This window comes from Chenopodium album, chromosome 12 (genome assembly GCF_948465745.1).
Source record: "Chenopodium album chromosome 12, dcCheAlbu1.1, whole genome shotgun sequence".
Lineage (NCBI taxonomy): Eukaryota > Viridiplantae > Streptophyta > Magnoliopsida > Caryophyllales > Amaranthaceae > Chenopodium > Chenopodium album.
In genome coordinates this window covers 10755807-10827738 of record NC_137845.1, presented here as the reverse complement: position 1 = coordinate 10827738, position 71932 = coordinate 10755807, and the positions used below count along the sequence as shown (strand labels likewise).

The following is a 71932-nucleotide window of genomic DNA, read 5'->3' as shown; positions in this document are numbered from 1 at the left end:
CTCAGCATGAGGTGGGGGGCCTTCGTTACTAAGGACCTGCAATATAATCAACATAATTGTTGGTTTGTATTGGATTTTATCTAATGATAATTCACTGCAAAGTAATGCATTTTGAGTAACAACCTTATTTATCTGTTTCTTCCTATGGGGCTTCTTATACCCAATTTCAGCAAAACCTTTATGACGGGATCCTTTAGGCCTTCCACGGCCTCTTTTCTTGCGCTCAGGGTCCTTCACCGAAACTGATCCACTATGACCCAAGGAAGGCAATGTGCCACCTTTTTTGGGAGGCTTCACTGAAGAGGTAGTACGAACATCAGTGGAGCTTGGCAAGACATTTAGAGCCCCATCTCCCGGGTACATAATTTCAACCGTTTGATCAAACTTACGCTTCCTACATTCACTAATTTCCTGTTTTATTGGATCAAGTTTCTTCAGCACCATATCCACGGTGGGCTCATCAACCATTGCCGCTTCATCACAGATTTGCTCAAAAACATTCATTAACTTGTTGTAGCGCTTAACCTCTTCTATCTTATTGGGATCATGATAAGATACCTTTACCCGAGTATGTTTTCTAAGGATATCTTTACGCTAACGATTAACAACGTAAACTTGTGGAATGTCATAAACATGATTCTTATCGAGGATCCTAATTGTGTGCTTGCACATTATTCCGTGGGTTTGAATTTTGCGGCAATCACAAACAATTTCCTTGGTTTTTGTGTTGAAGGTGGCATGGTATAGTCTTCGCCGATCAGTCAATTTCTCCTCACTACTACCTTCTGGAATTATCCACACACGGTCTTCAAGCACGTATTCAATTACATCCTCTGACACTACCCTTTCCTGCTGAGGGTAGCAGTACATCATCCGAGTGCATTCATTTTGAACCTCCTGGAACTTGGTATCGATGTATAGTTTCTGGAAAAGCTTTTCTACCGTGAAACCACTGACAAGTCTCCTTATGTACTTGCTGCATTTTGCATCAGCTTCAGCCTCATCCTTTACCCACTTCTCCATTGCTCTTGCATACTTATTGGGAAATTCAAACAACTTTGTGTTCCGAGTAACAAAACCATTGAAGAAACTGTTGATACTCTCTACCCTTTGCGTTGTTTTCATCCCTGCCCAGAAATAATTTGTCATGAAAGCAGGAACACACATATGACGCTCCGCGTACAAACTCTTCAACCACGGGTTGCTTTCCAATTTGTACTCAACCACAAATGCATTCCACAGACTTTGAAACTCATCAACATTAAAACTCTCGTAAACAATTGCCTTTATCTTGCTTTTTATTTCTTTGTATCACAATTACAAAAATAGAGTAATAAACCATTTGTTAGTAATAATTAAATAATAAATCATAACCACATAGATAACTTCAAAGAACACATGCAAGTGAATAATAATGTATAACATATACCTTTTGCATTTACCAAGTTTTTCGGGAATCTTTCACATAATGTGCCAAATGCACCAACGGTGGCGAGTTTGGGCATCACTTCCTCCAGCGGCTTCCTCATGGCTGCATCTTGGTCTCTGAGTATTGCTTGCGAAGCTTTGTCATTCATGCATGCCAACCATTCCTTGAACACCCACCGGAATGTATCGCAATCTTCATGAGACACCAAAGCACACCCCAAAAGTATCGATTGGCCATGGTGATTAACACCTACGAAATTCACAAAAGGAAGATCATATTCATTTGTCAGGTAGGTGGCATCAAAATAAACCACATCCCCAAACTCCTCGTATGCAGCCCAACTACGACCATCAACCCAAATCACGTCTTTTAACCGGCCTTGATCATACCTTTGCGAATGGTAAAAGTTTTGGTTACCAGCTTGCATCATCTGAAAATAATTCATCATAGCACTACAATCACCACCTTCCATTGTCAAACGTCGATTTTTGTAGACCTCATGTTGCAAGTCTTTGACTGTATAAGGTAAGGTATCTGTACCATCTAACTCTGTGCCCAGGCAGCCATGGATTTGAGAAATAGGAACGCCTTCTTCAAAGTATTTCACTACAAGAAAGAGTCATGTTTCCGACAGAAAATTTCCCTCGCTGAAAGTCGAATTTCCGTCGCAAATAAAGTTTACGACGGAATTCTATCGTGATATTCCGTCGGAAAACCTTTCGTAGGAAATAGTGGACTTTCCGAGGAAAATTCCGTCGGTAAGTTATTTTACGACGGATTTTCCGACGGACCCTGTTCTGTCGTAAAGTAATTTGACTTTCATGTATGATCCGTTGCAATATTACGACGGAAAATTCCGTCGCTGGAAGGAACATCAACGACGGAAAAATCCCTTGCAAATGTAATATGGTACGACGGAATTATATTCTGTCGCTAGTTTACGACGGAAAATTCTGTCGCAAACTACCGACAGAATAATATTCCGTCGCAAAGTATTAAATGTGCGACGAATATTTCTGTCGTTGAGTTTCCTCCCAGCAACGAATTTTTCTCCCTTTTTCCGTCGTAAATGTTTTTTCTGACGATTTTTACATTTTTTTCCGTCTCAAAAAAAATATTCATTTCAAAAAATCCTGGTAATTATTTAAAAAAAAAATCATCGTTAATAACCTATATTCCTGCACCTAATACCTGTGAAAATTAAAATCATAATCGAATTACGGAAATATTAATATATATATTTCCACAAAAGCTATGCTACAAAACATATAGTAATTCTACAAAAGCGGGAACATAATCAAACCTTACATAAATTCAAATTAAGTACATGTCCATACTACATAAACCAAAGCTATGCTATACAATTTCCGGGGTACCCTGGCTTGCTCCTCCACTACCCGGGTCATCCCTGGGGTCTCGGCGCTGAGGCTGAAAGGTGGAACATGCGTCGTTGTTTGCGAATCGACTCATGAACTCATTCCACCTCTCCTCGGCTCTCCTCTCCATTTCGGCCACTTCAGCTTGAATTTGGGTTTGCATCTCAACTTCCATTTCACTCCGAATTTCACTCCGGAGTTCACTCCGAATTTGATTTTGCATCTGAGAAACAACGGACGGTGTGTACTGTTGTAAAGACCTAGAAACTCGACCCATCCGGTTGCCATAGTACAGCTCTGCACTTTGGCCAAGTCCCCTCACCCGACCCTTCTTGTTGCGAGCACCTACACTCTCCCAATACAACTCATTAGGACTCTTTTTAATCCCTTGAGTGGTGGCTTCTTCAACATTCTTCTGGTAGTTCTCCTACAGAAATATATTATACAATAATATATAGTTTAAACAATTAACCAACAACATAAGTTACAAGTAAAGCAAATAAACATATAAGTGATTATGAATTAAAATGACATAAAAGAAGCTAATTTCTAAGTTTATGGGGCCATATCATCAAAATAAAGCCATTTAAAGCCAAAATGGCTTCTAACATGCCTATTTCCTTCATTTCTTAACTTATGAACTGATTCTTTCTCAAACCATCTCATAAATAAATATTTATAAGTGAATATGACTTGAAATGACATAAAAGAAGCCATTTTCTAAGTTTATGGGTCCATATCATCGAAATAAAGCCATTTAAAGCCAAAATGGCTTCTAACATGCCTATTTTCTTCATTTCTTAACTTATGAACTCATTCTTTCTCAAACCATCTCATAATTACATATTTATAAGTGAATATGACTTGAAATGACATAAAAGAAGCCATTTTCTAAGTTTATGGGTCCATATCATCGAAATAAAGCCATTTAAAGCCAAAATGGCTTCTAACATGCCTATTTTATTCATTTCTTAACTTATAAACTCATTCTTTATCAAACCATCTCATAATTACATATTTATAATTGAATATGACTTGAAATGACATAAAAGAAGCCATTTTCTAAGTTTATGGGTCCATATCATCGAAATAAAGCCATTTAAAGCCAAAATGGCTTCTAACATGCCTATTTTATTCATTTCTTAACTTATAAACTCATTCTTTCTCAAACCATCTCATACTTACATAGTTATAAGTGAATATGACTTGAAATGACATAAAAGAAGCCATTTTCTAAGTTTATGGGTCCATATCATCGAAATAAAGTCATTTAAAGCCAAAATGGCTTCTAACATGCCTATTTTCTTCATTTCTTAACTTATGAACTCATTCTTTCTCAAACCATCTCATAATTACATAGTTATAAGTGAATATGACTTGAAATGACATAAAAGAAGCCATTTTCTAAGTTTATGGGTCCATATCATCGAAATAAATCCATTTAAAGCCAAAATGGCTTCTAACATGCCTATTTTCTTCATTTCTTAACTTATGAACTCATTCTTTCTCAAACCATCTCATAATTACATAGTTATAAGTGAATATGACTTGAAATGACATAAAAGAAGCCATTTTCTAAGTTTATGGGTCCATATCATCAAAATAAAGCCATTTAAAGCCATAATGGCTTCTAACGTGCCTATTTTCTTCATTTCTTAACTTATGAACTCATTCTTTCTCAAACCATCTCATAATTACATATTTATAAGTGAATATGACTTGAAATGACACAAAAGAATCCATTTTCTATGTTTATGGGTCCATATCATCAAAATAAAGCCATTTAAAGCCAAAATAATAAGTTTAGATACTAAATTATATTAAAGTTGTTACCGCAATGTTCTTGACTTTGGCATTTGCAGGAACCATTCCTTTCCCAAGGACCTCCTTGAAGTGTGTCTTCATTAAAAGATCATGTGCAGTTGGTAACTGGCATTTGTTTTTCGCCGCCTTTGAATGTACATGCACCAAAACAAATTAAACTTGTCATTTCAATGTAAACTACAATTGTTATCTTTTTCACTGGCCTAAAAAACAAACTCACCATCCTTTTTGTATGTTGTATAGATGAAATTGAACCCTGGTAGTGGGTTGGTTCAACCACATTGTCCATTGATCCGCCTCTTCTATTCTTCTTGTTTTGTTTGGACCGCTTCTTGTACGTATCATCATTGGCAACAATGCGCATCATCTCCTTGTGGACATCCTCGATCGGCCATTTCGGCTTCTTACCGTTCATCCTGTGTGTGATTGCGTGAAACATTTTTCTCAGTCGATCTGCGAACTTGACTTCGAAGGTTCGCCTCACATGGTCGTTCAACTCAGGTGCCCATGTGCATTGTTTCTGCATATGACAAACAATTTAAAGTTATCAACCACAACTCCATCAATACATTTAGTAATACATAGTTATAAGTAGAAAATGTCATACGCAAAACAAGTTCCACCAATGCTCCTTCGTTGTATCATCAACCTCTCCGTAATTCCTCCAAGGCTTTCGATAGTAGCCTGTTAGGGTGCCGGAGACAACCTTTACCACAGGTTTATCATCAAACCTATTTTAACGTGCATCATGAACAAAAAGTAAATAAATAGTTCATGTTAGAGTAATACATAGGTCAATGATAAGAAATATGGATACAAAGGGAAGGAAATCACAACTACATACATACCAGCACGTGGCAGGGTCTAATACCACCAACTGAGAAGACTGTGAGGCTTGTTGCCCCTGAAGCTGTTGCCTATGATGCTGTATCTGCATCTGTGTTTGAGGATCTTCATTGTCACCCAAATCTTCCGTGTCCTCCGCGTCCACCATGTCCTCGTCATCATCATATATCAAAACTTGCCTTTTCCCCTTTCCCTTATTTCTCTTCGACGTTTCTCCTTTTTTCCCTCCCACCATTACCACCGGAAAAAGATGTTAGTAACATGCCATGATATTATTAACATTACAAAAATTACAAGTATAATGAGATGTAACAAAATTAACAACAGAACGACAAACTCTTTAATTGATTTTACAGTAACAATCATTCTCAACCGACAATTACACAACTACAAGCAAATTCTCCTATTCATTTTACAATAACAAGCACATTCTCCTAGTCATGACTTTCATCGCTACTATCACTATTGGTATCATCACTACTATCATCTAAAAACACATCGATGTCATCATCCTCGTCACTATCACTAGAGTCGACGCTAGATTCATCATCTTCATCGCTTGAGATTATTAAGCCGCCATCATCATCTTCGTCGTCATCCTCAACTAGGTCATAATCAGGAATGTCATTCGGTGGACAAAGCGTTTCATGGACTTGTGGGTACGGTGCTTGCATAAAATCAAGGTCCACTGGAGCATCAGCCACTAACCTTGCTTGTGTTTTAAACACAGCCCACCATTGAACTCGATCCCGTTTTAGGCTAGGGTAGGATGTGTAGTACACTTAGCTCACTTGATAAGACAATACGAAGGGATCATACTTGGGGTATATCTTAGTATGATTCACTTCGACAAGCTTGTATTGTTCATGTATGTTCATACCCCTACCACAATCCATCCAACTACACTTAAACAAAATAGTCTTATACTCTTTTTTTAGACCAGTGTAGACAAGTTCAATTATATCGTCTAGAATGCCAAAGTACTCTCCACCATCCTCACTAGACACACACACACCATAATTCATCGTAGACTTGTGTTTGCCATGGGAATGTGTATGGAAATTAAATCCACCAACAAAAATCTGCCTCCAAGTTCGAACACGCTTAAAAGGACGCATGCACAATGCTTGCAGGACATCCGAATTTGGTTTCTCTTCAACCACCTATTTACGTCACAATTCAAGAATTAATTAAAGTGAATTGCAAGATCTAAAAAACATATTTAAAGAACTAGAACATTTCTATCACCTTATGGTTAAACCAATCAGAGAATTCGGCGTCACATTTCTCCATAACTTCTTCTCGACGCAAAAAAGGTCGGGTACTAAGAACGTAGTCCTCAAACTTCCTATTAGGTCAATGACACAAGAGAAATTAGTAATTCAACCATTTTAATTCTTCAGAACTATGAATAAAATTCAGTCCTTAACACGTATACCTTTCGTATTCACCAAGAATGCCGCAGTTTCGTAAAACGAACAAATGAGCACACTCGAGTTCCTTTTCATCTAAATATCGAGTTTTACCCTCAATTGAGACACGACCACTATCCACCGAGAATAACTCTGGTAAGTGAGCGTTGTCCACTGTGGATTCCACGTCTACATTCACATTTCGACCGAGATCCTGAGTTTTTGTGTCAATTGACGGCTGAAAGTAATTTGAGCAGAAGTTTGCTATCTCTTCGGTGAGATAAGCATTGCATATAGAACCTTTAACTCGGGCCTTGTTCCCAATTTTACGTTTCAAGTGATTAAGGAACCTGCAATTAAATTAGTATAAATAATTTTGTAAATAGGTCATGACTATGAAGGGTTTGTATGAAAGAGGAAGTGAAAGGGACTTTGATTTACCTTTCGAAGGGATACATCCATCTATATTGAACAGGACCACATAACTTGCCTTCATATGGAAAATGAATAGGTAAATGCTCCATGGAGTTGAAGAATGCAGGAGGGAACACCTTCTCAAGCTTGCAAAGGATTTCAGCTATGTTTTTCTCTAATCGCTCCATGTCACTAACGGTGATTGTGTAACAACACAAATCACGGAAGAATTAACTGATCTCTGTAACCGCATTCCAAACATGGGTAGGGAGAAATTCCCTCAAAACAGTGGGCAACAACCTCTCCATGAACACGTGACAGTCGTGGCTTTTCATACCATGAAGCTTACAGGCTTGTAAATCTACGCATCTGCTCAAATTGGAGGCATATCCATCAGGAAAACGCAACTGTTTAACCCAGTCACACAACACTTTTCTTTGAGCCATGTCAAGAGCGAATGGGGCTTTTGGCATGAACTCTTTTCCTCTATCGTCCTTCTGCAAATGAAGTTGTAGCCATTTACAATATTTGGAAATGTCATTTCGAGCCGATGGCGTGTCACATGTATGCTTTTTCACATCCATTATGGTGTGGATTAACTGATTAAAGAAGTTTTTTTCAATGTGCATGACATCCAAGTTGTGACGGATGAGCAGATGCTTCCAATAAGGAAGCTCCCATAATGAGGTTTGCTTGAACCACCCTTTTTTTGTTTTTTTAAGGTGTTTCAATGCCTCCGGCCCATCACTTGCCTTTGGAAGGTGTCTCACACATTCCCACAATTCCTCACCTGACATGATGTATAGCGGTGAACCCTTTTCGACTTTGTTTTTGCAAAATGCAGTTTTACTACTTCGAAAAGGGTGATCTGTTGGAAAGAAATGGAGATGGCAATCAAACCAAGAAACTTTGCCACCGTGTTCAAGCCAAAATGCTTTGCTTTTATCCATACAATAAGGACAAGCCTTCTTACCCGCTGTGGTCCAACTAGACAATATACCGTAAGCCGGGAAGTCACTAACGGTCCAAAGGATGGTTGCTCGAAGACTGAAATTTTGTTTCCTCGAAATGTCATAAGTATTTGCGCCTACTTCCCATAATTGTTTCAACTCTTCTACCAACGGTTGCATATACACATCCAAATTGCCCTTAGGGTTCTTAGGACCAGGAACGAGCAACGAAAGGAACATGAATTGTCTTTTCATACACATTGAGGGAGGCAAGTTATAAAGGATCAAAATGACAGGCCAACAGGAATATTGTCCCCCAAACTTACCATGAGGAGCAAAACCATATGTACACAAGCCAAGTCGAACATTACGAGGCTCACTGGAAAATTCTGGAAAGCAATTGTCGAGGTGTTTCCAAGCTTCACTATCATTAGGGTGCGCCACTGTGCCTTGAACTCGAGGATTTTTCGAATGCCATGTCATTTCCTCCGATATGTTCTTGGTTGCATAGAGCCTTTGCAATCTCGGTGTGATCGGAAAATAAATTAAAACATTCAAAGGCACTAAGCTACCTTTAGAAGTCTTCTTGTATCGGTCGCTACCACACACCCTACATGTAGATAGCTGAACATCATCCTTCTAAAACAGGATACATCCTTTCGGGCATGCATGAATCTTTTCATGAGGCAACTCCAACCCCTTCTCAATCTTCTTCACCTCATAGAATGTGTTTGCCATATGGTTGTTGTTAGGAATCGCCTCATTAACCAAAGAAGCAAACCCATCAACACATCTATGGGGCAAATTATACTCGCACTTAAGACTAGTAATTCGGGCAGCCATCTCTAACACAGACAATGAACTCCCTTCGTATAATGGTTGTTCGGAAGCCTTTAACAAATCCAGGAAATGCTTAGCTTGTGCATTAGGCTCCTCCTCTGCCTCTTCTAAATGCCCTTGATCTTCATTATGACCAAAAGCATCGAAAACCATTTCACGATATTCATTTTACGGTCCTTCAGGAACTCCCGGAAACCCTTCCCCATGGCACAACCACTCATAGTAATTAGGTACAAAACCCTTGCGGTACAAATGAATTTTAACCGTTTTCGCATCCCAAAGCCGTTTGTTCTTACATTTAAAACATGGACACCTAACTTCATTCGGGTTACTGCTCTCGGGATGATCTTCCACGTATTTAAGGAATTCATCTACCCCTTTCACAAATTTCGGATTAATAGAATGCCCAACCTTCCTTTCATACATCCAGCTACGTTCTTTTCGTTTCATGATTACAACTTCTACACAACTCACGAATATGTATAATCACATTAGTCACAATGCGTATTGAATATTCATTATCCATCAAAATGTTACGAATATGCAAATAAGATTGTACATGATGTCTAAAAGTCCTTATCACTCCAACCTAACCCATCCTTGGACAATTAATCTCACTAGCGAATGTATGTCAGGTTATCAATTCTATGGAAAATCCGGCAGCATTTCCCTTAATTTCTCCAAGTACACGATGTAGGCTATTAGATAACCCGTCATATGTACCCAGAGAACATTGTAAAGAAATGACAAGCCAGGATATTCCCTAGAATCAATAACAAGGCATACATTCACCACCTAAGTGAGAATAAACGTCCAAAGACAGTCCCAACCGGGGACTATCCAAGACATACTCCTAATGAGTATGCCTTGAGCGGGTATCTAGGCAAATGATTATGCAAATGATTCATTCAAAAATATATAAAGTAATTATAACACGCTCATTTAAAAATATGCCAAGCAAATTAAATAACACAACTATTATAAAGTAAAGAACACTCATAATTAAATTATAATAATCATTAGAGGTAAACCAAATATATCATAATCATAATTAAATTGATATAAATAATCATATATAAACAACTAGTATTCATAATTAAATTGATATAAATAATTATTAATCATTACATTAAACATTATATAAATCAAATATTTTTTACTAAATTAACTAACATACATTATATTAAACTAAACAAAACTAACATACATTATTAAATTATAATAAATTAAACTAAACTAACATACATTATTATAATAAACAAAATCAATGTAAACTAACATATCATGTCATACATTATTATACTAAACCAAACAAAATTAACATGTCATGTCTTACATTATTATAAAAAACCAAACCAAACTAACCTAACATATCAACCATTATTATTTATTATAATAATATAAAGAAAACTAAACTAACATAAAATAAATACTTGAATAAACTAACATATATTTAAGTCACTAACATGCCAAGTATAAACTAAACTAAGAATTTTAGAAATTATAATGTCACTAACCTCTAGATCTGCACTTTTTATTGAGATTCAAAGCAAGGAAAAGATACAAATCCTACAAATAATAACAATTAAACCTTATTTAGGGTGTAAAATGTCAATTTTTATTTTAAAAAAATGAATAAAAAAAAAAGAAAAAAAATAAAGGAACACTTACCAACGGGAGGATAAAGGTGCTGGTGGTTCTGGTCGAAGCAAGGAAGGTGGAGGAACCTGAAAAAAAGGGGTGGTGGTGGTTAGGGTTTAAACAAAAAATAAAAATTAAAACAAAAATTAAAAAAATTAAACTCACCGGCGGCTGCCCGGCTTTTTGGAATGCCGCCGACGGGAAACACCTGTGACAGGCGGCTGCTACAAGCCGGTGGTGGCTGTTCACACCCACCGGTGGTTAGTGGTGGCATTTTTAAATTTAAAAAAAACAAAACAAAACTTACCGGCGGGGAGAACTACAGAAGGGCTGGCGACGGCGGGACCAGTGGCGGCTGGCGACGCTGGGCTCCGGTGTCGCAGTTTCCGACGGATCTTCTCTCTCTTTCTCCCTTTCTTTCTTTCTCTCTCTTCCCCCTTTTTTCGATCTGTTTCGGTCGTAAAACACAAGGCGCTTCAGCTTTTGTTTTTCGAAATTTTCCGACGAAAAAAATTTTTGTCGGAAAATTACGTTCCGACGGAATTTTCCGTCGCAAATTAATTTACGACGGAAAATTCCATTGGAAACTATATTTTTCGACAGAAAAATATTCCGTCGCAAATTCTGCGAGGGAATTTCGGTCGCAAATTAATATTTCCGACCGATTTTTACGACACACTTAATTCCGTCGTTGAATTTAAATTTTGCGACGGAATATCAGGTCCGTCGGCATAATTCCGTCGGAAACAGGCCTTTTTCTAGTAGTGTTTAATTAACTTCTTCCTCGCTCTTGAAGTAAGATGCTTCATCCGATACTCCTTCACAAGTTTCGCTCCCCCAGGATTCAGATCGTGTGAATGATCAAGCACTACTTTCTTCAGTACCCATTTTCCCTCTTGATTGACACTTGCACAGATCTTTGCTTTGCAATCACATTTCTTGGACTTTCGTTTCCTCCGACTTTATTCATCCTCACAAACCACTCCCCCTACTACACCACCAAAACCACTCATATCAATAGCCTTAGCCCTCTTCTTCGCTTCCCTTTGCTCCCTCATATCTGGTCTCCCCCAACACTCACACCTCCACGTTGTTGTAATTCTATGTTTCGCCCCATCCTTTGAATACGCTCCCTGCACCCTACTCACACCAAAACCCTTCTATTCTGCATACTCTTTATAAAATGCTTCTACTTCTTGCCAACTTTTGAATACCATCCCAACCTTGGGGGCTTCTACATAATTGTCACTGCTTATTTGATTGCTAGCCACATTAGTGTCAATTGTATCCACAATGTTGATTTGGGATATATATTCTCCAAACCTTCAACAATGCCTGGGGTAACATCTCCATCCTCATCAAGGACAATTAATCCACCACTATCCCCACCTGTCTTATCATTATCTCCCCCCTCTTGCACAATTTCCAGTTCTCTACACTTTACCCCACTTCCCTTATCAACCAATCCAATATCTTTGCCACAACAAGCAAACGGCGATGCTTCAGAACTATCCATTACAACCACCATAAACACCTATACTTGCAATACAGATAGCCAACAATCAATTTAACCATAAATTTAGCATCCACAAACATTGGAGGAAAGATTGGACACAATCAATACCAATATACAACATAAATCAACTACACAATTAATCTTAAAACTGATTAACAATTCAAAAGATTTTAATTATTCATTCTATAACCCTATATTTATTTATTATTCATGTTACATTACTTATTTTTACATAGGGAATTCATAATGCTGCATTATCACATATGAGCATATGTAAACCAACACACAGATTAACGAGATTAACATTGTACCATTGTACCAGGTGAATAATTCCGAACTCTAAGTACAACACATGAATTTGTAAATCTTGAAATTAAATGATCATCATATATAAAATCAACACAATAATGAACAAGTCAATTTAAACAACCAACTAACCAATCCTAATTATCAAAGATCTAATCAACACAGTAATGAGCATGTATGAAATAAGGAGATTAACTCAAATCGGCCATCTTACTAGATTAGCAGAGACCACAAGAAGCAATTATTGGGCCATTCGGATCTTCCACATTGTTCCTAGCTACCACACCCTTTATCTTGCGATTAAATCAATTTGATGATACCGATTATCGGCCCTATTGGATATTCAACATCGAAAATCACTCTAACTGGGTACGGTGACGAAGGTATGAAGATCAAATGAGCCTAATGGCTGATAGGTAAATCAATTGTAAATGTTCTATACAAAGCTATAACTCTGTCAATACAGTCGGGGGTACAGAGTTAGGTAACTGACCTTACAAGCATATGCACACATGTATCTGATTCAGCCCCTACTGCTTTCGTGTACACTATATGACTATAATGCCTACTCATCATATGAGGTGGTTTTTTGTACTGTTCGTGTTATTTACAAATTTGCCATAGGATAAACAACGCTTGTTTATCCTGAAGATTAATGGGGCAGCCCCCCTCTTTATTTATGGGATGAAAGGGTGGAAAATTTTTGTGATTTTAGGATTGGGCAACTATGCGTTTGGAACAGCTTCCAAGGAAAGAACGTGGTTAGTTTCAATTTTCAAACATATGCTAGGTAATCTGGACAACAAGGAATCACTAGTTGTTCGAAGGTGAGGTATGTGATCCTATCAAAACTATGGAATGTAACAAAGTTCATGGGTAAGCTGCAAAGGGACAAGGAGGATTGTTTGCAGACGTTGGCAGCCTCCAAGGTAAGGGTTCTTCAAGTTGGACATTTCATAGGGCTGTTGTACGTGAGGGGTGTTAATGGGAAAGCAAGGTTTGTTGCTGCCACTTTCAAGACTAAGACCCTCTTTTTGGGGGGGGTCAAAGTTGTTGTAGACTACAACTTCTACAAGAGTGCAAGCTAATTGTGGAGAGTGACTACTCTGGCCTATTGATTTCACTCAAGTCGCGTGAGAAAGAAGGGAATGGTTTTCAACTCAATACTATATGATATTTATAATCAAGGGGGACAATGTCGAATTTTCCTAGTTGTATTGTACCTATTTTGGAACATGATCTCCCTATAAATGAAAGTTAGTACCCTTCAGGCTTTCCTAAAAATAAAAAATTTAGACAAAGTAAAAACATTAAATGAAAATTATAGTTAATTACTGTCAGATACTACTCCAATCTACAATATTGTTCCATTACCAAATTACTTTAAGAGTAGCCAATGGTTGTCCATTTTAGGTGGGCATGAAGAGATAGAAAAATAAATAAAGCTTAAAAAATAAAAAAAAATTGTACTTTTTGTGATAAATTGATCATGACGAGCAGACCAGGTCATGGCCATGACCATTTGTTGAGTGTGGGCATTTAGTGGTATTTTGCCACTTGTCCAACAAAGAGAGAAAGTTTAGTCTTTTTTTTTTTTTTAAATTGATGGGGGCTAAAATGGGAAATGGAAGGAAAGAAGAATCAATACCCACAAAATTGGAGGGCAACCAATGTGAGTGTATGGACATGGAAGTTGGGCATAAATGAGGTACAAGAGAGAGAAAGTATTAAAAAATATGATGTCCACCATTAGCTTGGCCATCCATTGGCTATCCTGTAACACCATTAGTTATAGCCTATAGGCTCTTACAGATATTTAAAATTTACCTATACAAAATATTTTTCTAAGTTTTCTTATATAAAGCTTGTTAATTTATTATTTTGGGTTTTTTTATTAGGAGGGAGAATTTGAATGTACATAATTGGCATTGGAGATCCAAGGTATTAGATACGATTATAGCCATTACTAGGGCTATAATCCTTACTTTCGCCAAGGGGATTGAACTACAGTTTACTCTTTCTAAGTTACATGTTCCAGAAGTTATCCACATGTATCCCAAGGGAGAAGAGCCATGTGAATTGAAATGCCATGATTATTTTGGCATTCTTGCGGGCATTGGCAGCTGTTTCTTTTTAGCGGTCTCAAACATTATTGATTTATAATGTATAAATGTGTTTTATACTAATTTTTAGTTAATTTAATTTTATCCCTTGATAATTATATTGCTAACCATGTTTTTCATGTAATTTAACATGTACGATTCGTTTAATGTTGTAGGGAAAACTATTGAAACGCTACCCAGATTCTCTGAGAGCTTCAGGATTAATATTGGAAATGGGAGCGGTTCAATGTACTATATTTGCCGCAATCATGGATGGAAAGTTAGAGTATTGGGTAATCGATTTCACCCTTAAGGGCATTATGATGATATATCTCGTAAGAATTTCAAATTTGATTTTTAATAAAATTTATAAGTTATTAATAATGTTTACCAGATGAAGCCCGTGCAATGCACTACAGTTTGTTTAAATTTTTTAAAATAATTTTTTTAAATTAATGTGCTAAAATTAGTTATATATTTAGATTAAATTCCTAATATCAAAAGATAATATTTAATATTTAATTAATTTAAATTTTAAAATCACATTCGCCTATTTTGCTTATGTGACATTTGAATTATTTAATTATAATTTAAATTTAAAATCACATTCGCCAAATTTGCTTACGTGATACTTGAATTATTTAATTTTTAAATTTTTTTTTAATAATCTCTTATTTAATTGGCTACTTCTAAAATTTATAATCCTACATGACACACTAAGAAAATTAAATCCTATGTGGCTCTCTAAAAACTCGGGAAAAAACTCCCCTATATATATATATATTAGATTAGATTTGATGATTAATGATATAATTTAATTGGTTTTTACTTTTTAGGCGATTACGTCTTCCAGTTTGATGATGATATTGACTACATGGTGCACGTAGTGCAGAAAACAGCTCATTTTTTACCGCGATGTTTAGTTCGATTACCATCATCATGGTTGCTTTACTTAGCCCATCTATTTTAAACGAACCTCTTCACTTAGGAAGGTATGTAGACTTTAATTTATATTAGTGTTATTTAAATTAAATGAATAAATTAGCAAATTTCTCATAATATAACGTTCATGATTTTGTAGCTTGATAGGATTCATTGAAATCATCATTGGGTTACATCTAGTGATTTAGGGTAAAAACAATGATAGAAAGGAAATTTCTCCAAATGACGAAGAGAGGGCATAGAAAAGTAATTTACTATATATATGTAAAGTGTTTTTTTTTTTTTATTTCCACAACATTTGTATCTTGTATCACTTTTTTATACTAATCTTTGTATTTAATACTTCATATTAACCCCAAAATAGCTAAATAGTTACTTGTGCAAATATTGAGATGTATTGATCTGTGCATTAAGCTCGTTTATTAATTTTTACTTTTACTATTTTCCTACCGAAATCATATATAATTGTGTTTATATAAAATTAAATCTTCTACAAGACTACAATAGATAAATTAAATATATAATTACAATATAAACTTTTACATTAGATTGGATAATTCAATCGAGGGCACCTTTCAAGTTTCAACTAACCATAATTTAAATTAAAAAAAAAAAAAAAAAAAGTTGTCACATTGATAACAAATTCATTAAGAATTGTTAGTGTTATTGACTTGAATATTAGGTCACCTACACATGTACAACCATTAATTTGATAAAATAAATATGAATATGAATTAGAGTTGAACTTAAATTTGATACAACAACAAGAGTAAAAAAATATTATGGAAAATTTGTCCCAACATACCCTTTAAACTAGGAGGGAGACAAGGTTACTCAAATTATTTGTTACTCAAATGGCAATCTTGTAAATATTGGTCTTGAAATTTGTGCATAATGATTTTTTAATTGAGCTAGAAGTGTGTGGCAGTAACTCTGTTAGATAACATTTGTCCTTCCTTCTCCATCTCTTTCTTCTTCTTCTTTCTTCTTCACTTGTCTACAAGACTATGTTTAACAATGGTCGAATTCGCTCAGCACCACAACAAAGGTCGTCATTAACACTACCATCACCGCAACAATCTCCAACCCCAAAAGCCGCCGAATTAAACGAAAAATGCTAAGAAAGATATATAAATTAAGGGCATGATTAGCCTAAATGGTAGGCATTTATCATTGTTTGTGAGTGTTCCCTCTTTTGTTGAAAAATTGCTCAACCTCCATTGTTGAAGAATGAAGATCTTAGCTCCTACGTACGTATTTTTCATTAGTTTTTCCTCACGTTAACTCTATCTTCTTGACTTTAACCCAAATCTGGATTTACCCCTACCTTAACTGGAAAAATGACCAGCGTGTCCCTTGAGTAACTTTGGTTGTTACTCAACATGAGTAACTTGGGTTTTCTCTTAAACTAGAGATGATTATTTGAGTCTTAGGGCCTGTTCTCATTGACTGAACTGAACTGAACTGAAATGAATATTTTATAAGAGAAGGAAATTAGGAGCTGAACTGAACTGAATTGAACTGAACTGAACTGAGCTGAATTGAACTGAGCTGAACTGAACTGAAATAAACGTATGAGAATAGGCCCTTAATAAATTTTTTTTTTTTTTAAACATATTCTTTGAGCCTTAATTTTTAATTAGAGAAATATTTATTATGTTGGCTTTTTAATAAGATTTAGTAATTACAAACTTGTTTAAGGAAATTAAATAAAGGAAAATTTGTTAAATATACCTTTCAAAACTCAGTTTTGTAGGAAACAACCTTTTAAATTTTTCTGCCAGCAAATTCATACCTTGAACTAAATTTTTTGTTTTTTTTTTTTTTTGTGAGATGAATCCTTAACTTGTATTCTGACCATTAACCAATTTTCTGCCGTTGATTGAATAGTGCGGGTCATATGCTTCTTCTTGTTTCTCTTATTTCTTCTTTGCTTTATTTCATTTCTTCTTTAAAGTTCATTGTTGATTGAATTTGTGAATCAAATTAGAAAAGAAGAACATGTAAATACAGAAAAGAGGTTGTATACAAAGCATAAAGAAGAAGCATGCAATTTGCATGTTATAATCAACGTTGAAACACGTTGTTGGTCAAAGCCCAAAATACAAGTTAAGGTTTCATCTCGTAAGGGAAAAAATTGTTTAAGGTTTGAATTTGCCAGAAAATTTTTACAAAGTTGTTTCTCGTAAAAACTAGCTTCTAAAAGATTTGTTTGACAAATTTTCCTTGAATAAAATTAAAAATTTACATTGATTTTTTATTATTATTTTTTGACGGGAAAATTTACATGGCTGTCAACTCACTTATAATCCAACATTCTGGTTAATGATTAAGCACTAGAATACGCGAACTCAGAACTAACCCAACTTAAAACCGACCGATTAATTCGACCCAAAAGGCCAAAATTATTACTCGTAGACTTGTAGTGATCACTTCTGAGAGTTTATGATTTTTAATTTTTATTTACTCCCTCTGCATTCAGTTATCTGCAACAATTGTACTTTTTATGGACTCCTAGGCAAAACTTCTTAAGCATGATTATTGAAAATTAAGAGGAGAGGGAAGGGATAATTAATCCAACACCCACACCCATGCAACCCCCACCACTGACGCAGAACCACCACGCCACCCCACGTAACACCAACACCCACGCAACCCCCACCACTCACGCAGAACCACCGACCACAGACCACCGAAACCACCACTCACGGACGCAAAACCACCGAACTCAGACCACCGAAAACCACCACGCATTCCCCATTCACGCAACCCCCACTCATGCACCAGCCCCACGAACTCAGAACACCGACACCCACCACGAAACCCACGACCCCAGGTCTTGAATCGAAACCCACCGCCCAACCCACGACCCCAGATCTTGAATCGAAACACACCGCACAACCGACGACCCCAGGTCTAGCCACGAAACCCACCACAAAACCCACGAACTCAGATTAGTGATTTTGGTATAGTGGTGGGGTTTGGTTTAGGTGCGGTGGGGTTTGGTCGGAGAATAGGGCGGCGAGCTAGGGTGTGGCGGAGATTGGCGCGGCGATGGGGTATAGTCGCGGTGGGGGTGGTGCTCTGGTTTCGTCTAGGCCGGTGGTAGGTAGGGTTGGGGTGGGGTAAGATGGTAATTAGTTGGTAAGTAAGTGTAATTATAAGATGTTAAACAAAGTTTAAAAAATAAAGTAAGGGTAAGGTGGTCATTTTATTGTATAAAATTTACTAAAAAGGAAAGAAAAAAATTTATTGTGGATAATAAGTAGCACCCATTTATGGCAAATGTTGCAGATAATTGAATGCGGAGGGAGTATTTATTTTTTTCCGATGTTATAAAAGTGAAAGTAAATCAATTGAGATACCTTTGTCAAAAATTTTCCATTAATCGATCCTAATTCTCTCTTTCCCCATTACCCCCAAACACCTCACTCATCTCATCAATGGCGCATACCGCCGTAGCCACCGCCGGCGGTGGCGGTGGAAGCGACGTCGAAGCAGGCTTCGCAAAGCTCCAAGGCGAAGATTTCGAGTACTATATGCAAACCTACTCCATCATCCTCGGCAGAAACTCGAAGAAATCCACCGTCGACGTCGATTTAGCCTCCTTAGGCGGCGGAATGAACATCTCTCGCCACCACGCTAGAATCTTCTACGACTTCCAACGACGTCGTTTTGCCCTAGAAGTTCTCGGCAAAAACGGGTGCTTTGTTGAAGGCGTTCTCCATCTTCCTGGTAATGCTCCGGTGAAGCTTGACTCGCAGGATCTTCTTCAGATCGGTGATAAGGAATTCTACTTTTTGTTGCCTGTTAGGAATATTCTTGGTGGGTCCGCTGCTCCACGTCATCATGTGTATAACAGCCCTCTTCCGCCACCGGCTGTTCCGGCGAGGAATTCTGGGTTTGGTGCTGGTGGTGGTGGAGGTGGAGGTGGGGGGAGTAGGAAGGGGAGGATGAAGGAGTATTTTGCGGCGGCGGATGAGTATGAGGAGGAAGATGGTGGAGGGAGAGAGGAGGGTGTTGGGTTGTCGAAGAAGATGAGGAGGTATGGTGATGGGGGCGGGGGCGGGCATGATAATTATGGGTATGGTGGTGGTAGTGGTGGCAAAGGTGGGCTTTCTGGAACCCTTGGTCAGTAATTTGTTCCCCTTTCCTTTGTATTTGATTATGAATGATTGATTGTGGCAAATTGATTGCAAGGTTTATTGGACTTGATTGTTTAAACAATTGGTTATTTTGTATGTGATTTTATGAAATTGAAATTGATGGAATTGCTAATGATGGGATGTTATTGGTGTTGTATGATTTAATTTGATTTTTAGTTGAATGATTATGTTTGTGTAGTTGTTGAGGTTTCTTCTATGGAGAATATATGCTGAATTATTGATAAGTTAAGGATGAATGGGTTTCGTTGCAGTGTGAGAGTGTAAAGATTGTGACTTGTGAGTCTAGGAAGTCGAGGAGGGGTCAGTGTTGTATTGGGCTTTGACTAGGAAGGGCATGGAGTGTCTCTTGCAAAGAAGAGTAGGAGTTTATTTAACTTGATATTGTGTTGTTGGGTTAGAGTTATTAAGTCGAGAAGAAGTAGTGATGAAGGCAATGAATGGAATGATTTAGCAGTCCCTATCTAATTCATCTTGTGTCTTATTTGTTTTTAGGCTGGACTATGTCGTGGATGTTGGGTCTGTGCTATGCTATTGTGATGGTATATTTTTGACAGATTTATAATTTTCTTTTGTGGATGTAGGAGGCGTTGCGTCTAGTAATTGACCACATTTCATATTTTCGGTTGTGTACAGTTCGTTGATGATCAATAGATTTAGAATTCCTTGGATTTAATTTTGTTGTGTGGATCATTAATTATATGCCAATTGTGCCTAGAATCACTTCTCATTTTCCCTACCTTGTGTTATGGTTGACTTTGTTAAGCTCTACCTCGTCACCATGTCTGACTATTTTTTTCTCTTTCGCCCTTCCCTTCTCATTCTCTTTCTTTGTACACTGTTGACAAATCTTCAAGCAGCATCTCTCTCCTGTATTCCTTTTGTGTCAATTGTGTTTCACCTGTTTCCCGCTCCTTATTTAAGTTCTTTTATCCCCTTTCCTCTGTTCCTGGTCTCTCTTAGGTAGCATATGCTTCTTTGAGTTTCCTCTCTCCTTTCTTCTTTCTTTGGCTGGTAGCATTGGATCTATACTCCATCTTCCATGTTGAGGTTATCAATAGAAGTCTAGTGTTTGCTTTAGATGTGAGAGTTTTTGCTTGGGGTTAGATTGTGGCATGACTATGGAGATGAGTTGATTTGAAAGTTTTAAACCTTGTCTTCACTTGTGGAAAAGGAATCCTTCAGGGGCCAACCTGTCCAATGCTTGGAGAATTGATTGTTAAAGTGGGGATTATTATCATGGTTTAGGATGACCCTTTTCATGATTCCTCATTAAAGCACCAAATTTTCGGTAGTTAAAGTTGTGTCTCAGACTCCCAGTTTCCCAGACCACCATGAACTCTGAATCTCGGTCAGCTCATTTATTTGTTGCCTACTTGGTTGGAAGGAGTTAGGGTGCACCGGTACAAAGAGTGGAAGAGTGGGATCATGGAGAGGTTAATGAGGTAGAGGGAGACTGAAAATGACTTGGTTGGATGGAGTTAGGAAGGATATGAAGCACATGGATTTGTATGAGAATGAAGTATTTGATCGCAAGGGATGGAGGAGGAAGAATTTTGTGGATGACTATACGGAATAATCACTTTTGGTTCATGAGCCGACCCCGCTTATAGGATTAAGGCTTTGATTGATTGATTGACTGACTTGTTGCCTACTTGCCTAGCTTTACTGATTTAGTCATGAGGTATATAAGATGTAAGCAATGTAATTTTTTGACCAATAATCTGATATAGTATTTTATAGTCATTGCGGATGACACCCGTGTTTTTAGCATTTTTTGTCACGTCTCGAAATTGCCTCAGCCAGTTATAGCTTGTGTCTATGGGACTTTGTGATTCTGGCTGTAATTCCATCCAATACTGGATTAGATATAAGAAATTGTAGAGTGTTTGGCTAGGTGTTCCCAACCATTGTATCTTGATTTTTGTATTTTGAGAGCTAGTATCCTGACATTTTTTGATTCCCTGATCATGTATATTCTCATAGAACCACGATATTGTTTAAATTGCTTTAAACATTGACAATTTTTGTTTCCCCTTAAGCTGCATTTTTATCTATTGCAGTGGCACTGTGCTGCGCCTTTTTTCTTTATTAAAGTCTATCCAATCTTTTGTTTTTGAAGAAGACATACTGTGGAATGCCTCCACCTAGGTTCATTGCCTTTTTATGTCAATCCTTTTCTTATTCCTTTTAAAAAGTGTATATCTGGACTCTAGTGTATATAAGACTCTAGTGTATATAAGACCCGCTATGTACTTTGCCTGCCGAAGGAGGTAGTGGTGAATTGGTGATGCTTGACTATTAGAGCTTATGAAGTTTTTATAGGTGTACTCTTTTTATATAAAGTTGAGGTTTGAGTTGACCTAGACATCTTGAAATCTTTTGCTTATTAACTAGAACATACAACCTTAATCTGGTTTCTCCTGAACTCTTGTGTGTTGGAAAGTTCTAAGTAGTTTCATGTCAATGTTTACCAAATTATTCAGGATTTTAAATAAAAAATGTTTGAATTTATCTTTATGAGTTTGCAATCTAAATGGACCACTAATGGGGTGGTATTGTGTGACTTGTGCACTTTTGCTTTTGAGTTGAGTTTTCAAGAAAAATCATTTATTATACCTGATATAAAGTCTAAAATGTTATTGTCCTTCCCTATTTTTCTTAGCCTTCATATATCTGAAATTAATTTATATTATATTAACTTTGAACTTAGTTTAACGTATTAGACCTTATTAAAACTTATTTGAATTTAATTTGTTCTTGGTTAAATGGTAACCCTTATCAACCCTATTAGAACTTATTTTTCCTACTGAACTAATGAGATTTGAAATAATTTAAGGTGAACAAAAAAGGGCCTAAATCTTTACAACTTTTATACATTAAACAAATTTCTTACAACATGGACAATAAGCTGGAAATTTTTTAGCTCTATATTGTTGCATAGGATAAATTAATTGACATTTATGCGTATAGGAAATGAATATTACCCTAACCTTGAACTAAAAAATCTGATGTACGCGAAGATGTGTGATATAATAAAGATTAAAAGCTGCTCTTTGACTTGCTGGTTTAGGTTGAAACTAGTAATTAGAAGGTTTGGTCTATCTTGGATTTTTTTTGCTGTATTTTTATACAAATGTATAAAAAATAACACTATTTAGTAGATTTGCCTTAATGTTTATTTTCTAAATTTGTAATTTTATGAATGCCCAATAAAAGATATATCCTCTGATAACTTGATAAGTGATCAGAGATTTAAAGTTCTAGTCAAATCTGATTTTGGCAAAAAATTGTAATAAGGTTTTGAAATAATTGAAAGAACAAGCTGTAAATGAAATTGACACAAAAATTTTGGCCCACACCTATGTAGAAGCCAAAGAGTATCTGTTAACAAATACAAGTGAACATACTGAACTGATTTGCTCAGGTCCATGAATTACAGTCCTTCTAAACAATGAATTTGTTCCAGCTGTTACTTGTAATTTTTTATTTTTTATTTTTAACAAATCTTTTACTTCCTCTGATGTTTTACTTGCAACATATGTCTTTGGCAGTTTTGCATATATTTTAAGGAAGATATTAGAGGTGATAAAATGAACAAATTTATAAAATCACATTCAAAAAGAAGGGTTGGATCATTAACTTTTTAAGTTAGATTAATTAAGTTTTCCATTGACCTTCTATAATTCCTTACATAAACTATGTGTCAAGAGGGTATTTTGCAAGTAAAAAAATATGGAGGAAGTATTTATATAACCTAAACTTTTTTCTTTTTCACAAAATCAATAGTATCCACTTTTTTGTATGTCAATAGTTCAATACTCTATACTTCCTCCGTTTCTTTTTATTTGCATCACTTTCTTAAAATAGATGCATCACTTTCCTTTTTAGTTAATAAACTCTCTCTATTTCTCTCCTATCACATGAGTCCATTTTTTATTCTCTCTATCTCTCTCATCTCCAAAAGTTGAATTTGCAAAGTGATGCAACTAAAAAACACAGAGGAAATATGTGAACTTGCATCATTGATTAATTGAGTTTTTAAACATAGATTTTTATTGGAAATGAAATGCAGAACGACGCATTAACATGTCAATGTGTCATAGGTACCAAAAATATGCCATAATATACTCTTCGGGGATCAGAAGACATGCTTGGGTAGCATGCTGATTACAGTTATTTCTTCAAGTTCTTGACCCTGTAGTGCACTAGGTGGTCATTATCATAGATGAATATACATAAAAGAGCCAAAGCAATCTGAGGTATGTGGTGGAGCTACATTGCTTACACTCCTTCATCCTTACTTGTAAAACATTTCAGGATAAGACGTAAGGGGAGATAGGTTTGCAGAATTAAAGTCCATTTACATGTAAAGATCTAAAATTTTCAAGTTGATTTCTTGTTAGCAAATTTGGACATTGGAATCAGCAATTTTTTTTTCTAGTCTTTTCTTTTTTTTTTTTTTTTTTTTTTTTTTTGGAATACTCCTACTGTCCTACTCAACTTTAAAGGTTTGAATCCCATACCTATTTCATCAAATGCTTTTATTGATTTTGATACTTTTGCTTGGCTTCAAAAGTTCAAAGTGTTAGGATTAGCAAAAATGAAACACTATAGGATAATAGGAAACTATACTTGTAATCCTATGCCTTCTCCATAAAAATATATATATATATATATATATATATATATAAAAGAATAAATAAAAAATAAAAATAAAATAAAAATAAAATTTTAAACTAGATATAAAAAACATAGGGATAATAGAAATCCTATGCCTTCTCCATAAAAAAAAAAAAAAAAAAAAAATATAAAAGAATAAATAAAAAAAAAAAAAAAAAAAATTTAAACTAGATATAGAAAACATAGGGATAATAGAAATCTAAATATTATCTCAGTCTAGCTATAATTAATCAGGAACTTTAATGCCAGAGTCCTAAACAGATTATACGATGATATGGAAATAACTAGGCAAATTTGTGCAAATCGGCTAGCATGCTCCTCTTAGCTTCCTGCAGGCTTCTACCTCCTATCTCTATGGACATGTACAAGAGTGCACGGATGTGCAGCCTGTAATGTGCTTTTTATTGGTCAATGTTATTCTTTCACAACCTAAACCTGAAACTCACCTCATGTCTTTGGCCTCCACTAACTGTGTTGGACTTTTGGCTTGTCATATTAAACACAAATGGTCTAAAATCTCACACTTATTCCAATTTTGGGTACAACCTTGTGAACATGTTTAATTGATTATGTGAGCCATGGCCACCTGTGCTTGATGACCCTTAAAAGAGAGTTTAGATGTACGATCAGAATTTATATCTTAAAAAACTAAAACTCTTATTTTTTAAACAGAAAAAGCAATTGAAAAATTTCAAGGATTGCCTTGGGGATTTTGTTAGCCATAAAGATGGAAAGTTGGATAATGTAGGAGAGGAGCATGAGCATTTGGCTTTTAGGATTCCACCTCCCCCCGCCCCCCCTCCCACTCCCCCTTCCCCTTCCACCCTTTTTATCTCTATTATATAAGCCAAGACATAGGGTTGCGGTGTCCCCTCGTCAAGACCAAACTGCCGACTTGCTTTAAATACATAATATTGATAATTTAATAAAGTCAATCAAGTAACAAAGTAAAAATGGAAAGATTGATTAATCAACAAAGAATCATAGAAAAGAAAATTAACAAATTAATTATTTGAATTATGTCCAAAAATAAAAAAAATTACATTATTAATTTATAAATGTAAAGATACTTATTTTCAGTTAATCAATCATTATTTATACAATCAAGATCATCTCAATTGATTTCAATAGCTAATAAAGGAAAGAGGAAGATGATGTCTTTTTTCCAAAAACTATTAACTAAAGTTATGATTATCCAATATATTAATAGTTATAGTACTGTTTTATACTTCCTCCATTTCTTTTTAGTTGACACTTTTACCATTAATATCTTTAATTACAAATAAACAAAAATTATAAAAAGTTGATATTTTGAAAATATATATTATAATAATTCTAACAAGATCCACTTGAATATATTTTTCATTATGTATAAATAAAAATTAATGGTCACAAGAAAGTGTGTGAATACTGAATAGTGTTATAGTCAAAACATGTCAACTAAAATAAAGAAAGTAGTATTAATATTGAGGTTCATATACATCAGCACAAAAAATATTAACCATGATCACTCACTACCATATTGTTAGTTAGGATACCAAGCTCAACTACCTACCTTCACCCTTCCATATTTACGAACTATTTTAGTCTAATATACTCCCTCCGTCCCCAAATGATAGTCCCTTATGGGCAAAAATCACGGGAATTAAGAAACTTAAATAAAAGTAATAAAATTACATTGATAATATAAATTTACATTGGGTATGTAAAATAGTAGAGAGAGAAAGTAATAAAAGTACATTGAAAAACAAAATTTACATGGGAAAGTTAAATTTGCACAAATATTGTTGTAATTGGTGGAAGTTTTGATAAAAAATTGATATTAATGGTACTTGAAAAAAACAAATGGGACTATCAATTAGGGACTAAAAATAGGCCATAAGGGACTATCATTTGGGGACGGAGGGAGTAGTATCTTTTGTATTTTTACCTCATAGTATTCATGTCATAAAATCAAACAAGTATTAGATAGTTATTATCAATACAATAAATATTAAAATTATCAAATTATCACACGCATTGTGTGCTTATACATTGAAACAAATCTAATAAGATCCCACATGATAACCCACCCCCACCCCCCCCCCCCCCCCCCCCAAGTATATATTACTAAAAGTTTTGTCTATACTATTGAAATTTGACCTACAAATAACTGAATTAGTGTTGGATTGCAATTTCCTATGTATTTTGGTAAGTTGGGCCAAATATTACCAATGCGCATAATCCACCTTACCCGGTTTCACACTTCACAAGGGGTAGGGGCAATTTAGGTAAAACAGCTTCAAATTGTATGTTTTAAATAAAAATCTGACCTATTATGTTTTTATCTTCCTAAATGTTATAGCTTAAATAACAGAAGCGAATATGATCCGTGTAGTAATTGTGATTTGTGATGCAGCTTTTGGAAAATATGTATTTAACCTACTTGGAATCCTTACTTAATAAGATTCTTGTAGGATCCACTCACATATGGATATAACAAGCACACTTCCAAAAGAGAAAGATTGTGGATATAGGAAGACTGTCTGGGACTTGTGTCGTTGTGTCTAGAGCAGGGTCTCTATATCTTGAACTTTTTTGTTCCAAGGATTGGGTTCTCGGATAGCACCTGTATAGGATCCTTATCCCATGTCAAAGTAACATATAGACTGTCAGAGCAACAACAGGAGAGAGCCTAGTTTGAAATGAGGACTGTTCCATTGTTATCTCTACCATATTAGTTGGTACATTATAAGTTCTGTCAAATGATTATGAATTAAAATCGGCTTTTGTCTTAGGAGGCTACTTTGGACTCAACAGAATTTGGTACCATACATGTTGCTGTTGTGTCCCTGAAAATATGTTGGATAATGTCTTTTTTATAAGAACCTTAATATGTTTTAAGCTTATGTTATTATTCTATGGATACCCTGAAACCATGGTCATGTAAAATTAATATGAGGTGTGGGATGGGCTGTAATAAATCTCGTATGCAAGTAGGATGCAGTATCTTTTTGTTGAACTTTCCATTTTTTGAGTGACTCCCTGATACTAGTGTTGTACATTTACTTGTTTCACTACTGTGCAGCACTGCACTCTATCCATTTTTTCATATCTAGTAAGTCATTTTCCATCCAATCAATGAATCTTTGCTTTTTAGGAAGCTAGTATTCCATGTGAAACTTTGTGTTACTTATTGTATGGATCCTCAGTGTTAAATATATGCAACTGATTTCACCTATTGGTCATAGGCATTGTTCCATTTGATTTCTCTTCCATATGTTGTTTCTATTGTTTATCTCCTTGAAGTGTTTGTTTTATTACTGATGGTCTTTATATTGCAGAAAAGAAATCTGATGGAAGATCAAGAGTTAATCCTGAAGCTGACAATCAACAACTAATGCAATTGGAAGAGAAAGATGTAGTATCATCTGTAGCTACAGTGTTATCTGATCTGTGTGGTCCAGGTGAATGGATGCCCATGGAGAAACTTCATACGGAGGTTAGTTCTTGTACAAATATTGAAATACCTCATTGCTTGAATAATCAGTAAGTTTGAATGTTTTTTATATTCTTAGGACTTATTGGATTCTTTTATGATAAATGTTTTTCTTTACTTGCTTTGTACTCAACACAGTAATATGATGTGCCAATGTTGGAATTCAGAATTTTAAGGCTCTGTTTGTTTTGGCAGAAAACCTTTTCCTAGAAAATGATATCTCCATTTCTCCATTTTCCTTTGTTTGTTTTGTTATAGGGTGGAAAACAATTTTCTCATAGGTAGGAAGTTGCTTATTAAAAAAGGAAAACCATTTTCATCTTGTTAAGAAGGCATGCTAGGTTTTCCTCTTTGACTCCACTTCACTATTTTCTCTCCTCTATCCTTCCCCTCCCTTTTACTTCCATTTTCTTTATTTTTCCATGGTTTTCCTACAATCAAACATACAAAGGGAAAACTTTTTCACAATCATGCTTTCCTTTGAAAACTGTTTTCCTTAGAATATCTCTTAAAAATGTTTTCCATCAAAACAAACGGAGCCTAAGATAATAAATGATTTTCTTTACTTGCATTTTGGTTCATTCTTGTGCATTTCTGCAGAATTGTAAATGGTGCAATCACATCCTGATTAACTTTTTTGGATGTCATATGTCAGCAGTGTACAAGTCTAGATGTGTGTATATGGTCTATTGGATTACTTGAGCTAGTATGTATTTCGTAAGTGGTAGAGCCAATCTTATGTTTCACAATCCAGTAAACCCTTTTTTTTTTTGGGAGTTGTCATTATGCAGTTTTTACACTAATACTTTTAAAACAAACCATAAACATTACTATCTTTCTTTGCCTCTTTTTCTCTTCAATCAATCAATCAATCAAAGCCTTAATCCCAAAAGTGGGGTCGGCTAACATGAACCAAATATGATTATTCCGTGTAGTCATCAACATAAATCTTTCTCCTCCATCCCTTACGATCCAAAACTTCATCCTCACGTAAATCCATGCACTTCATATCCTTCCTCACTCCTTCCAACCAAGTCATTTTTGGTCTCCCTCTTCCTCGTTTAATCCCTCCATGATCCCACTCTTCCACTCTTCGCACCGGTGCACCCACGGGTCTCCGTCTTACATGTCCAAACCAACGCAGACGATTTTCCCTTAATTTATCTGCAATGTCTGCCACACCTACTTTCTTGCGAATAACCTCATTTCTGATTCTATCTCTTAAAGTGTTTCCACACATCCACCTTAACATGCGCATTTCCGTAACCTCCATCTTTTTAATATGCTCTTTCTTAGAAGCCCAACATTCTGTACCATAGAGCAACACTGGTCTTATGGCAGTCCTGTAGAATTTTCCCTTCAACTGTAGGGGAATGCTGCGGTCGCATAACACTCCCGTGGCCGCTCTCCATTTAAGCCACCCTGACTTAATTATGTGGGTTACGTCTTGATCAATGTCACCATTCTTCTGGATGATCGACCCAAGATACTTAAAACATTCACTCATGGTCAAATCCTTTCCATCCAAACTCACCACTTCATTGCTTGTCCCCCTCTGAGTGCCAAAACGACATACCAAATATTCAGTCTTACTCCGACTTAGCTTAAACCCTCTAGATTCCAACCTTTGCCTCCATTGCTCCAACTTAACATTAACCCCGTCCTTAGTCTCATCCACCAAAACGATATCATCCGCGAACAACATACACCATGGAACCTCATCTTGAAATGGTCTAGTTAATTCATCTAGAACCGTTGCAAAAAGAAAAGGGCTTAATGCAGACCCTTGATGCAATCCGATTGTAATAGGGAAATCTTTTGTCAACCCTCCGCATGTCCTCACATTTGTTGACACATCCCGATACATATCCTTAACTAGGTCTACATACCTTCGTGGGATACCTTTCTTCAACATTGCCCACCAAAGTATCTCTCTTGGCACCTTGTCATATGCCTTCTCTAAATCAATAAAGACCATATGAAGATCTTTCTTCTTTACCCTATAAAACTCCATCATTTGTCTTATCAAATGGATTGCCTCCATAGTAGATCTCCCAGACATAAAACCAAATTGGTTATCTGAAATGCTTGTGTATGCCCTCAACCTTTGTTCAATCACCCTTTCCCACAGCTTCATAGTGTGGCTCATAAGCTTAATTCCTCGGTAGTTAGAACAATCTTGAGCGTCTCCTTTGTTTTTATAAACCGGGACCAAGGTGCTCTTCCTCCAATCTTGTGGGATTCTTGTAGCCGTCCATATCTTGTTGAAAAGGTTTGTTAACCAATCAATACCAATCTTACCCAAACACCTCCACACCTCTATCGGTACCCCATCAGGGCCAACCGCCTTCTTAGGTTTCAACTTCCTCAGTGCAATCTCCACCTCTACTCTCCTAATCCTTCGCACATACTCCATGTTGATTTCTTCATCACTCACAGAGGTATCTCCTATCACAACTCCATTACTTCCATTAAATAATTCATCGAAGTACCCCTTCCACCTGTCCTTGATGTCCTCCTCTTGCACTAGGACCATTTGGTTCTTATCTTTGACACACTTCACCATGCCAATATCCTTCCTTGCCTCTTGTCTTCTCTTTGCCATCTTATAAATGATCCTTTCTCCCTCCTTGGAATCAAGTTTTTCATAAACCTCCTGATATGCCTTTTCTTTCGCTTAACGAACAGCTGCCTTTGCCTTACTCTTAGCCTCCTTATACGCTGCAAAGGTTTCATCACTCCTACATTTTCCTAAGGCTTGATAGCATTCCCTTTTTTGCTTAATTACTGCTTTCACCTCTTCATTCCACCACGAAGTATCTCTCTGTATCGAAGTTCTTCCCCTTACTTCCTCTTTTTCTCTTCAATAATAAAAAAAATTGAATTTCTATATTTTAAGTTACAATCTTATATCACATTTATTTTATAAATTCTTATTAACCTTCAACCTCATGATCAGTAAACCCACTCACCATCCAGTATTTTTTCATTTGCCAATTGCCACCACCAGTCCAAAAAAGTCTACAAAAAAAATACTGATTGGTTTTCTAATACTTGTTCTTTCTCTCTCTTTCTTTTGATGTCATTTGGATGAGCTATTTTTTCTGTGCACTTGGCAGAATTTATCTTTTTTCATATGGGGTATTTCTGTACGAATTAAGTCAGTGTCTTTCCATTGACCATCCTTGTTGCACCCCTGGTTCAAGCACTACTATTGACTTCAGCTGATTAGTTTTGACATGGGTCTTGTCAGGGCTTCAATTATGACCAAGATAATAATCTCTACAATGTTTTTACCCTTCATAAATTCTAAAATAAGCATAGTGAGGCTTATTACTTTATTAGTATGACTGTATGAGTAAACATTAGCCTGGCAGAATTCTTAAGTCTTGCAAACAAGAGGAGCAAAAAAGGATTAGAAGAATCAAGTGTTTGTATGCGGGTGTGCATAGAGAGGGGCTTTGGGGGAGGTTTAACCTGTGTATAAGCATCATAGCTGGATTTGACAATTCTCAATGGCTCATAATACATGGGACTTGGCAGCTTTGATAAGCATTGCAAGCAAAGAATCAAGTGTTTGTGTGCGGGTGTGCATAGAGAGGGGCTTTGGGGGAGGTTTAATCTGTGTATAAGCAGCAATTAGACATTTTGAAGGATATTTGCACAACTATTCTTAGGTTTCAAGCAATTGTTTTTTTTTTTTTTTTTCTTTTGGGTTGCTGTCCTTGCTGATCATCATCTGATTCTTCTCATATTGTCTTCTACTCAAATTACCTTTCCCTCCCACCTCAGTCTTTTCTTAATGATAGGAATTAGTGTTTTACAGTTGTGCTGGAGTTTCAGTTATCTACTACTGTGTAGTACATATGATTTCCATCCTATATCATATTTTTGTTTTGAAGTAGGTTATGGGCGTATGGCATATGTTATTTGTTTGTCAAATTTATGTTGTGTACTATTCTATGCAGCTAATGGAGCAATATGGTAGTGTTTGGCATCATAGCCGTGTAAGGAGGTATCTCTCATCTGAGGACTTTACAAGTCAAGATTCTAAAGGAAAACCATGGGATGGCTTGCTGGCATTGCTGAGAAAATATCCAGAACATTTTGTCATCAATACGCGATCCAAGAACCGTGTAACATTGGAGTTTGTTTCTCTCGTGTCTCTTCTTTCCTGAGATTGTTTAGCATTAGGCAAACCCATGTGTATCCTAGTTAGATACAAATTAGCTGGTTGGCTCATACATAAACCCCATACGCGAAAGTTGATAGTGTTTGTGTTTAAACTGCTTTTGCTGCTTTGGCTATGTTTGAGAACTGAGAATCTAGCTTTTCATCACCTGCAGCATGACCGCCAAGATACTTTGCTTAGTGTATAAAGAAGTTTCAGCAGGAAATGTTGATTGACAGAAGCAACTGCTTATGGTGGGATACAGTTTGAAAGTTACCAGTTGGCTCTAATCTACTAATCAGTTAAGATTGCTAATTTATCATCAACATGTAAAATTGTAGGTTGTGTTGAAGTACAGCGATGCCCTTGGGTCGGGGGCCTAAATTACGATCATTCTTATTTTGATTTAACTGGTTTTTTTCCTTCCATCCCACTGTATTTCCTTCATTTAGATTTGGACCTGTGTAATCCTGCTCAAAAACAGCTGTAGTTCATCTGTCATTTTTCTTTTAGCATACATCGAAAGTCGAAGCCTCGTTGAAAGGTTGAAACATACTGTCTTCTCGTATGAGCGAGGAATGTTTACCTTTAAGTTTAATTTCAGCTTTAGTGACTTCAATTTGCTTAAATGTCGTCATGAAATTCTTATAAAATTTGCATGAAAACCCCTTCAATTTGATAAACATCAGAATGGTGGGGGATTTTAACTTTGTGAGGATTAGTGGTGTAAGAATTACCGAGTCCAACACAAGAAAATTCTTGTGTTTAGTGAAGGAGCTGCAAAGCGGAAACAAAAGTTGCTCAAATTGATCGTGCATCCATGCCAATTATTTTAGTTGCTTAAGAATTGAAGGGTGGTATCATCAAATCATTACAAAAATTATTACTATCATGAAAATTATTATCATCACTTGTGCAAGTCTTGCAAATTCTATGGTTTTCTATATTATCAATTCATAACTTTACCTATCATATAATTAGAGACTTAGAGTCATTGAATATCAGAGGTTAAAATGGTCTACTAGTTTAAGACCCGTGTCATAAATTTTGTAGTTTGTCTCTTACTTTAAGTTTATAATGTGGAAACAAACTTATGAAATCACTCAATCCTAATAATATAATTCTATGAAAGTCATTGAATGAGTTGTTTTATCACTCAACAGTCTTAGCATGTTATTTTGTTCTTCGATTCTTGGATACTCTTTGGTCTCTTTGAAGGTAAAAATACAAGTCACATAACCCACGTTTTCTAAAGGTCTGTTCCGATTTACTGAAAACAACTGAATTGTATTGAACTGATTGGGGCTGAACTGAACTGGACTGAACTGAATTGTTTATGAGAGAAAGAAATTAGGAACGGAATTGAACTGGACTGATTGGAGTTGAACTGAACAGAAATTAAGCTGAACAGAACAAACCCAAACTCTTTCAAAGAAGTAGAATTTTGATGGACTACTACTACTTGTAAACCAAAGCTAATGAAGTCAATTTGTTTTGTCTTGGTGTAAGACAAAACCGTTTTGCAAGGTTATATTGTGATAATGACACGACATATTGTGGGTAATATGATGTTTCACGAGCATATAAAACATATTGAGGATGATTGCCACTTTGTTCATTATGATATCAAAGTAGAGGTGGGCAACATGCCGTGTTGTGCCCGCAGTAGCCTGGTGGTGGCTTGTGTCGTGCCTGGTGGTGGCTCGTGCCGTGCCTGCATCTTGACGTGCTGTGCCGGGCCACCATTTAGCACACCCCAGCCCACGGCACGTCACGTCCCACGTGCGTGGCGTGCCGACCACCGGGCCGCCCATAATTTTTTTAAAAAAAATAAATATACTATTTAAATAATTTATTAATTTATGTTATGATTTTATTATTACTACATTATTATCGTTCTTTTTATTATTCTTATTTTTATTACTACGTATTATAGTTCTTTATTAATATTATTTATGTTATTTTATGGTCGTGCCTTGCGTGTCGTGTTGGCGGGCCAAACTACCGTGCCGCCCGCGGATTCGTGTTAGATTCTTGAAATTGTATTCATGGCACGGCCCATGGCCCACTCCCCGGTAATCGTGACGTGTCGTACCACTAGCGGGCTCGTGCCCTGACGGGCCAATCTCGTGCTGGGCCCGTGCCGCCCGCAAGCCGGCATGGCCCATGCCCACCTCTATATCAAAATATGCAACATTACTACATTCTATATTTGAACAGGTAATCAGTCAGTGGACATTTTTACCAATGCTTTTGGAAAATCAAAGTTTTAAATTTTTTAAATACTCCATAACCAATGTGCATTCAAATTATGATATAGCAAAAAAAAAAAAAAAAAAAAAAAAAAAAAATCTTAAACAATCGTAATTTACTTTTTTCCTTACCCAAATTCGTATATATGGTTAGGGATTACTTCCTTAGTGTTATAAGGGGTTAATTTATCTGTTACATAAGTTAATGGGTCAGTGTAATAGATAGAGGTGTGTTATCTTAACTTTAGTTGGGCTTTAACCTAAAACTGAACAGCGTCGTTCCTTTACAAGCCAAGCCGTTAGGCAATACACACTGAAAATTACAGAACAACGTTTTCTCTTCATTCGGTTCATCGTATTCTTCAATCTAACATAAATTCTCCATCCTCCGCAGCTTCTAAGGTAAGATGTTTCTTTTGCTTTTATTCGTCAAACATCAATTTCGCAATCTAGGTTTAGTCTCGTTAATGTAATTTCAATTTAGGGTTCTTCTAAGGTGGATTACTGAAATGCTATAATTTTTCTGATTCATACTCTTAGGCTACAAGAATTAATTTGATTTTTGAATCTTATTTATGATAAATGTGTTTGTTTTGAGTGATTTGTGATTATTCTAATTAAATTCCAAATCTACAGTGAATTTTGAACATAGTTGTTTATGGGTTGTATGTGCAAGTATCTTTAGCCGTATTTTTATGTGTTCTGCATAATTTCTTGCATTGATAATGGTTTGTATGAGGATACTTAGTGCAGTGGTGCATCGAACAATGGATGCATTATGGTTGAATTAACTTCTATGTTAAATTTATGATTAATTTGGTTAATTTTCAATCATTTTTTTTTTATTTTTTTATTTTTTTATTTTTTTATTTTTATCGTTCATATTATAATCTAGATCTGCTATGATTTTTGAATCAAATCTGTGTGTGGTCGTATCACTCGTATGAACGAAAGTTTGTTGCCGATTTATAATGGGTATGATGGAGGTTTGATGTCATCTTAATATCTTATTCCTTGGCCAACAGTGTCTTGCATTCTATTTCTTATTCTATGAACAATTGTAGCCCTTGCTTACATAAAAACTTGTTTTTCTGGACCACCTAATGATTTGTTTTCGGCTGTTTTGCCTGTTTAATATTTTTTTGACATGTTCATTGAGCAATTGTTACAAGCTGCCAAATGATGAAATATACATACTGCGCAAGGGCTTTGAACTCGTCTATTGATGAGGCTATGTAAAGAAAAATGACTATATTATCTGATGGCAGTGACAAAATTTCCTGATTTTATGTCAAAACAATGGTGATTAGAAGTTGATCAGTATGAACTTATAATTGTGTGTTCTTTATTGAATATTGATTCGTGTGATTTATTTCATTTAAGCTACTATAAGGTTTAGACTAGAAACTTGATGGGTGATTTGGGAGAATAATAACTGTATCGCTGTTTAAAGATTATTAAGATAATATCTGGAATTGGCTAATTGGAACGATTTAAATATGGATTTTTGTGCAAATAAATTTATTTCATATGAGGGCTTGACAAAAAAACAAAAACCTTCATTATATTTCATCACCTGAGCACAAGACATCAACAATATGGTTAAAATGAAGAATATAAGAAGCATGGTTTGGAATTTGTATTGCTTGAAAAATTTGCATGGATCTATATGCTGCAATTTGTTATTTTCAGTAGATTGATCATTTGGTTTAATTTCAGTTTTGAACTGTTCAGTTGTTGGTCAGTAAATGATTGTTTAATTTGAATTTATGATTGCCACGAAGAGTTCATATAACATAAGTTCGGATTTGTGTTGGTCAAAATTTTGAAGTTTTGATACTGAAGTTAAGGCTGCGAGGCTGAACATAATAGTTAGATTATTGTGATGATGTTTGTATTATTTCTATGACAAAGTGAAGTTTTTATTCAATTATAAGGATAGGGCTCATCTTAAGAATGTTGATAACAGTGGATGAGATATTGTCCCACTCCCACATTGGTGAAGAAAGAATATTACCACTTTGTTTCCTTAGAGTTACTTCTCCCCCTGCTAATTGGTTTTGAAATGGAACCTAATTTGGGATTGTAGCCAGGCCCCTTTTTAATTTAAAACACCATGAGCTGCCAAATGATGATATCTGAACATTGCGCATGGGCTTTGAGTTCATTTATTAAAATGGCATGAAAATTTGTTGGAATCTGATGGCAGCAGTTTATTTGAATTTTGGCAATGATTAGCATCAAGCCATTATGTGGTCTATTTCCAACTTCCGAGTATATCCCTTGGCTTGTCCTATGTATTTTGGCTTGCTTATCTTAATGACTTAATGCCTTTTTTCCTCTGTCCTGTATTAGTCATCCCGTAACTTGTGAAATCCTATATTTACTCATTAGAATCAGCACTTTTTCTTTGGGATGGAATCTCAATTGGGATTGTAATTTGTAAGAGGGTTGCTCTTCTTCATGGATGTAGTCCAAGCTACTTATATTTTTCTTAGAACTTAACACAATTTGAGCTGCCAAATGATGATATCTGAACATTTGCGCAAGGGCTTTGAGTTCATTTTTTAAAATGACTGTGAAAATTTGTTAGGATCTGATGGCAGCAGTTCATTAAGTTGTGTCCATATTAAGCACCAAGTGTTTTATCTCTTACTGTATTCCTTGGCTTGTCTTATGCACTGTGGCTTGCTTATCTGTATGACTAAATGCCTTTTTATTTTATATCCTTCTATATCAATCCGACTTACAAATTCCTTAATCTAATGAGTGGGGATCAACTACTAATTTGACTGCCCCCCTCTCTCTCAAAATATGTTATATGAATTTATGATGGCTTTATTGATGTCTGTGATTCTTTGGTTCAGTACTTTTTTTTTTCCCCCTATTGAATGAAGTGTATTTCAAAGGTTTTGTCTGTATGGCCATTGCTGCTATTCCAGATTAATGATTCTTTACTGGTTTATCATCTACTGTGTGAAATCAGCTACCTAATTGACCCCCCCCCCCCCCCCCCCCCCCCTTCTTCTCTCCTTTTTTTTTTAAAAAGGACATATTATAATGGTTTCATCTACTGAGTGAAATTAGCTCTGCATGGTGATTCATTTCTTCAGGACTTGGGATTTTTTATCTAAATAAATGAAGCATATTGTGAAGATTTTGTCTATACTGGTGGCCATTGCTGCATTCTGGATTGGTCTCCTTCATACATCAATAGTTCCACAAAGCCAGACTTGGCTGGTGTGTCTCTACATTTACCTGTTCTATGTGGACTTTTTTCCTTTGATATGACTGCCCTTTGCTGTTTGCACTTTTACAGGGTTTACTTGTCTTAATTATCATTTTTTTCTGCTTTGCAGCTGCCTTTATACTTGATTATATCACTGGCATGCTATGGCCTATTGATGGTTGGCATCGGTTTGATGCGCTTTCCAACCTGCCCCCAAGAAGCAGTGTTGCTACAACAGGTATCTTTAAATCCCTCTTTCATTTTTTGTTTTTTCAATTCTGGCCTAAAAGTGAGCAAGGCTTTTCGCTCCTTATTTCATTGGTTCAGGCACAAGATGTGCATCTAATAATGACATGGGATGGGTTTCAAAGTGGACTGGTGAAAGATATTTGTTCTTTTTGTTGGACATGAAATGGTTACTTTTATTTAAGGAGGAAATTAACAATTTGATTGGATAGCAAGATAGGAGGGATGGTTTTTATTTAACAGTTCTTCCCTTCTCCCAACCTTAACATCAAAATCCGTCTCTTCCAAAACATCTAAATGCTGCATACTGTTGTCCGGCTTCAAAATTAGTGTAGACCTCACCATGAAAATTCAAGCCTGTATTGAAGTATTGCATCTGCCAAAGTGTCAAGTCCCTATCTGAATTGTTTTTGTTTTTGCGGTTATTGTAAATTACGTTGCTGTCCCTGTTTTTTTTTTTCTTCCAGGATGTCATTGAAGCGAAGGACTTCTTGAGGCAAAAAGGAGTTGACATTGGTTCTGATTGATCAGCTTGCGCAAATTCCGGCAATTTGGGAAGGGAACAAGAAGAAAGTGTGTTTTGAAAAAGGGTCTAGTAGCATAATCAATACGGATTACTAATTATAATTAGACACAAGCTTGATGAGAAACGCAGAGAAATCTGATTTGCTAATTAACCTTACTTTAGGGCTGTTTGTATTTTTTATAGCCTCTCATATCTGATTTGCTAATTAGACATACTTTAGGGCATTTTGTAATTTTTATAGCCTCTCATTTATATACCGATTCATTTTTTGTTGTCTTTTGAAACCCTTTTGAATTGGGTTTGTGTGTTAACAAATTTGTCAATCAACAGCGACATTAATTTTCAAACAAATAGTGTATATATAGCTTTTAAAAACTAACTAAAACTTGACAATGATACTGAATGAATTCTTTAGTTGTTTCTACTACCTCCGTTTCATATTATTTGTATTGATTTGATATAAACTAGAGAGGAAAAATGTCTAATCATTGCAAATAATATGAAACGAAGGTATTAATTTTTGGAAAATTTGTCAGAAAAAACCTTTTGAATGCCCCATTTTGTGAAAAAAAAAAAACTTTTAAAAGCTTTATCGTAAAAGAAAACTCGAAGTTAAAAATTTTTTGTTCAAGACAACCTGTGCTTTTAATTCACTTAATTTAAGTCTAATTTCTTCTAATACTTCTAACTCTCACTTAATCCTATCATAATTAAATTAAGGATTTTTTGTAAATTACCATCCAAAAATGTACCATATATTAAAATAACCACTCATATTTTTTGAAATTAAAAATAACCACCCATATTTTACAAAACATGTAGGTTTTACCACTCGACCTATACTCCGACCAGTTTTCCGAGCATGGACCCCACATAACGGCTGTTTTTTAATTTTTATAAAAGTTGTTTCTCGATTTATTTCCTCCCTTGTTTCACAAATTAATCCCAACTTAAAATTCTGCATTTTTTACACAAATTCTACCAATTTTTACACCAAGTTTTGCAAATTGACAAGCGAATCCTTTGAATAACGCACTTAAATTTTTTTACACCAATTTGTACAACAAGGTAATTAAATAACACACTTAATTTTTATTTATTTTTGGTTATTTTGCAATGTTTTATGAAGTAGAATTCAAGTTATACGATATTTGTTATTTGGAATGTGTTTTATTAGGAATTTAATGATGTAATCGTTGTTTGATTCATTCAATTTGACTTGAATTGGAAATTAGGGTTCTTCATAATGAAATTGTGGGGCACATGTACGAAAAACTGGCCGGAATATAGGTCGGGGTGGTAAAACCTACAGTTTTGTAAAATATGGGTGGTTATTTTTAATTTCAACAAAAATGGGTGGTTATTTCAACACATGGTACATTTTAGGGTGGTAATTTACAAAAAATCCTTAAATTAATTTATATAAAAAAAAAAAAAAAAAAAAAAGCAAAAACCACCACCTCCACCACCAGCCAACCACCATATCCCTTTCCCCATCCCCTGGCTGCAGCCCACCTCCCTCGACTGAGCCGCGCCGCCTTATCCCCCACCCCAACCCCGACAACTCACCTCTGTCGCCGGCCGAGACCTCCATCAAATGGCGTTTAATTAGCTTCCATCAACATTCTCTCTCACCTCATTCCTTAGCCCAATGTCATTTCGACGAAACCATTAACGCCGCCGCTGAATTCCTCTCAAACTCCGGCTTCAATTCCATGTCATTCACCCCCCCTTTCATCTCTCAACCCCTCATCTCCGTCGTCTCTTCCACCACCCTCTTCACTCCATCCGACTCCTCCTTCTCACTCTCTAATTCCAGCCAAGCAACCCCCTCTCTCCTCCAATTCCATTTTTTACCTTCAATCTCTCTTATGGCGCCCAACTTCGATCCCTGCTCCCCTCCTTTACAATTTTCTCTCCATTACTTCCTCTGATTTCCGATGACAATGTCGCCATTAATGGCGTCAGGCTCCACAACTCCCCTGTTTTCGATGATGGGAAAGGGATGAAGGTTGGTCAGTAGTGGAGGTGCGTCGTCGAAGTGAGGGTTCAAAGCGGCAGATTAGTTGGGGAGGGGGCTGCTGCCAAGGGATGGGAAAGGGAGGAGGTGGCTGGCGGGTGAAAGGGGTGGTGGTTTTTGTTTTTATTTATAAATTAATTTAATTATTAAAGATTAAGTGAGAGTTAGAAGTTAATTATAAGAAATTAGAGGTTAATTAAGCTAATTAGTGGCATTTGGTTGTTTTAAACAAAAAATTTCACGATCGGGTTTTCTTTTGCCAAAAAGCTTTTAAAAGGTTTTTTTTTTTGGTGCATTTAAAAGGTTTTTTTTGACAAATTTGACTTAATTTTTTCATTAGTTTTGAGCAATTCCATAGATATGGCTGAAAATTTCAAAATTCCTTAATTACTCTACTTTCTTTTATTACTGTACTTATTTTCCATTCTATTGTCTATGTTAACGTTTGCAAGTAGAGGTGTAATGCAAGTAACTGTTGGATTCGGTGAGATTGAGTCTATTTTAAATTTGAGTCGACTAAGTTATTATTTCCATATATATACCAAAATTTAAATCATGTTTTGTTTAGGTCGGTCGGGTGACACCTCAACTGCAAATATCAATTTTTGAATAGGTTCAAGATAAAATCGCTAATTGAATTAGTAATTATTGAGTTTAATTCTAACTAATCACAACATGACATGCATCTAGTAATTAACAAATCTAAACATGACACGCATCTAGTAATTGAATTAGCAATTTATCGAGTAAAACCAATACCAATAATTCAATACCAACCTATCACAATGTGACACGCAATATATCATTGATTTTTATTCTTTTTTAAATAAATATTTACAAGAAATCGTTTCATTTTAGAATAATCAAAAACTTGTTTTACTTTAGCAACTTTGAAAGAGCGCCTAAAAATCATATTATTCTTGACAATTAACCGTGGATGGGTAGATTGAGAAAGTTTACTTGAAAAAGTTTATACACAGCCGAAGCCGCAATTTATTGCCTCCCTCAACCTAAGCTTAAGGAGTTACTCGTAGAATAAAGGGAGAGGCGAAGCAGCGAAAGAACAAAGAAGAGAGAGAAACATGATTATTCCTGTTCGTTGCTTCACTTGCGGCAAGGTTACGTCTTTCTCTTCCTATCTTTGCGCCTTCTTCTTTTTCTAGGGTTTTCATTGATGATCAATTTTTGATTTAGGGTTTTTCTTAAACCCTAATTTATTTTACCTTTTTTTTTTTTTTAAAAATTTTTTATTACTTTTGGGGCTGAATGTGAATGTTTTTCAGGTGATCGGAAATAAATGGGACACCTACCTTGACCTTCTTCAAGCTGATTACACTGAAGGGTATTTTTCTACTTTTCATTGATTAATTTCTACTTAAAGTGTTATTTGTGTTAATTTTGAGTTTTTAATGCAAATTTGTGTATAGCTTGGAATTGGTTATTGTGTATTTGTGTTTATTTATGGTTTTGAAATTACTTATTCATATTTGGCGTTTGGTCGAATGTAGCTCAGATTACTTGCTCGACTAATTGAGCTTTTGTTGATTGAATTATGCTTGTAAACTATACTTTTAGCTTGTTTTCATGGCTCTCAAAATCGAATTGGGTTTTTCTGTGCAACCGTATGCTAAATGGTTAGGATGATTGAATTAGATTGAGCTAATAAAGTATGATTTTAGTGAAGCTGATTACAGTTTTACTGGATAATAGCTGGGTTTTGGGGGTGGAATTATAGTACTTTTAGGATTTTAAATTTCACAGTAGAATAAGCGAATAACCAAGTCAAGAAATTTTCTTGCTTTTGATAAGCTAATATATCCAGTTATCCACTATTATTTGACTGTCTAATCTCTGCTTCCATGTTCATTTAGGGTTTTTTTGGTGCTTGTGATTTTACTCTTTCTGTTCATTCTTTCCTAAATTCTTCTGTCAACATCCCTCCTCCCCCAATGTGCATGTATTGTATGTTTTGGAGAATGGAGAGACCGACAGTGTGTTTGGATTAAGAAAGGGGAAGGAAAAGAAGGGGAGGGAGGAGAAGAGGAGGGGACTAGGGGAGGGAAAGGGAGGGGAGGGAAGAATGGTGAGTTTTCCTTCCAAATCTCTTCATTGTTGGAGGGATCAATTTCCTACAATTTAATCCCTCCATTTCTCTCTCCTCCAATTCCCTTCCTTCCTCACTTGTTATCCAAATAAAAGATACCCCATCTCTCCATTTCCCTTACGTTCCTTTCCCTCCATTTTCTTCAATCCAAACACACTGTGAGGCTTGATAATGCAATTTGTGTTTAGAATATGTTAGCATAGTCTTGTAGGTTTACCAAGTAAAGGTTCGTCTAGTTAATAGCTTTTATTTGCTCTCTCTCTCTCTCTCTCTTTTCTTTTCTTTAAAGAATGCCTGCAAAATATGAAGAGCCTAAAGGACTTACCTATTGCTTTGTGTCTGTCTTGGGAGAGGGTGTGGTCCTATTTCTTATACAAAATCCTGCGTATTAGGAAGTTCCCAAAGAGGTTGAAATTCATAGTTTTTTATTAGTACAGAGTACTGGTTTCAAATAACAGAGTTTGCTGACATGCATTGCTTTTCCGCAGGGATGCCCTTGATGCATTGGGGCTGGTCCGCTATTGTTGCAGGCGAATGCTCATGACCCATGTTGACTTGATCGAGAAGCTCTTGAACTACAACAGTACTTTCCTTCCTTGTTTTCCCTTGCTCTCACATACATTTACACTAAAACCACTTTTATGCATGTATCTGCATACCATGTACATTTTAGGGCTTGTTTTATATGCTGATTAAAATGCACAGTGGACCCAATTTTGTTGTATTGTTTGGACTTTTACGTGTTCAGTTTTTGAGTAAATGCATTCTGGATCAGTACCACCCATTCACCCAATATATAGTTGTCCATGTTAATGGTTTATTCTTGCTGTTATTGTCCTCATTGAATTGTAAAGGAAGAATGACCGTGTTTTTTGTTTGATCCTAACCTACAGCTCCTCATCCAGGCTTTTATCTATGACAAGTGGTGAATAATAATTTATTGGCTTATTGTCTTAGAGCATAGAGAACACCTCCTTTTGGTTTATATGTACAATTGCCTCTATTTGTGATTTATTGTATTGAGTAGTATAAGAACCTTAAGAGTCATCTTATCCTCGATCGTCTCATTGGTTTGCATGGCTGATTGTATTCAGCAGTATAAGAACCTTAAGAGTCATCTTATCCTCGATCGTCTCATTGGTTTGCATGGCTGATACAATTGTTAATTTTGATTGACTATCTGCGATAGAGAATCTTAGACAAGGTGCTTGCTTGATGGTGTCTGTTTGTTTGAAGCTAGAGTAGGGTAAAGTGTAAACTTCCTTCCTTGGTGGAAACCCATCTCCTATAATTGATTAAACTGTCATATTTTAATTCTTGCTTCAAGAGTGCAAAAATAGACTTGACAGTGTAGGCTTGGCTGTGTTGGAGAAGCAATGTCATCCTTTTTTATTCCATTACTTGATATGACTGCCTCCATTTATGGTGGCACAATGCCGTATTTTGTTTCTGTCTGTCATCAACTGAGTATTAGTGTCACTCAACCTGAAGTCATTTTAACGGGTTTCCTTCTGTTAAGTGTATCAGTAATTTGTTTTAGGTAATTTTCCATTTACATGCTATCTAACCTGGATTGTTTCTTGCAGCTCTTGACAAGTCTGATACCAGTTGATCGAGCTTAAGGAGGCAGGGGAAGTAGAAATGAAGAATGTTCATCTCATCTTTTGTTAAATATAAGTATCGATGTGAAATCTGGTGGGTTAGAGTAGAGCTACGAAAATTGCAATGATATGGTACTCGACTATGAATATTATTCTGGTCTAAATTGAGAAAGGCTTGACATGTTCTGTATTCTTAAAAAGATTGATTTCCATTTTTGAGGAGTATATTTTAACGACTAACCAAGTTGATGATGCTTCTCTTCTTTGTTTGGGTAACAATCAGATAGCATTATCTTCCTCTATTCATGTTACTTGGTTTAATGGCCTTAAAGTCCAATGCTATAACACCCATAATTGACTTCGTTCTCGTGCTCACTTATACCTTTGTGAAATTTTCACGAGGATGACAATGAACCCAGGTAATATAAGCAACTTTCATTTAGTTAGGATAAATTATGGCTGGAATAGAAAGATTAAGTCAAGATTTGTGCTAATACTTGTTAATGGAGAAACATATCTTACATGTCGTAACCAAATTTCTCATTATATGGTGCAAATTCACCTACTACTCTATTTATACTTGTGTAGTTTGTAGAACTCACAATAGACATTCTCCCCCCTCCCTCTCTACTTCATGGCAAGTAATTCTCGATTAAACACTAATGCTATACTCTCTGGAGTATTTTTGTTAAAGAATTTCGTAACTATATACTTCCTCCATTCTTTTTTACTTGACCTGCTTTGACTTTTATACTATTCATCATCCTTCCTTTGATCATCTTTTGTGAATTACAGCCTTACAGGTAAGCAAATACATATTCATGTGGGATCTTGTTAGATTCGTCTCAATAAATACTATCATAATATGTAATTTCTATAATAATTACTTATGGGGGATTAAAATTATTGGTCGTTAAAATTTTTCATTTGCAAGCATGATAAAAAAAACAGGTCAAGTAATAAAGACCGGAGGAAGTATACTCTTGGAGAGGATACCAAACCTTGATAGCATGAGCAGCCAATGAATTTGACGAGACTCAAAATTAGTGTTGGCCGTGTCTTTGACATGATATGACAACACAAAACAAATTCAACTCATAGTTACTTAGAGAAATCTGAACTAGGTATGAGGATGAATGTAAGGGCCTGTTTTGATTGGCTGAACTGAAGTGAACTGAACTGAACTTATTGGAGCTGAACTGAATTGAATATTTTATGAGAGAAGAAAATTAAAATATGAACTGAACTAAACTTATTGGAGCTGAACTGAATTGAATATTTTATGAGAGAAGGAAATTAAAATATGAACTGAACTAAACTTATTGGAGCTGAACTGAACTAGACTGAACTACAAAAAAGCTGAAGAGAACAGACCCTAAATCAAACTAACCTGATCAAATTATATAATTGTCATTTAATGCATTTTTATGTACTTTTTGATGTATGATTAAACTATTCGAAACTGATATAGAACCGTACTCGAACCGAACTTGTTTACCGGATTTGCTAGCTCGAGCTGTAAGTTCTCGTCACTATGCATGTCACACAATTGCAGAAATCTCGGCATCTATAGGAGATTGAAATTTACTACATATCGTAACGAGAGCTCAAATAATATATGTATGGTTAGTTAGAATCAACTAGGTCACTACCATTATGAAAATTTCTAAACCCAAAAAGGAGAAACAACTTGTGTTTTGGACAAAAAAATAACACTTATATTTCGAGTATCAACCAACAATATATTGGCAATAACCATTGGCCTTTAATTTCTTGACATAATTCCACTTTGATTTCAATAATAACTATTTGGTGCTTGAGAGTAGGTTTTTTTTTTTTTTTTTTTTTTTTTTTAATAATTTTTTTGTCCTTTTTCTTTGGGTGTACAGATAGTATAGATAGACATGAGTTCGGCCAGAGAGGCTTGTTGTCACGTGCTGACAGTTTCCCCGATATCCTGGCATAACAAGTTCCATATGAGGCAATCTCCCTATGACTGTGTGCCAAACTGATGCATGTGTTTGTGGTGCAAGTTAGTGTCATTGTATGTAGTTTCTTCTATATTTTAGCTTGTAGTGCTTATAGGGAAGGCTGACCTGGATCATACCTTGGGGAATTAAGCGCCGCACAGGCAATCTACGCTCGCTCCAATAGACATGCCTAAAAATATGTATCGTGTTGATCTTCCATCAAGGGGGTCAATGTACTATATGATTCACGTGTCAATACTCAATTAGGTTGAATTAGTTCGTGTTGTGCCATCAGATCACTCTAAAAAATTACCTTAACATCTTGACAATTACTATTCCTCCCTTTAGTCGTAAATTGTTTCAAATCACTTGTTTCATCCTTCTGGAAGGATTTCACATTCACTCAAGACACTTATTAGTTACACCACTTACACTCACCTTTTTTTTTTTTTGGCAGCTTATTACACTCACTCTAGACACTTAAATAGTTAAATCTACTTTTTTTTTTTTTTTTTTTTCCTTTTCTTTTTCTTTTTTCTCTAATAAAATGTCAAAATATTAAATAGTGAAATCTACTCTCTTTCAAAAAAAAAAAAAAAAAAATCCCTTCTGCTCCGTAATTGTGTCATTTGATTTCGGAGCAAATAAATCAAGACAGAAAAGCCATCTTAGATTCATAGAGGTTTCGGTAATTTACAGGAAGCCCTCAAATTTAAATTTGCAAGGCGAAATCACAAATCTCAGTGTCATTTGCATAGTATATTCAATTGTGCATCCAGGTTTGTTCTCTTGCTTCTCCCTCTTTATCAAGCATTGGATATAAAAATTAGCCTCGCTATTTGGGTTTGGTTTTCGTTATTTGGATATTAGTTTTTTCAGCTAGTTTTACAAGATTCAACCTCTCGGGATTTGCCTTGTTGATTTTGTAGTTGATTTTTGTTTTACAACCTGATTATGATATAGGAATTGTAGAGTAATATTCTGATACTAAATGTGATGTTTAATACTTAAAAAATTCAGTACATCTTTCCTTTATTATTTTTATGTGGGTAATTTGCATTTTTGGATAATTCTTTAGTAAAGCCTAAGACTTGAATTAAAGAAGAAAGTGATTTACCCTTTGGCTTTGTAGTTTATGTTGGTCCTTTTATGGTTGTGGGTGGAGGAGATGGTTCACTTGATCCCATGAGGTAACACTAAGAGTAGAGGTGCATTGTGGAATTTAAGTTCTGTTGCAATTGTTAGATGGGCTCATTTTCGAGCAACGTTGGACATTTCGTGTTATTATTTATTTGTTGATTGCTGTAGCCGAACCTTTTTGTTCTGCAGAAATTGCTGAAAAGGTATTGTTGATGAAACCCTTTGTAACTCATTGACAATGTGAATGGAGTTTCAATTGAAATTCCCCTTCTATTGTTTATAATGGGATAGTTGTGGATATCAATCAATCAATCAATCAAAGCCTTAATCATAGTTGTGGATATGATTAGCTGAAATTTGCAGGCCAATCTTTATATAAGTGGATGTGTGGTTTGATGTTGATGATAAAGGCATGAACTTCGAAACTATTTTTTTAAGGGTGACGTTATCCTAGCATCCTAGATCATTTATACTCCCTATGTCATGATCAGTTGTCACATTGTCCCAATCCCTCGTGATTTAAGATATGGCATAATTTTATAGAAATATCCTTTACATTAGTTGAGTCGCTTCTAACAATTCATTATCATCTAATTTATAAGTTGTGGCCTTTTGGGATATTTGTTGATAAACCAATACCGTATATTAGGAATGGCGAGAACCTTTTCCTAACATCCTCAAATTAGTATCGTAACTACTAAATTCTCAATGGAGTGGGTAGGTTTAATTGCTTAGGTCGAAAGAAGCAAAGCAGCTTATTCCTCTACATGTGCTCTTGGATGGATCTTCCAAGATGTTAAAGTCAATCACCTTAACTCTTGTGTTAAGATCTCTCCAATCCTTAATTTTCAAGGATCTCGACCTCTTTGGTAGCTTGTGTGCACTCGTGTCAAAAACAGTGAATGCGAATGGGTTGGTTTCCAGAAAGGGTGTTACATATTGCCTGAGCTTTAAGTTGATTGATCTGTTTGAGCTGTTAAGAGTTCGCTTATTTGTAGGATATCACAATCTGGGTGTTTTAGGATGGATGCTATCATGTATTGTGATTTTATTTTTAGGTCATATGTTTGAGCTGTTAAGAGTTCGCTTAAATTGAATGAATGGTGAAGCAAATATGTTGCATTCTTATAGAAAATAGGGAAACCAAAGTATTTGCATATATCAAGAAATAGTAATTTCGGGTTTTAGAATATGTATCACAATCTTAAATTCAGGATTTTGCATCATTTGAGTACTATTTGGATTGATAAAAAATGAAGTTCAGGTAATAGAAATATTGATTTTAGGAATAGCTCTCTAATTTCTTCATGCTTCATATGTGCTTTATGGCATATCTTGTTCAGTAAAGTGTTATCACATCACTGAACTGGATTTATGTGTTGCATTTAAAGTTGCGTATCTCTTTCATCTATACTTAGCTACCTTAGTCCATAGTAATATTACTGGTATAAATAATTTTGCACACTGGATACTGATAGTAATTGATTAACCACAGTAACACACCAAATACCCTGTTTTACCCTTCCAAAATGATCTTTAGTGGTGTTGGGATAATCTTGTCATATTAATGCAGGCACAACTATGAAGCCTATTATATTAAACTGAGCAACGTGGCTGATCTGATCAAGTCCCTTAGCTTATGTAAACGAAAGATAGAATTGTAGACATTTGTTATTAGGAGCTTAAGGTAGCGTACATTTAAAAGTGTGAAATTGGAGCTCAGTGAAATTCTATATCCAGGGATTTAAGTATAGGGATTACAATAGCTCTAATGCTTTCACATTACATAATTTCTGTTTAATATTTCTATTTGAAGGTATCAAACTGTGTGAGTGTCTGTTGAATGCCCTTGTATTGTGTTACCTGCGTAATAAAGGCATCATGATTTGAAACAATTTTGCACTTATCAATGTTTTATTTGTTCTGGCATCCATGGGAGGCTGCGCACTTTTCTATCATAAGGTTTCTGCCTTGTGAATTTAGTGTCTTTCCCCGTGGATATAGTTTGCTCTAATTTTGATAGCAATCCCATAGTTATTCCTTCACTGTCTGGATTCCATATAGCATGTCACATTATATTGGACGGCCATGTCTATTCTGACACGTATTTCTCCTCATTGACAGATTTAAAGAAGACGTTAAAGTTAGGGTTCTGTGTTCAGCAAGACATATTGTATATGTTAGCTTGCTTTGTAGGAAGCAAGACATGGATATGTTACACAATACTGCTAGCAGACAGCTAACACAACTGTTTTTAGCAATTTGCTTCTTTCACACTTCTGAATATATTCTCGCCATCACTATTCATGGGAAAAGGAATGTGACCCTCAAGTCTCTTTTAATAAGCAAGCATTACATACTTGCTATGCTTTTCTCACTGCTAGAATACTTGGTCGAATATTTATTCTTTCCTGGGTTAAAGGAGTTTTGTTGGTTAAGCAACTTGGGTATTGTGTTGGTTGTAATAGGTGAAATCATACGTAAAATGGCGATACTGACAGCTGGAAGGTCCTTCACACACCTCATCAAAATACAGCATGAAGAGCATCATAAACTGATAACTCATGGTATCTATCGTATTGTACGCCATCCAGGATATACTGGCTTTCTTATTTGGTCAGTTGGTACTCAAATTATCCTCATTAACCCCATATCTACCATAGCATTTGCCTTAGTAGTTTGGCGTTTCTTTGCTGGACGGATACCGTATGAAGAGAATTATTTGAGGCGCTTTTTCGGAAATAATTATGGACAATATGCACAGAGGGTACCTTCAGGCATACCGTTTGTGAAATAGTCTACAGTGGTTGTTGGCATAACAATCATTCCCGAGCTGATGTGCAGCATGATGACATTTGAGCAGGCTTGACATGCTTCAAGGATGGTAATTGAGCTTTAGACTTGATTCATTTTGGCACCTCCTGTTTGAACTGTTTAAAAGCATGGTCTTACTACTCAAGCCAAGGGTACATTCAGAATGTCACATAAGAGCATGCTGTAAAAACTGATGAAGGTGGCGACGGTAGGATAGATAGTGTAGTTGCATTTGTAATCTGACTCTAGTCATTATTTTTACTCTAGCTGTGTTGATGAAGTACTGTCTTGAAGCTGAAGTTGCATTTGCTGCTGTAAGAACCTTCATATCCAGCTCTTTGTTAACAATTAATACAGTGAGTTAGTGATAACTGAAGCAGAAAGCAGTCTCTGCATCTGTTTGTGTTGGTCTGCTCTTCATCTGTTGTGGTACTAAAATAGATTAATTAAATTTATTTGATATTGGATGGTTAACTGCTTTTTCATAATTGCTAATTCGAGTGAAACAAACTAAAGAACCCATTGCAATTAACACATTCTAATCTACCCCTTGTGTGATCCTTGTTTTCTCTGCAGGTGTTCTCATCTGTTTGCTTTTTGCCCATCACACTCCCCCTTTTGCTCTCCTTTTCCAGGGAGAAAAATGGCACGAAAAAAAAAATGCTGTTAGAGCCAAAAGTTCAACACCTGCTGAAAGCCTGAAATTGTAAGAATATCAATTCTGGATGTACGGAGGTGAGCTAGATACATTTGAATCAACAAAAATGCTAATAAATCTGATGTAAGTCTATCACTGTATAGAATCGCTAATCTAAAGCTATGCATCACTATCTGCTTGGTAGCAGAGGTAAGTTCTATATCGCCTAGAATTACTAAATCGAGAATAGTTTTCGACAAATGCTTAGCCACGAATTCTACAAAAAAAACATTTAGGAGTCTAGAATTGCATCATCAGAGGCTGAGGATGCCTCTGTTCCTTGTTCACCTTCATCAGAGTTTTGCAATAAAGGTGCTGCCTTTCCGGTGACCCGCCCTCTTCTACTTTCTGAAACATTCATTTACACAGGTTATCAGAAACATACAGTATATGACTTCGACTTAGAAAAAGAAAGAACAACCAACTTTAAGCTCCAAATCATATTGAAGATTGTTACTTTTGTTACTTATAGCACTGCGTGTCATTGCCAAAAATTCGGACCACTTCAGCTTTCTAAGTTGTTGCTTCTCTTCTTCTGTGAGTTCGAAATTGGGCTCTCTCCCACACATAAATGCAGCTCTGCACAGATACAAAGATGCCTTAGTCTTTAAAATTGACACTATAAAAGAAATTTCGTTGACACCCCAATTTATAAAGATGTTAGCACGAGTAGTATTTACATGGCAGTTAAGGCAGCATGAAAGATAATGTAAAGATGAGACAACACGCAGATTTAGGAAATAAGCAGCCGTTAATCACCCAACAATTCAAGTGGCAATTAATATATTGTAAGTCGAATACTCAAATGAGGGTATACTTGTAAAAATAAATCATCAAAAATGGAATAAAATGATGTTCATTCTACACATCACAAAATCCATATCTAAAAGACATACTAGTAGTTCTTTTGTACACCAACCATCCCAATCATCCCATTATATACATTGCTTAAGATATCAATACACTTATTACTTGAAAATTAATAAGAGTGCACAACCTTTAGAATTAAACCTATTTTGAGGTGAAGAGATCGAGTAATGAACTATTCGTCATCATCGATACGACAAGTTCGACCTAAACTGAGTGAGCATGTATTTTCATTCATTTCTACTTCAGTATAGATATCAAAATGGAAGTTTGTGGAAACTTTTACACGATATTGTACCGTTTAGAGATCTAAAAAGCCACTTGTTTATATGATTAATATATATATGCACAAACCTGTCATATAAATGGGCAGCTTCTTCTTGTGAGCTAACAGTTCCTAGATGAATTTGTATCTTGTCAACCTTTATTGCTGCTTGCCACTTCTTATTCTTAAAGTAAACCCCTGTCATGGCACATTGTTCTTCACTATGTATTCGCCTTCTGCGGTGCTGCTTTCGTCGTTTCACTTCTATCTCTAGAAATCAGAATGCATTACATACTCATTAGTCACTGCAGCCAGTAGAAAATCACTCTAACTACTCTGTATTCTTCTCAAGTACATGTATCGAATGTTATAGTAATGCAGACAAACCTATAGTAGGTTGAGTATCCAGCTCTTTCAACAAAGTTGAACTGACAATATTTGGTTGAATATGCTGATCTTTGGAAGAGCCGGAATCATTAATTGTTACCGGCTCCATTTCTTCGAATGGATCACTCCCCTGATAAAAAATTGCAACATACATATATTACACACCTTAGCTTGATTGTACTTTACAAGTTCTTTTCCTACTTGTTAGACTATGATCAGATAAGTTCTTTTCCTATTTGTTAGACTATGATCAGACAAACGAGTTTGTTGTATGTCATTGTATAACTTACCTCCTCTGCGCGTAAATTCAGATCATTGAAAGTAATGGGATACACACTGCCAGAGTTTGAGCTGTATGTAGCATTTTCAGAGGCATTTTCGTCTGTGCTGCCGCCTGCAGATGTCACACAATTTAGACTTGGTGTTAGTTGAAAGGCAACACAAATCAACTTATCAATACTTTTCATTGTGAAGTGTACGTGTGTCGAAAATTTGAAACCACATAAGTTCTAGACAATCATACCATTACAAAGTCCCAAGAGCCTGCGCCTTCGTAAGCTCACCATAGTTTCTCCGAGTAAAGTACGGCAATATAAGTGAGAGAATTACCTTCAGCAATATAACAGGAATACACTATTAATTCAGAACATTATCAGAATTCAAGGCACAAAACAACACAGATAGATGCCAAATTCAAAGCCATATTACGGCTTGGAACCTTTACACAAAGAATATGACAGTCAAATGTATAGGACCAGCATGATAGTGCCTTTTCTTTTCATCACATTTCCCCTTTTCCAAACAAATCAGTTAGTTAATCAGCATGATATGTAAACTATAAGAACAATTTTCGGGCGAATTCGAGCTAAAGAATGATTTAACATATGAACCTTTAACAATACAGTATCACAGATGACCAGATTCATAGGGCAGCCAAACGTAAAAACAAGTAAAACATGACCTCATTCATTCTCCCACAAAATAGGCAAAGCTAGTACAATTAGCTACCAAGAAAAGAACTCGAGAATCAGAATTGATGTAAAGTAAATAAACCATCATAATCGAGTCCGAAACGACGAAAACAAGAAGCTTCCTATAGGTTTATTTTTCCATGAACAAAATATTTCCACCTAAACAAGAAAAAAGTGGATTTCAAAGAAAAAGACATAACCCCTTTTTTTTGATTTTATTCTAAGTCTTCCCCAAGTCAAGCTAGGCTAACCTACCACCTTTGTTACAATGAAAAAACAGAGGAATTAATCACAAAATTAATCCCCAAAAACACAATCAAATGCAGAGTAAATGATCAAATTACACATAAACTAAACAATTCGGTAATTACCCATTAAATTAATTAATCTAGTACTACAATAATGAACAAAAAAAATTATATTAGCAAATACTATAGTATATAATCCAAGAATTCTTGACGCAAAATTCAATCACATTAATCATCATATATAATAAGCAAAAATCACATATACAATAAACTAATTTACTCCTTACCAGTCAAAGGATTATTAAGGGTTTGTAGGGTTGTGAAATTTGGGTTGTGTAATTTATTTAGTAATTAAGCGAATTACGAAAAAAAAATGTGGAAGGTGGTAAAAGGTTTATATAGAGAGAAAAAATAAGTTGTTGAGGGTGGATCATGCAATCTACCACCTTCCACCCTCTCTGCTAAAAAAGATTTCTCCTTATCGTCGCGGCATTCGGGTTTATACTCTGTTTAAGGAGAGGCGGACGAGGAAGGTGATTCGGCGGTGATGGTTGATCGAGGAGGCGGAGAGAGAAAGAGGAGGCGCGCGCAAACACACGCACACAAACAATGTGTGAGAAAAGAGTGTGGTGTGGTGTGGTGTGGTGTTGTGTGTTGTGTTGTGGTGGGACTCTTTATTTTTATGGAGAGGTTGATGAATGAGAGAATGAGAAGGTTGAACGTATGTATGTTAGTATGTATGATTCTATAATCCCACAATAAAATAATAATAATAATAATAATAATAATAATAATAATAATAATAAATAGTGTATTTTAAGGTTGATTTTTATCTAAATGACCAATTTTACCCTTTAAAAGGTTATGTAATTACCTATTATGGAAAGATTTGAGGACCAAATTAAAGGGGAGTTTTTGGTATATTGCCATGCAAATTTATTTATTGCCTATATCTTTTGGTATTGTATCATCTTGCTATTGGTTATCTTGTATATTAAAGGACTTACCAAATTTATTATGGGAATATTTAATGGGAAGGATGGGATTCATATTGCACTTTTTGTGTGGTTTCCAAATTTTGACAAGTATCCAAATTATTCAATCATGATCAAGTTCAATTTTCTTTGATGAGAGGCAATATTTTTGGTAGAACGTAGGATACACCTTTTATATATATGGAAAGTAGGTTTTGTGTGATGGTGGATTGGTGGCCTGGTGGGTGTTATTGCTAATACCCCGTATCTGTTTATTTTCAATTCTAAAGAGTAATTTACGCGATAAATTTTCATATAATAACATTTTTTAAAAAGATTATGTGTGCACGTAACACATTTATTAACATAACTACTTCGTATTTACTCACAAGTCGATCACAACTACTATGTATAATATTGAGTATATTGGACATAAAAAATCTTGGAATTATCATACAAACACTCAAAAATTCACCAATACTCCCTTAACTACCCTTCATGTTGTCACAACCTAGGATTAAAATTTGTACGGTGACTAACTGACTATGATATTCAAGGTTAGCTAGCTTTAGCTATCACGCATTACTCATTTGTTTGCACAATTAATATATTAAGTTGTTGGCTAGTGTTGCCTAATGTTCGTATCTTTTAAATCTTTTTGTAATTACTTGTATTCAAACATTTGAACTTATTAACTGTCAACTTAGTTTATATACAGATATAAACAAAGTCTTTAATCATTATTCGAAAGACTTTCAGCGGAACAATTGTCAAAATACTTGCTAACTTCGAGAAAAATGATGCATATCGTATATATATAATAGAGACTAAAATATACATATATAATAGACACATGACTGTTATTGACTGAGACTTCCTCCACATAATAGAAATGCAATTATATATCATATCAACCATAATCTTATTAGTTAAATTTTCTTAATAAGATTTAATATAACCTTAACAAAGTGTTGTTGGCCACCCATTATAGAAACAAATAACATTAACCAATTAAGATAAAGGCATACATTGCAAAACCCCATGAAGAAAGATATAGGACAATGTAGTCATTTTATTAACAAAAGATAAATACAAAGTTTGTCGGAGATAAAATACAATAATATAAGTAATAATGTAACCAATAACATTTATCAATATGTACAATAACCTTTATCCATATAGGTGGGTGGTTACAAACATAAAAATAAAAACATTATTAAAAAAATAAATTAATTAAAATAGGAACATAATATATGAACTTTGAAAGACAATAATAGAAAGGAGCTAAGAAGAGCACGGCCACCGACGGGAATAGATGAATATGATTGGGTGTGTGTTCTGCCATACAAGCGTGTGGAGATAACGCCTCCCACCTCAAACCCAACTCTTTGCCACCTTTGGCCTTATATATTTATTATGACTATTCCTTTAGTTAGCATTGAAATTTCTTACTTATACATATGTCACATTTATTTTGTGCATACCAATTGCATAATGAGGTTATCCGTTTCATTAATATTGCAACACAAGGGTCGGTCAGAATATTCACAAAATTTTTTAATTAGGAAAAAAAAAATTGAGTTAAAAGAGGATTTATAAATATGTTCATATGATTGCAAACATATATAAATAAATAAATAAAATATCAAGAATTGTTAATTAGGGAGATATTGTTATATACACTCGGGTGTATGGTGCATCTAAGGGTTTTGTTTGCTCATCTTAATGATTATTGCTCATTTAATCATTAATTGAGCAAAAAATATCCTTGGTACATGCACCATGAACCTGGTGCATATAACTATTATTGTTGCAAACTTGTAAATTGTAATACATAATTTGTTAAAATTTCTAAAGAGGTAAAAGTTGTAATATTAAAGGAACATAGAAAGTATAAATTATAACATAACTCACTTTGTCACCTTATTGTACTATATGCCCTAACTTTAGAGTGTTTTCAATTTAGCTGTTCCCATTTTATAAAAAAGATTTTCTCATTACTTATCTTAATATTTTTTCTTTCCCGGTTTTTTTTAATTGCATAAAAGTGTTCCATATATAAATAATAGGTGCCTAAAGAATTGTTTAGTTGGCCTTTTACTATCAGTCAACTACTCTTCTTATTCTAAAAAAAAAAAAAGAGTACATGATTTCTTCCTATAATTTTACGTTCTTCTCACTCTTATTATGCCTTTTCTTAGACGTACACTTTCTTTGAAGAGTTGACAAGTGTTTGTGTGTATTTGCAGAAGTAAATGGTATTTGTTTAATTTCTTTGTCAATGGAATTGAAAAATGAAACTAGTGAGAATTGAAGGAGGTGTGAACAAAAGTGAGTCAATGAGGTTAAGAACTAAGATGTGGAAAATGATGAGGCGCATATAGACATTACTATGTTTAGTAATTGGCCTTTTTTGGCTTTTTCTCTTAAGGAATTCATTTTTTTTTTTTTTTTTTTTTTTTTTTTTTGGGTTCAATCGAGTTTTAATTTACTTTGTATGCATGAGTTTAACTCAACATATTTTTAATTAATCTGAAATCAGACGCGTTTTCAATGACTCCGTTTCATTTGTATATTAAACTTGGAATGCCCTCTCCATCATGTCTCCTTGCAACCTACTTTTTTTTTTTTTTTTAATTTTTTATTTGGAATTTAATGTTGAACTTACCTTATCAAAATTTGTTGAATCCTAAATTTATCTTGAATAAGTGGAAAAAAAAAACAAAACTAAACAATGCAAAAACATAGTTGATGAGATAGTTTCCGAAATTTTTCCAATTAGGCTAGGAGGCAATTGAACGATTTTATAAGTTAGCTTCAAATGGGACACAATAGGTGAAGTGGAAAAACTACATTATAGTTAAATACTAGGTTAGAACCCGTGCGATGCACGGTTTATGACTTTATGTAAAACCTATTTTAAATTTGTACATTTTAAAAATAAATCGCTATTATACATTGTAAAACCTATTTTAAATTTATTGCAAATAAAGAGCCGTCAAAGTTGTAAGACTTTGGGGGTAAGAGTTCATACAAACTACTTCCGAATTATCTCTAGTATCCCATCTTGCTACTAAATGGGCTACCAAGTTGCCTACTCTCTTAACATGAGAAATTACAAGAACATCAAATCCATTTGCAAGGCTAACAATATCATCATAAATGAGCCAAAGAGGGGATAAGCCTGTTGAATAGTTCTCAATCTTGTTGACTACCGTGCTTGAGTCTCCTTCCATCCAGATATTCTTGTATCCAAATCTTCGAGCCAACCCCAAACCAAATCTCACAGCAGCTGCCTCGGCCATTTCCACCTCCCATCCCCCATTATACTTCCTAACTGCAGCAAGCAACACTTGCCCCAGCTCATCCCTCACTACTGCACCTAGGCTCGCATGTATGCCATCAACAATGTGAGCATCAACGTTAATTTTGATCAGTCCAGCAGGGGGGCAGCACCACGAGACGCTGAAATGAAGCTTGGAGAAGAATGTTTGGGGAAAACTTTGTGTGCATAAACATTATAGTCAGCCACCAAACGCACAAAACTCGCAGCAACAAAGGTAACATTTAACATGGCATTTTCTTTCACAGCCTTATTCCTATAGAACCATACTGCCCAAGCTATAGCAAGGAGTTTACACAATTTTGATTTTTCAATTTTGTCAACTAGCCATAGCAGTTTAGAAGTGAAAGAAGATGAAGGAGCATCACTCACAACTTGGGCAAATTCAGACTGTTCCCAAGCCTCTTTAGCCATAGAGCATTCAAACAAAACATGCACAATTGACTCTACAGCAGCATTACAGCACATACATACCTCATCGTGTACTATATGGCGGCGAAATAACTCATGTTTCACTGCCATGCTCCCTTTACACGCTTACCACAGGAAATGTTTTAATTTAGGCGGTCCATTAATATGCCGCACAATTTTCCATAGCTCCTTTTCATCATCGCTTAAAGATGCATCAATACTATCCAAGTGACTCAATTTGCCAAACCAATAACCCGATTTTACAGTGTAGTCCCCACTCTTCGATGGCCACCAATAAAGAGTATCTTTTGGCTTCATTTGTGAAATAGGCAGCTGGAGTATAAGCTTGCGGTCATTATCAGAGAACAAAGATTGTAGCACATCCATCCTCCATTCCCCACATTCATCATTAATCAAGTCAGCCACTCTTAAATCTGGATCAAAGTTCGAATCATGTGAAGGAACAGCAGTAGATGGTTTTCCAGGCAGCCAAGAATCAAGCCATACCCGAATGTCAACACCTGTTCCAACCCCGCCACTTTAGGCCATCTAATAGTAAGGATTTTGAGCCCCACAAGCTTCGCCAGGAGTAACGAACTTGGATCATACCCTCTAAAAGCCTCAAGCACCGAACTTTTTTTGAAGTATTTTGCTTTGAGAATCGCGTGGGTGAGTGTGTTAGGCCTCGTATGAAGTCTCCAAATCTGTTTTTCTAGGAGAGCTTGATTGAATATTTTTAAGTCTCGGAAACCCAAGCCTCCCATAGCCTTAGGCCTACATAAAGACTCTCAATTATGCCAATGCATTTTCCGGGTAGACTTCGTAGATCCCCACCAAAACCGAGCAAATAAAGCATGAATCTCATCGATTAGACCCTCCGAAATTTTAAATATGCTCATCATATACGTGGGAATAGCTTGTGCAACCGCCTTGATCATTATTTTTTTCCCGGGTCTTGACAACAATTTTTCTTTCCACCCTTGAAGCTTTATCCAAATTCTCTCTTTTAGCCCTGCAAAAATCACCTTTTTAGATTTACCTATGATGGTAGGTAGACCTAAATATTTCTCATGTCTCTCAACCTCATTAACCCCCAAAACATTCACAATCTCCTGCCTTTGAGTCACATCCACACATTTGCTAAAAACTACATCTGTCTTATCAAGATTGACACTTTGACCGGATGCTCTCTTATATATGCTAATTATATTAGCTATTTTCGAGCATTCTCTCACCGTAGATTTAGCAAATAAAATGCTATCATCAGCAAAGAACAAATGTGAAATTCTAGGAGCACCATAACAAACCCGCAAACCATGAATCATTCTCTCATTAGCTGCCTTTGTGATCAGAGTAGAAAAAGCATCTGCGACAATGAGGAACAAATACGGCGATATGGGATCACCCTGTCTTAACCCTCTAGAAGGGGTTATCGAGCCCGAAATTTTCCCATTAATCTTGAATGCAAAAGACACACTTGACAAGCATTCCATAATTCTTCGGACCCAACTATCGTTAAAACCTATCTTATACATGACCCTCTCCAAAAAAAACCCATTCCACTCTATCATATGCCTTTCTCATGTCAAGCTTTAGAGCCACCAATCCATTTCTACCTTCCCCCTTTCTCTTCATTGCATGGAATATCTCGAAAACCACCAAAGCATTACCGGTAATCAAGCGTTTAGGCACAAAAGCACTTTGATTGACCGAAATGATATTGTCAAGAAACGGTTTCAACTTATTTGCCATGGTTTTCGAAATAATTTTATATAACACATTACAACAACTTATAGGCCTAAATTCCGTTATACTTTTGGGATTTTCACATTTTGGAATTAGAACCACACAAGTTTTGTTAACCACATTTAAATCAATATTTCCATGCCACCAATTTTTCACAAAGCAGATAATGTCATTCCCAACAATATGCCAAAATTTTTGAAAAAATAGAGTGTGCATACCATCAGGGCCTGGAGCTTTATTTGGATGTATTTGGAAGAGAGCTGCTTTAATATCTTCATCCGAAGGGGTAACATTTAGAGCCTCATTCATCTCGTGTGACACCACCTATGTAATGCCCTCCAAAGCTTGCTCAAAATCAGTTGGAGAATCAAAAATAAAAAGGGTTCGAAAGTGCTTTTCAACAATGCTTTTGAGCTCCTCTTTTTTGTTGCGCCATTCCCCATTCTCATCAAGAAGCCCTGTAATGCTATTGAAGCTTCTTCGCTGGCTAGCTTTATGGTGGAAATAAGAAGTGTTCTTATCCCCGTCTCGGATTTCATTTGCTCTTGCCTTTGCGTGCCAGTAGGATTCCTCCATTCTATGCAATTCCTAACGTTCAGTTCCAAGCGACGAACACAACTCAAGCATTGTTGCATCAGGGTAGCTCCCTTGTGCCTCTTTTAGCTTCCCCTCTGTCACCCTAATTTTCTTCTTCAAATCACCAAAGCAGCGGGCTGCCCACATTGATAAATTTTCAGCACACGAAGACAGCCTACTAGTCGCCTGTTCACCTATACTAGCAGCCCAAGAATCAGCTACAACCTTCCCACATTCTTCACTTGACAGCCACATAGCCTCGAATTTAAATTGTTTTCCTTTTCTACCCCTCTCATAGTAATTGTTATCTGACATAATCAACGGAGCATGATCTGATTGATATATCGGTAAATGGCGCACATCACAAGAAGGAAACAGAGAGCACCACCTGACATCACCAAGAAATCTGTCGAGCCTCTCTCGTTTAAAAGTCTCTAGATTCGTACCTCTCATCCAAGTAAAGATGCTTCCTCTATAGCCCAAGTCCTGAAAGCTGCAGTCATCAATAGCATTCCGAAAATCATCCATCATTCTCTCACTTCTTGGAACACCCCATCCTCTTCCCTATGACTCACAATTTCATTAAAATCCCCAAACATGGTACACGGCAAGTCACTACTAGCTTTGATTCTAGTCATAAGGGACCATGTACGATGTTTGTTTTCTGTCTCGAGCCAACCATAAATTCCAACTGCTCTCCAAACCGGGCTATCATCATGATCACAGATGTCAACCGCAACGTGATGAACCGAGTAAGAATTGATCTTCACATTTACATCTCTCCACCATAGGCCAAGACCCCCCGAGTTTCCATTGCTACTAAGACAAATCTCGTTGACAAAACCACATATATTCTGGATTCTCTCTAATATACTAGCATCAATTTTTGTCTCCATTAGGAAGACAATATTTGGCCGCTCTCTCCAACACCAATCACGGAGAGCCTTTTCCGTCCAAGAGTTGCCAAGCCCTCGGACGTTCCAACTAAAAATTTTCATTGCTTTTCGAGGGTGTGGCACGATCCACTACCCTCTACTTGATTTATGCTGTCTCCAGCCATGTTTTGCAAAGAAAATTTAGCTTTTTTCCCATCTACATTATCTCCCCTGACATCTTGTTCCCATATATTCCCCACTTCTAGTTTTCTCTTAGCCCTAACCAACTGGGAATTCTCGGTTTCCATAGGCCTCACAGGGCCCATTGTTGTATTACCCTCCTTTGCTCTTCTCTGTATTTTGGTCCAGTTTTTTGTTTTAGTGGAACTTTTTGTTAAGCAGGGTGTCATCTCAAAAACATGTGGGGCATTGCTCATTGACTTTCCAATTACTATTTCTTCATGACGAACAGTAGCAAGATTATCTTTGGTCAACCACCTCATTCACATCCGTGGAGTTCTCTTTTTGTTGACATTCCCTATCAGGTATGGTCAAGTCGCCCACAGAAAAAGCAGTAGTCAGCCAAGCGCTCATATTGGATATCAATCCATTTAGACGAGGCAGAGCCAGTAGCCAGCCGCATTCCTCTTCTCAAAGGTTTATTAATGTCAACTAGGATCTTTATTCTCAAGAATTCACTCCATCCAATTGGATCAGTATCATCGAACTCCAAAAAACCCCCCAAGAACTCACCAATTTCTTTCATAACAGTTACGTTGCACTTATTAAACGGAAAATCCCTCAAACGAACCCACATAGGTGTATGGGTAAAGCGTACCTCTGAAGGCTGCTCATCCCCATTAACCTCCTTTAGGATCAAAAGTTTATCATCAAAAAACCATGGACAACCATCTAACACTCTCCTCTTATCATCTTCATTAAAAAAATTGGAACACAAACAGATTAGTTTCAACCATTCTAATCGCTATATTGTCACGCAACCTCCAAACATTCATTATGGTCCTTTTCATAGCTTCAATATTGAACGGTTTAATCGTCCATAATTTACCAACTAGCAAAAGATTTAATTGTAACTTTACCTCATCATCGTTATTATTCGAACTGTCCCCACCCACAATAGATTCTTCTTCTTTTGTGAGTTGGAATTTCTCCCATTGTTTGACTAAGTCATCTTCCATACTTGCATAGGATCGATCACAAGGATATCAAGTAGGCAAAGGCAATGATTATGCTGTAGACTGTACAAGAAAACGATCAAAAAACGCACAAAACCCTAGACAAGGACTACGAACCCTAGTCGAGGGACTTTTTTAATATTTGTTGAATCCTAATTGAAAACATTTATCTTGAAATAAGTGGAAAAAAAATAAAAATAAAATAAACAATGCAAAAACATAGTTGATGAGATAGTTTCCGAAATTTTTGCAATTAGGCTAGGAGGCAATTAAACGATTTTATAAGTTAGCTTCAAATGGAACACAATAGGTGAAATGGAAAAACTATATTATAGTTAACTACTCTAGAACAAATTATTATTTTTGGATAAGATATAATTTTAGGTTCTAAGTATCACCCTTACAATTTTAAAACTTTAACTAACTAAATTAATTAGCATTCACTTTACTCGTGAAATAAAAAACACATTATGGGGTGAGAAGTGAAATTTTTTCCATGGAGGCGGATGCACAATGCTCCGTGCATCCGTTTTCTTTTCAAAAAAGCGGAATGAACATTTAGTTGTTCAGTAGAGAACATACAGTTATTTTATAAAGAACATTTAGCTATTTTATAAAGAACATCACATATAGTTGTATTATAATGAACATATAGTTGTTTTATAAAGAACATATAGCTATTTTGTAAAAAAAACATCAAACTTTATATTTTTTATATATATCTAAAGAACATCCGTAATATTAATAAAGAACATGATAATTAGAGGTGATCAACTTCAACCTGGTCTGATCCGGCCCGAAAATAAGACGGGTTTGGGCAAGCCTAAAAATGCATTTTTAGTTAAAAATCTAAACCCGACCTGAAAAAAGCCCGAAAAACCTGCTATATTTTTCGGGTTTGGGCACGAGATATTATATTAAGGCCCGACCCGAGCCGGATTTTTGATCACCTATAATGATAATGTAATGTAATGAACATTTTAATGAACATGAAGATAAAGAACATTATTTAACATTTTATAACATGTTCTTTTCACTTTAACTGAATGTTCTTTACATTTCTATATAATGTTCTTTACAATAATATAACATGTTCTTTTCACTTTAACTAAATGTTTTTTACATTTCTATACAATGTTCTTTCTGCTTTTTTTTTTTAAGGGATGCATCATGCGGATTGTGCATCCGCATGCAGGAACCATACATTGAGTGAGTAGGCTTGAGCAAATTCTTCCCTCTAACATTATAAATTTATAACAACAAAAGGGTTTGGGCTAATTGTTAATAAAGCCCAACTCTTATTAATTAGGCCTAATTAAAAATAACCCGACTAGCTTAACCGACTTCCAAGCTTACGATATAAAAACCACCTCGTCATCTACAAACCGCAAAATTGTCGAATTTTCCAGAAAAAATTCAGAGGAGAGAGAAAATCGCATTTTTAGGGTTTCTGAACATCATCTTTACAAATCAAGCACAATGATTTACGACGTTAACTCTCATCTCTTCCGTTCCTTCCTCAGCCAGAAGGGTGGTGCTGCTGATAAGAGGTACTCTTTTCTCTCTTTTTGATTTTGTTGCTCGATTTTTGGGATTTTTTTTTTTGTTTATGTTAATTATGTGTTAATCTTTGAGAAATGTAGGTTAGAATGTTTTTTGATTGATTGTTATGTTTAAATGTGTGGAAGAATTTGATTGAAATGCTGAAATTAGGGTTTAGTTTTCGCTGTAGAAGGATTTAGGTTTTGTAAGGTGCTATAAATGGTGAGGTTATTGATAGTTCATTGAAATGCTAGCTCGTAATTATTCTGTTGTTTTTCTTGTGTAAATTTTGATTCGAGTAAACTGGGCACCAATGGTTTGCTATAAGAATCACCGTGAACTTTGATAGGATAGGAAATTAGGAGATTGTGTCTTTTTAAGCTGGAAATGTTATTAGGACTTGATGAAAGTGTAGAATTTCGACACGGTCTAGCTGTGTAAATTGACTAATGGTAGACTTGGTGGTGGTCATGCTACTACTAGTGTGAATTCGTCTAACAATGAGATTACATTTTGCTCGTTATCGCGTTCAAATTCGCAAGAAACCAATCATTACTCATATATTGTGAGGAGGAGGCAAGCTGTAATGGTTGTTGGAAATTGTTGAACTTACTGAGTTAAATTAAATTTTGATTTGACTCTATTTTTCTAAGGGTTAGATTAGAAATGGATGCTGCGTAAATTTAAATTCCGCCTTTTCTGTTGTGGGGGTGTGAGAGAGTCTGGGAGACAATAGGAGAAATTTCTGTCTCTATCATCTTCCCTAGATTTTGATCACATTGTTGCCCATAAAGGTATTAAGGTATCCGGCCATACCATTATGCTGAGTTACTTCCACCCTTATACTCAGAATTTCCTTGCTTAAGAATCCCAAGTGCTGTTTTACACTTTAACAATTCTTTATTGACGTGGTCACTTGCCACTATGCCCACGCTTTGTTTAATCGTTTCCTGGCTAGGTATCCAGCTAGCTGTTTGTTAAGATCGTGTAATATGACTAATATCTGAGTTACTTCAGGCATGCATACTTTTGGGCATGATGCTTGAAGCCTGCTTTGTACTATAGAATGTTAAAAGTAATTATACACAGCTGACCTGCTTTGGACATATAAGAGTTGTGTGCTTTTTTGTATTGTTTAGTTACTCGTGTTTAATCAGTATCACTATCGTTTAAAGCAGAAAATGCTTGCTTTCAACTTCAACTCCGAGAAACCTTTTTGTAGTACTGTAATATTGTGTTTTGGTTTGAGGACTTATGAGGCATTTGTAGGTATTGTACTGCTTGTCACTTTCTCAAGTATCCAGTAGTCCTGAAGTTTCTTTTCATGCGTCATGCCTTTGCTTGGGAACTCTATGAGAATATGAGACATTTTTAAAGTTGTATCGTTCTTAAAGGCATGAGGTCTAAGAAGGGTTCAAATGGTTTTTATATCATGTGTTTACCCCTTCACAATTTTTTGCAAAACAGAAACCTGGGTTGGTCTTTGGTGTTGATCAGCATGCTTTAGTGTAATATTTGAGATCTCTTCATGCCCAATTATTCATTAGGAAAAGCCTGATATGTTGTGTGAGATGGAAATAGGTCCAACTCTTTAGGCTGTTCAGTGTAGGTTGACTAGTTTGCACTGTGGTCTGAAAGATGACATCTCAAATGTCTATCAGCCCCTTACTGTTTGCTTGTGCTATTTCCTTTTAGTTGTATGCTGAATCCTGAATGCACCTATTGCACACCAATGGTCTATCTGGTCTTCTACTGGTTGGTTGGGCTAGATTATACTAAGTTAATAATGGCTTCATAGCTGACGGGATAGAATTTAAAGGATGATTTATAATTGGGGCCGGTTGCCTGTTTTACCTTTACCAGTGGAAGACATCTCAGGGGCTGGATATGATTGCATTTGCGAGTTTGTGGCTATGTCTTATATCTTCCTTATATTTGATTAATCATTTGTAACTTAGTATAGAGGGAACCAAAGAGTAGTGATTTTTTGGGATATAGGAGAACTTTGGGGTCATGGATCATTGCTAAATTATATACTCTGTAGTCTTTAGTCTACTTTTGAGTTGACTGTTTTGAGTAATCCGTATTTTTTTTCGGGTTAACCCCTACTTTTGTACTCTAATAATGCTAAATTTTAACCATGAGTTTTACTTGGACTTGCAGGAAAACAGAGGATAAGCCCAAGGAGCAGAGGCCAAAGGCTAGTGAGAACAAGCCTGTGATGAATGAGTAATTTTTGAGCTGATTGGCGGACAATCGTTTGATGTTAGCATGTAATAGCTGTAGTGACATGAATTGTTCCTTTGTGTAGCAGCTTATAATTTGAAATGGGATAAGAACTTTTAGCTTGTTATTATGTGAGAAAAGTTCTTGTGAGTTTGTTGATTTTGAAGCTTTTGAATATCTGGTTTAGGGATGGCAATATTAAGTGGATATCCACGAACCCGCTCCACCCGCTATAAATAAATGGACGAAAACCCGAATTAAATGGATGAGAAGCGGGTGACGGATGAAGCGGGTGATGGATCGGATCGGATGTGGATGATACTTTTTTCACCCGCTAACCATCCACCCACCCGTTTAATATATATTATAATTTTTAATCTAAGAATTTTAATAATAAAATATGAAATGTGCAAGAAAATTACTTATTTTTTTGTTGCAAATTAATTTTTCAAACAATATATTGTTATTGTTTCAATTTGTAGTAATAAAATAAAAAAATTATGGTACAAATAACCGAAAATTAGAGTTTATGTGAGTTTTTTTTCCACTTTAATACTCATCCATTAGTCATCCGCTCCACCCGTTTCATCCGCGGATGATGGACGGACGGATATGGATGATTGGTGAAGCGGATGACGGATGGATGTGGATGGAGCGATTAGAGTAATGGATGGATGCGGGTGAAGCTCCACCCGATCCGAATCCGATCCATTGCCATCCCTAATCTGGTTATTTCTTTCTGTTCTAACTTCTAAGACCCTGCCTCATATAGTCTTATACAATTGAAAAGAGAAATGGTGCAATTATTTAGCAACGGAGAAGGTAATGATATTTTAAAAGTCATTTTGTCAAACTTTTAAGTTTAAACCAAAACACTCCAAATCCTTAGCACTGTAATTCTACAGACTTTTCTTTGAAATCAAATAAAAACTTACACCAATATCTACCTATTTATGCTGCCTACACATAGATATGCGGTGTAATTAGTGGTTCATTGCTCGCAAAGTGGTACTTGGTTAGTTATCATTTGACTCCAGTTAAATTTATTAAAGTTATTTTTTTTTTTTTTTTTTTTTTTTTTTTTTTGTGTGAAGCTTAGGGGCAAGCCCCAGAAGAAAGGAGAAATTACAAGCTAATAATAATAATAAAAAAAAAAACGACAAACGAAAACATCGGAAAATAAAACAAATAAATAAAAAAAAAAAGGCGTAATCTTAATTCTCATCATGAACTGGATGAGACGAGATCCAATAAAATAACACGAAGGTTCACCGGTTTGCCTCAAAAATCCTCCAATAAAAGTTTAATAATATGAAAGTTAAATACAATTTTAATAAAATTTTATAAAAATATATAATACAGTAAGTCGATTGTATAAACAGTTGTTGTGTTGAAAGGCAAACAAATTTATACTTATAAATACCCTAAAACTACTAACTTGTAATTAGTTGAAATAGGGGTTGATCCCACAAAAAATGTGCTAGCAAGTAACTAAGTATGAGATTCAAAAATCAAAACAAACTAACAAAACAATAAAAGAAACAATTGGGGGTAGCTTAAGAAGTAGGAACAACTAATAACTAAATCGAACTAAAACTAACAAGAACAAGGATTAGAAACACTAAAGGAATTTGATATACTCGGTGACTAGATATAGAAATCCGCCATACATTAGTATAATCTCAAACATATTACTTAACCCTCTAAAATAGCTTGACTTGTGGAATAATTTCTTTTGTTTCCCTTATTAATAGTTAAATTGGATACAACATTTAATAATCCTAACCAACAAGTAATCTTAATTGTTTTCAGTTTCTTTTGATTAGAAGGGAAAATTTGAATATACATATTTGGCTTTCGAGATCCGAGTACGATTATAGCCATTACCGGAGCTAAAATCCTTACCTCTCTAAGGGGACTGGACTACAATGTACACCTCTTGAGTTACATATTCTCGAGGTTGTCCACATATATCCCACGGGGCAAGAGCCACATGAATTGAAATACAATGATTATTTTGGAATCCTTGCACCTGACAGTAGCCTATCTTTTTAATAGGCAAATTTAGAAAATGTATTATTTTAAATTACATATTAATATATGTGCAATATACTCCGTATATAATATAGTTTCTTTGGATAAATTATAATTACTTTGTGCTACCGTTTCAAATTAAATTGTTTCAACTTAACCAATACTTGTAAGTTTATATTATTATTTTAGGTGGTTGAAAAATTGGAATCCTAATCCAAATATGAATCCTACTCTTGCCTCTAAACCTACACTAACTAGATTTGTCATAGGGTAGACGTTCATGTCTGTTGTTCTAGGGTAAGTAAGTCATTGTTATTGTCGTTTTAAACTCCTGTGTTTGTATCATAATTGATATCTTATATATTCATTCTACAATAATAATAATTTATTGAATAATAACAATAACAATAATAAAATTTCAGGTAGTGGGTCAAGTTTAGGTCACAAGTCAGGTAATTCGAGTTGGGTAATCAGGTACAAGTCTAGATTGACAAGTCTACTTAGTGCACGAAGAACGACGAGAATTAACAAACTACCACTTCTAGAGCTCATGACTATATGTTGTGAAGCTAAATTCCCATTTGTCCCCATTGACTAAACCATGCATGTCAAATTGTCAATGATGTCGTATGTTTAAATACATATTACTCCGTTAGAGTTAGACAATACAATAATTAATTCCGAATGGAAGGATTTAATTAATTAGAGTCGATTCTTGAAACAAGGTTGCCTACTCCGAATATGTTTTTGAATGAAACTAGGAGTTCATTCGGTAAGGAAAACATCAAAGTAATAAAAAAAAAAGTCCTTATTTAGATACAACTTTTTTACGAAATACTTGTGTGAGACCACCTCCCATAATATTATTATAGTTATTCAGTTGTTGTGTTGCATGCTTGGACACCTGCATGCTCTCTCACTGCATATTCTACTATATATATTGGAAAAAAAAAAAAAAAATTAGAAAAGCATCGAGTGCATGGATATCATGTATGAGTGTATGACCCATTATCCCTTAAAGCTTACGAAATAAAATAGAGGGTACATATATATCTTTAGATTTTCGAGGATAATAAGTTGGGAGATAAATATACTCGTGGCTATGTATTTATTCATTTTTTGCATTTGGATGACTCGAAGTGAGTAATGCAAAACCCAAATGAGCAATGAAGTATAAAAATAAATTTGAGTGTAATTTAAAACTTTAGGTGTACTCGAAAAGATAATGAATATTCACGATAGACATTTGTACATGGGGTAAGAACTTTAAAGAGAAAGTGAGGTTAGTGGTAGTTGGTGCTTATTCATTCATTAGTCAAAAGAGAGTATAACCAGATGAAGGTGCCAAATTTCCAGCTTCAATGACTCAATGGTGAAGTTACTTTAGGTTTAGGAAGAGCTTTTTTATCAGTGTGGACATCCACAACAATGATGAATGCTAATGCTGTTATCCAAATTTTGCAGTGGTAACTTTGGTAAGTGAGTGGGCCATTGAGTGGGTGGTTTTCTCAAGCCATTTTGCTTTGAATCTTATGGATTTGTTTACCCTTCTAATTAATTATCATGCCCTAATTTCAACTAATTATTAGATGGCCTTGAAAAGAAGTGTTTATCAGCAAAATTTTGGACTTTTGGTTCTGGTTTTTTTCATATATAATTATTTTAGGATTCTTTTTAACAACAAAAATTAGTTGACTTGCAATGATTTGAATCGACCAATTAATTTGTACAAGATGATGAGATAAGAAAAACATTTCTTTGAAATGATCTACCTTCTCTTTTCTCTTACTAAGGACCCGTTTGATTAAACTTATTTTGATTCTTTTCAAATAATAGAAGACTGATCAAATAAATTTAGAGAGATTATTGTCCTAAAAACAAATATTGACTCATTTGTTACTATTGACAAGCATTTACACTTTATATCTAACTATCTAAGCATGCATTTGTAACGTTACAACGTCAACTCGTCAAGCAATATGATATGATAATAAATTGGAAATCGAAGAGCGAACAAGGCTCTGCTGGATTTGCATACATCTGATACATTTTTTCTAAAGAGCATATATCTGATACATGACAAGAATCTTTATTAACATATACTTTGTATAACTCAACAAGTAAAGTGTGGATAGTCAATAGGATGGTTACCTCTTCACGCGTTTTCGATGTTAAGAAAAATTTAATCATTCAGGTATTATTTCTCGCATATGCTTCTTTAACAGAACTTCTATGAAAGTTAATTTATGATTCTAGATCAACATAATATTGGATTTTATCAAGGTATCATTGATTAGTTAGATAGAGAAATATCACAAATTTATCATTGAAGGTAATATTCCTTTTGGTAAAACAAATTAAAAATACTTGTAATTTTCTTGCACCATAAAGTATTTATTAAAAATACTTGTAATTTTCTTGCACCATAAAGTATTTCTAATGAGAAAAGTTAAAAGAACACCCCTAAAAAGAAAGGATAAGAAATAAAAGGTAGAAATTAGTCAAACCGAAGAGGACAAATGTCCCATAAGAGAAGGAAACAAAGAAAAACATAGATTTTTACTAATGAGTAAACCACCTTATGGACCAACTAAAAGTGGAGGTAAATTAAACAAACATTTGGGACCCTTTTTAAATTAAGAGGTTAGAAACAAAGAGAGCAAAAAATTAAAAAATAATTAGAAATTTAATAAAATAAATTGGCAAAGCATAAAATGATATCAAATATAGCATGCACTAGAGTCGTTACTCATTATTATTGATATTCCATGTGCTAGTGCTACCTTCTTCTTATCAACTTTACCAAACACTTTTTAGCATCAAATCCTTCCATCATTTTCATCCACCCTCTACTCTATTAATAACCCTAAAGTTGTTTGTTATTAGTCATCTCATCTTTGCAACTCTTCTTTTATGATGATCTATCTATCTTTACTTTCCTTTGGCTTTCAATAAGTTTAGCTATTAATGCAAGTGCATTCTTGAATACGGATTTATTTGGGGCTTAAGTTGTGTAACACATACAAAGTGTTTTAAGTGGTAACTAGTTAGTTAGACAACAAATTGCGAAATTACTCTTGCTATAGCAAACAAGAAAAAGGTAATTTTATTACAAGGTTTTTTATTAGCTAAATATTAAGTGTAAAGCTTGACTCTTACCGAAAAAAATTAGATTCTTAAGTGACTCTGATTAATCTGTAATTAGCACAAAATTGTACACCAAAATAAATAAACCTTAAATGAGGCAACATGATTTACAATTTGTCAATTTTGTATGGCGTATGTAAGAGATTAATTGACCATCTCTTATATATATATATAGATTCTTAATTAATCTAGTAGGATCTTCTTATATTAGTTCTTAGTACTGAATCGTCATTATGTGACACATGCTTCGAATTATAAGATTAAAGATAATATTAAACAATATTAAGTTTATTATTAATCATAATAATGGATTAATACACAACAATCCCAACTTTGAGGCTCATATAATCATTTTTTTTTTTTTGTTGTCATTAAGGATATGGGATTTTATGTCTCACAATAACTAAAGTACATTATTTTCAACGTTATATA

The 71932-nt window shown here is 35.3% G+C and overlaps 6 protein-coding genes and 1 pseudogene across 8 annotated transcripts; 4 read left to right on the top strand and 3 right to left on the bottom strand.

Annotated features, from left to right (window-relative positions):
• Positions 1-13426: 13426 nt before the first annotated feature.
• LOC145570836 (uncharacterized) lies at positions 13427-15543 on the top strand. Its single transcript, XM_081629964.1, has 4 exons — positions 13427-13551; positions 14453-14693; positions 14833-14949; positions 15493-15543. The coding sequence occupies exons 1-4, from the start codon at positions 13427-13429 to the stop codon at positions 15541-15543; spliced, it is 534 nt and encodes a 177-aa protein (XP_081486090.1).
• Positions 15544-18965: 3422 nt separating this feature from the next.
• LOC145571959 (FHA domain-containing protein FHA2-like) lies at positions 18966-32644 on the top strand. 2 transcript variants are annotated; one of them, XM_081630974.1, is made up of 3 exons: positions 18966-19708; positions 27768-27925; positions 31891-32644. In XM_081630974.1, exons 1-3 carry the CDS (start codon positions 19042-19044, stop codon positions 32098-32100), a joined length of 1035 nt encoding a protein of 344 aa, XP_081487100.1. In that variant the 5' UTR covers positions 18966-19041; the 3' UTR covers positions 32101-32644. The 2 variants fall into 2 exon arrangements, with proteins under 2 accessions (XP_081487100.1, XP_081487099.1); XM_081630973.1 differs by having other exon boundaries at positions 18967-19729.
• Positions 32645-34598: 1954 nt separating this feature from the next.
• LOC145571958 (dolichol-phosphate mannose synthase subunit 3-like) lies at positions 34599-38380 on the top strand. Its single transcript, XM_081630972.1, has 4 exons — positions 34599-34747; positions 37459-37585; positions 37705-37812; positions 38288-38380. The coding sequence occupies exons 2-4, from the start codon at positions 37484-37486 to the stop codon at positions 38345-38347; spliced, it is 270 nt and encodes an 89-aa protein (XP_081487098.1). The 5' UTR covers positions 34599-34747; positions 37459-37483; the 3' UTR covers positions 38348-38380.
• Positions 38381-46631: 8251 nt separating this feature from the next.
• LOC145571957 (protein-S-isoprenylcysteine O-methyltransferase B pseudogene) lies at positions 46632-50431 on the top strand (annotated as a pseudogene). Its single transcript, XR_014096659.1, has 2 exons — positions 46632-46820; positions 49306-50431. The product of XR_014096659.1 is annotated as a protein-S-isoprenylcysteine O-methyltransferase B pseudogene (transcript).
• Positions 50432-50700: 269 nt separating this feature from the next.
• On the bottom strand, positions 50701-54068 carry LOC145571956 (ethylene-responsive transcription factor-like protein At4g13040). The gene is made up of 7 exons (XM_081630971.1): positions 53718-54068; positions 52735-52820; positions 52502-52605; positions 52212-52341; positions 51914-52094; positions 51150-51271; positions 50701-51040 (listed from the first exon to the last, which is right to left on the bottom strand). The coding sequence occupies exons 2-7, from the start codon at positions 52775-52777 to the stop codon at positions 50925-50927; spliced, it is 696 nt and encodes a 231-aa protein (XP_081487097.1). The 5' UTR covers positions 52778-52820; positions 53718-54068; the 3' UTR covers positions 50701-50924.
• A 6424-nt stretch (positions 54069-60492) lies between these two features.
• Positions 60493-61008, bottom strand: LOC145570835 (uncharacterized). The gene has a single exon (XM_081629963.1). It carries the CDS (start codon positions 61006-61008, stop codon positions 60493-60495), a length of 516 nt encoding a protein of 171 aa, XP_081486089.1.
• An 888-nt stretch (positions 61009-61896) lies between these two features.
• On the bottom strand, positions 61897-62554 carry LOC145570834 (uncharacterized). The gene is made up of 2 exons (XM_081629962.1): positions 62425-62554; positions 61897-62288 (listed from the first exon to the last, which is right to left on the bottom strand). Exons 1-2 carry the CDS (start codon positions 62552-62554, stop codon positions 61897-61899), a joined length of 522 nt encoding a protein of 173 aa, XP_081486088.1.
• Between the last annotated feature and the right edge of the window lie 9378 nt (positions 62555-71932).

What these genes read in the sequence shown, in the direction of transcription:
- LOC145571956 (XM_081630971.1), bottom strand. Translation starts at nt 52,777, where the DNA reads ATGGTGAGCTTACGAAGGCGCAGGCTCTTGGGACTTTGTAATG. An exon ending in TGAATTTACGCGCAGAGGAG is followed by an intron (nt 52,342 to 52,501) that starts GTAAGTTATACA and finishes ATTTTTTATCAG; the next exon opens with GGGAGTGATCCATTCGAAGA. An exon ending in GGATACTCAACCTACTATAG is followed by an intron (nt 52,095 to 52,211) that starts GTTTGTCTGCAT and finishes TCTGATTTCTAG; the next exon opens with AGATAGAAGTGAAACGACGA.
- LOC145571959 (XM_081630973.1), top strand. Translation starts at nt 19,042, where the DNA reads ATGGCGCATACCGCCGTAGCCACCGCCGGCGGTGGCGGTGGAAGCGAC. An exon ending in TGGGCTTTCTGGAACCCTTG is followed by an intron (nt 19,730 to 27,767) that starts GTCAGTAATTTG and finishes TTTATATTGCAG; the next exon opens with AAAAGAAATCTGATGGAAGA. An exon ending in TGGAGAAACTTCATACGGAG is followed by an intron (nt 27,926 to 31,890) that starts GTTAGTTCTTGT and finishes TATTCTATGCAG; the next exon opens with CTAATGGAGCAATATGGTAG.
- LOC145570834 (XM_081629962.1), bottom strand. Translation starts at nt 62,554, where the DNA reads ATGGAAGATGACTTAGTCAAACAATGGGAGAAATTCCAACTCACAAAA. An exon ending in ATTAAATCTTTTGCTAGTTG is followed by an intron (nt 62,289 to 62,424) that starts GTAAATTATGGA and finishes TTTTTAATGAAG; the next exon opens with ATGATAAGAGGAGAGTGTTA.
- LOC145570835 (XM_081629963.1), bottom strand. Translation starts at nt 61,008, where the DNA reads ATGGATGATTTTCGGAATGCTATTGATGACTGCAGCTTTCAGGACTTG.
- LOC145571958 (XM_081630972.1), top strand. Translation starts at nt 37,484, where the DNA reads ATGAAGCATATTGTGAAGATTTTGTCTATACTGGTGGCCATTGCTGCA. An exon ending in CACAAAGCCAGACTTGGCTG is followed by an intron (nt 37,586 to 37,704) that starts GTGTGTCTCTAC and finishes TCTGCTTTGCAG; the next exon opens with CTGCCTTTATACTTGATTAT. An exon ending in AAGCAGTGTTGCTACAACAG is followed by an intron (nt 37,813 to 38,287) that starts GTATCTTTAAAT and finishes TTTTTCTTCCAG; the next exon opens with GATGTCATTGAAGCGAAGGA.
- LOC145570836 (XM_081629964.1), top strand. Translation starts at nt 13,427, where the DNA reads ATGGGTAAGCTGCAAAGGGACAAGGAGGATTGTTTGCAGACGTTGGCA. An exon ending in GCAGCTGTTTCTTTTTAGCG is followed by an intron (nt 14,694 to 14,832) that starts GTCTCAAACATT and finishes TTAATGTTGTAG; the next exon opens with GGAAAACTATTGAAACGCTA. An exon ending in ATGGAAAGTTAGAGTATTGG is followed by an intron (nt 14,950 to 15,492) that starts GTAATCGATTTC and finishes TTTACTTTTTAG; the next exon opens with GCGATTACGTCTTCCAGTTT.